Source organism: Pyrus communis, chromosome 11 (genome assembly GCF_041283825.1).
Source record: "Pyrus communis isolate YQ-2024b chromosome 11, ASM4128382v1, whole genome shotgun sequence".
NCBI lineage: Eukaryota > Viridiplantae > Streptophyta > Magnoliopsida > Rosales > Rosaceae > Pyrus > Pyrus communis.
In genome coordinates, this window is record NC_142575.1 from 29459853 (window position 1) to 29527105 (window position 67253).

The 67253-nt window shown below is 33.3% G+C and overlaps 3 protein-coding genes and 2 long non-coding RNA genes across 12 annotated transcripts in view; 4 read left to right on the forward strand and 1 right to left on the reverse strand.

Annotated features, from left to right (window-relative positions):
• The first annotated feature begins 9437 nt into the window (after positions 1-9437).
• LOC137741886 (putative leucine-rich repeat receptor-like serine/threonine-protein kinase At3g14840) lies at positions 9438-23324 on the forward strand. The gene is made up of 24 exons (XM_088680157.1): positions 9438-9772; positions 10147-10327; positions 14240-14311; positions 14460-14528; positions 14807-14878; positions 14981-15052; positions 15201-15272; positions 15384-15455; positions 15543-15614; positions 15700-15771; positions 15854-15925; positions 16141-16212; positions 16562-16618; positions 17254-17313; positions 17400-17435; positions 17574-17605; positions 17709-18094; positions 18250-18445; positions 20691-20831; positions 21187-21305; positions 21432-21642; positions 21760-21997; positions 22275-22425; positions 22564-23324. The coding sequence occupies exons 1-24, from the start codon at positions 9670-9672 to the stop codon at positions 22957-22959; spliced, it is 3024 nt and encodes a 1007-aa protein (XP_088536283.1). The 5' UTR covers positions 9438-9669; the 3' UTR covers positions 22960-23324.
• LOC148693250 (uncharacterized) lies at positions 18893-20034 on the reverse strand. Its single transcript, XR_015953531.1, has 4 exons — positions 19762-20034; positions 19590-19636; positions 19327-19350; positions 18893-19176 (listed from the first exon to the last, which is right to left on the reverse strand). It is a non-coding gene; the product is annotated as an uncharacterized LOC148693250 (long non-coding RNA).
• Positions 23325-36375: 13051 nt separating the features above from the next.
• On the forward strand, positions 36376-47887 carry LOC137741825 (putative leucine-rich repeat receptor-like serine/threonine-protein kinase At3g14840). 2 transcript variants are annotated; one of them, XM_068481541.2, is made up of 24 exons: positions 36376-36732; positions 37104-37284; positions 38856-38927; positions 39075-39143; positions 39422-39493; positions 39596-39667; positions 39815-39886; positions 39998-40069; positions 40157-40228; positions 40314-40385; positions 40470-40541; positions 40757-40828; positions 41213-41269; positions 41915-41974; positions 42061-42096; positions 42235-42275; positions 42379-42764; positions 42920-43115; positions 45115-45255; positions 45611-45729; positions 45856-46066; positions 46184-46421; positions 46699-46849; positions 46988-47887. In XM_068481541.2, the coding sequence occupies exons 1-24, from the start codon at positions 36630-36632 to the stop codon at positions 47381-47383; spliced, it is 3033 nt and encodes a 1010-aa protein (XP_068337642.2). In that variant the 5' UTR covers positions 36376-36629; the 3' UTR covers positions 47384-47887. The 2 variants fall into 2 exon arrangements, with proteins under 2 accessions (XP_068337642.2, XP_088536282.1); XM_088680156.1 differs by lacking the exons at positions 41915-41974; positions 42061-42096 and having other exon boundaries at positions 36399-36732.
• Positions 47888-49420: 1533 nt separating this feature from the next.
• Positions 49421-53577, forward strand: LOC137741833 (uncharacterized). Of its 7 annotated transcripts, none has more exons than XR_015953525.1 (10): positions 49421-49585; positions 49697-49923; positions 50039-50100; positions 50235-50391; positions 50583-50894; positions 51040-51105; positions 51201-52241; positions 52450-52562; positions 52889-52999; positions 53193-53577. It is a non-coding gene; the product is annotated as an uncharacterized LOC137741833 (long non-coding RNA). The 7 variants fall into 7 exon arrangements; XR_015953527.1 differs by having other exon boundaries at positions 50583-50697; XR_015953529.1 differs by having other exon boundaries at positions 50583-50677.
• Positions 53578-59762: 6185 nt separating this feature from the next.
• Positions 59763-67253, forward strand: part of LOC137741823 (putative leucine-rich repeat receptor-like serine/threonine-protein kinase At3g14840) — a 13209-nt gene continuing 5718 nt past the window's right edge. The window contains exons 1-13 of the mRNA XM_068481537.2: positions 59763-60119; positions 60504-60684; positions 64487-64558; positions 64709-64780; positions 65069-65140; positions 65258-65329; positions 65475-65546; positions 65659-65730; positions 65818-65889; positions 65975-66046; positions 66127-66195; positions 66410-66481; positions 66866-66922. Coding sequence (XP_068337638.2) covers positions 60017-60119; positions 60504-60684; positions 64487-64558; positions 64709-64780; positions 65069-65140; positions 65258-65329; positions 65475-65546; positions 65659-65730; positions 65818-65889; positions 65975-66046; positions 66127-66195; positions 66410-66481; positions 66866-66922 — 1058 coding nt within the window. The 5' untranslated portion in view covers positions 59763-60016. The remainder of the gene's footprint in view (positions 60120-60503; positions 60685-64486; positions 64559-64708; positions 64781-65068; positions 65141-65257; positions 65330-65474; positions 65547-65658; positions 65731-65817; positions 65890-65974; positions 66047-66126; positions 66196-66409; positions 66482-66865; positions 66923-67253) is intronic.

The window sequence follows — 67253 nt, forward strand, 5'->3', positions numbered from 1 at the left end:
TTTTGGGAATAAAGTTAGAAAATTCACAGGTTTAGAATTACGGGGATGAATTTAAAATGTGCGAATGTGTCGGACGATCACATGGCTCTTTACGCAAGTTGAATATGATTATATTATTATTATTTCTTGGCATGATAATTTACTTGCGATATTTGTTGGATTAATTCCCAGCTATGGCATCCCATAACTCCTATCCTAGCTGTCAGCTCAACACCGTCGGCTTGACCTGCGGATTCAATTCAAAGTCAAAAACATCATGCTTCAACGCATCAACTGGTTGATTTGGAGGGATAAGGGTGGTCTACTCTTCTACTTTTGATGTTTTTTTATGTTTTTTTATTTGTGCGGTTAAGTGACGTTAATATTTTATATTAATATTTATTTTTATTCTATTATTTTTATAAAAAATATAAAATATTAACATGATTTAACCTTGATTACACAAAATAGAAAAACACGAAAAGACATAAAAAATGGAAATGCAGACAATTCTTGTCCAATTTGGAGATCAAAGATGTTGGACCAAAAAGCTGTTAATAGTGAAAACAGATGAAAGCTGTGGCCTTTTATGTGGTCTAGGCAAACAACTTTTCCTAGGTACGTCTTTGCATGCAGGACATGAGACTTAAATAATTAATTGCTGGCGTCTGGAAACAGTGTTCTACCCTAAGTACGGATTTATTCCATCAAGATTACCGAATCAAAGGATTCGGGTCTTTGAAATTTTATCTAACAACAAAAAATTATTACATGTTTTAAGAAATCAAAACAAGTGAATTGTTGAATGAAATTTCAAAGATCCAAATCACTTTATCCGATGATATTGATGAAAAAGATTAGAAGTTGATCTCTTTTCCAAAATACCATGGAAAAAGAAAGGACGAAAAATTCCATGATGAAAAGTATTCATGTTCCAGAATGAATGCTGGCCTGGGATTTTCCACACATAATATTGGTTGCATCCGAGTTATTTCTTCATGCATTCATTGCATGCATACAGATTGAGATCCTATATCACAATGTAAAAGCGAACAATGAAACAAATCAAAGTTAAAAAGTGTAAACGAATAATTGCAGAAAAATATACTGAGTCATGACTCACAGTTTTAAAATAAGAAAATTACTTAGTTAAATCAAAAGTCAATAAATCAAATTGATAAGCTAAATCTTTAGGATTAAACTTAATAATTCACTACTAACTGGTCTTATATCTAATAATTTGAGTCAAAATCAATGTGTACTCTTATGAGAGAATCGTTAAGAGAAGAGACACTGCATGTGCTTATAAGTAAGTTGGGTTACCTCTGTGAGATGGTCTCGGAACCTGATGATTGTGGACTTCTTGGATCTCAGCGGAATAGGGCTTGTAAGCCTATAATGTATGACCAACGTTGGCATGGTCTGTTAAGGGCAGAACAATTATATTGAGTTCAAAATACATATGGCCTGCTCTAATAAGTCAGGATATAAAGGGAATTTGAACGAAAAGCTCTCGGTACTGTTCACTTTAACGAAAAACCACATTTTTACACTAAAAAGTCAATCATAATACTATTCATTTTACCTTTTATTTTATCATTATTGTTAAAACTCAAAGTTTTCAAACTTTTTTCATTAGTTTTCCTTATTTTATATCCTGACAGAGATGTGCCCTCGTAATCATATGAGGTCAGTTTAATGTAATTATATAATTGATCATTACAATTGTGGATAATTACGAAAGAGTATAATAAATATACACTGAGTTACACATAGTCCTAAATCAGTACTTAGTCCTGAAAATGCCAATAAGACAGACCAGAAGATTCAACTTCTCGTCGTCGTCATATCAGATCAGCCTATTAAACCACCGTTACCAACACCTCCACAATTTGCAGAGAAATTCCCAATGAATGCTTAAACAAAACAGATCCATCAAGGATCTTACCATGTAAGGTAGACCAACCGCAAATGTTGAAAGAAGAAAATCAATGACAAAATCCAGCGTATCAGAAGGTAAATTTGGAAAGTTTCTGACCAAACTCGCCTGATCCAAAGCCCTATAACCTAGGGAGAGGACAAAACCTTGCAAAAGATGCAATGAAGAACAAGCCTAGCACAAGAAGGCTAGGGCGTAAAATTTTATATAGAAGAAATTAATATTTTAATGAACAATGCATGATTATATTTCTTACCATCTCCAACTAAGGGCCAAATGGTCATAGGGCTCGTTTTAGCACTATCACAAAAAAAAGGTCTGGCCAAGGGGCCATAGTATGGAATGTGAAGAATTGAAATAAAATGAGGTAATATAATATGAAATTGTGAAAAATATGTAAGAAATAATGTAGGAAAAAAAAGAGTGGGCTGGACAAAGCGAAAAGAACAAGAAAAAAAAAAAAAAAAAAGTAAGTGGGCTAGCCAGCAGGCTAGCTGGTCTAAGGTCATCCGGTTGGCTCTTTGGCCTTTTTTTTGTCCCTTGTGGCCCATAAATCCTTTGACCTAACTTTCGATTGGAGATGATTTTCGGACTATTTTCGATCCTTTGATTCTCTAGATCCTTCGGTGGAGATGGTCTAAGGTCATCCTAGTTAACCCGTTTTGCTCTTTGGTCTGAAGTTTCCCTTAATTTCTTGCTCTATGATTCCATCCCTGTCATCACTGGAAAGTAATTTTGGCTTTTGGGAATAAAGTTAGAAAATTCACAGGTTTAGAATTACGGGGATGAATTTAAAATGTGTGAATCTGTCAGACGATCACATGGCTCTTTACGCAAGTTAAATATGATTCTATTATTATTATTTCTTGGCATGATAATTTACTTGTGATATTTGTTGGATTAATTCCCAGTTATGGCATCCCATAACTCCTATCCCAGCTGTCAGCTCAAAACCGTCGGCTTGACCTGCGGATTCAATTCGAAGTCAAAAACATCATGCTTCAACGCATTAACTGGTTGATTTGGAGACCAAAGATGTTGGACCAAAAGGGCAAGGATTGTCTGCCTTTTCATTTTCAGTATTTTTCAGTACTTTTCTGTTTTATGTGGTTACGATTAAATCACGTTAATATTTTATATTATTTTTTTATGAAGATAATAAGACAACAATAAATAGTAATATAAAATATTAACGTGACTTAATCATGATCACACAAATAAAAAGACATGGGAAAACACCGGAAGTGAGAGGACATATAATCCTTGTCCGGACTAAAAAGTTGTTAATGATGGAAAACAGATGAAAGCTGTAACCTTTTATGTGGTCTAGGCAAACAACTTTTCGTAGGTACGTGTTTGCATGCAGACATGAGAATAAAATAATTAATTGCTGGTGACTAGAAACAGTGTTCTACCACAAGTACGGATTTATTTCATCAAGATTACCAGATTAAGGGATTCATTCAGGTCTTTGAAATTTTATCTAACGAAAAAAAATTATTACATCTTTTAAGAAATCAAAACAGGTGAATCATTAGATAAAATTTTAAAAGCTTAAATTACTTAATCCGATAATCTTGATAGAAGATATCCGAATATGATCATTTTTCCAAAAGTACCATGGAAAATGAAGGGACGAAAAATTCCATGATGAAAAGTATTCATGCTCCTGAGTGGATGCTGACCTGGGATTTGCCACACGTAATATTGTTTGGAGAAAACTGCATGCATCCGAGTTATTTCTACATGCATTCATTGGATTCATACAGGTTTAGATCCTATATCACGATATAAAAGCAAACAAAGAAACAAATCAAAGTTAAAAAGTGTAAACGAATAATTGCAGAAAAATATCCCAAAATCGTGTGGTACATTACAATAAAACAAAAAAGAAGTTATCGTGACATTCCATTCTTACAAATTTTTCAAATCGATTATTTTGTATATATCGTAACAGACAATTTCAACGTTTATAGTCGAAAAGAATAGTCATAATAAGTTTTTTCAAACCAGAATATATCTTTTTATAAACCAAAAGGGTAATGCTAGGGAGACCAAAATTTTAAACCAAATGATGTATCATCAATAAAAAATAAGCATGTTAATCGACGTATAATTAATAATCCAATTATCTACAACCACATCATTTGGTTTGCAAATTTAATTTAAAATACATATGACTTGCTCTAATAAGTCAGGATATAAAGGGAACTTTAACGAAAAGCTCTCAATATTGTTCACTTTAACGAAAAACTACATTTTTACACTAAAAAGTCAATTTTGGTACTATTCAATTTACTCTTTATTTTGTCTTTATCATTAAAACTCAAAATTTTCAAAATTTTTTTTATTAGTTTTTGTTATTTTATATCCTGATAGAGATGTGCCTTCGTAATGATATGAGGTCAGTTTAATGTAATTATATAATTGATCATTACAATTGTGGATAATTACAAAAGAGTATAGTAAATATGGATGTGCCTTCGTAATCATATGAGGTCTGTTTAATGTAATTATATAATTGATCATTACAATTGTGGATAATTACAAAAGAGTATAATAAATATGGAGGCAGACTCTCTGCCCTCCCATTTCCCATGCCCACCTATATCCTCCTGTTTATGTGGTCATAGTTAAGTCACGTCAATATTTTATATTATTATTCATTTTTATCTTATTATCTCTATAAAAAAATAATATAAAATATTGACGTGACTTAACCGTGACCACATAAAACAGAAAGGCACGAAAAATGGGAGGGCAGAGAATCTGCCTCCAATAAATATACACTGAGTTGCACATAGTCCTAAATCAGTACTTAGTCCTGAAAACGCCAATAAGATAGACCAGAAGATTCAACTTCTCGTCCTCGTCATATCAGATCAGCCTATTAAGCCACCGTTACCAACACCTCCACAATTTGCAGAGAAATTCCCATGTAACAAAACAGATCCATCAAGGATCTTACCATGTAAGGTAGACCAACCGCAAATATGTTGAAAAAGAGGCAATGAAGAACAAGCCTAGCACAAGAAGGCTAGGCAGTAAAAGCTCTCCACATAAAGACGGGAGACAGGCCCTATAGACCTAGGACTCCTTGTCAAAATTAGGCTTGGGTGAGTGGTTTTTCGAAGGGACAAAGATTGTCTGTCCTTCCACTTTCGATGTCCTTCAGTGCCCTTCTGTTTTGTGTGGTCACGGTTAAGTCATGTCAATATTTTATATATTTTTTTTATAGAGATAATAAGATAAAAATAAATAGTAATATAACAATGTTGACGTGGCTTAACCATGATCACACAAACAGGAGGACACGCAAAAGCATTGGAAGTGGAAGGGTAGACGATTCTTGTCCTTTTTGAAGGGATTGAACATTGAAGCACAGATGGTCATGAAATTATCATAAAATTTTATATGGAAGAGATTAGAAAAGCGTTATATGAGCATCACAAAAACATGTGAGAGTCGAGAGTGATTTTTAAATCCTTACTTAGTTTAAGTCATTTACAAATTTTTTTTACATGTCTTTTACAATGCTTATACGGTGTTTTTGTAATCTCTCATATCTAGCATTTTATAATTCATTTTTTACTAATTTGGTCTTTAAGTTCACAGGGCTAGAATCCTTCCCCCAAACAAAGCTCAAAGGACTCACACCCTCCAAAATATAGACAACAATACAACAAATTTTTGTGTTGTAGTGAATTATTATTACATGCGCTGATGCAGATACTAATATGTAGATAAATTATGGGAAGTGAATTCTATATGCTTCTTTTCGTTGCACTCTCTTTTCATTTTTTATTTTTTTTATATTTGAATTGAATTTAGAAGAATTCAGAAAACAAAGTAGCCCAAAAATGATCTATGTGAAAATTATTTCTATAAACTCTGGACACATACGCACACAAAACAATGAATGATGTTCCATACCAAGTTATACAGTCAACCAACTGATAAACTGGAAAAAATGATTATAATGATAGCATCCAATTCCTATCAATGACTTTATACTTGGAGAACTAAATATTAATATTATATACAAATTATCTTAGTATTGTTTTTTTTGTAGGATCATATATGTTTTTAATTATAAATGATTTTTTTTTAATTTTTTTACGATGATAATATATGAATGATGAATTGAAATATAGGTGATTCAGATCTTTGAAAAAAAAATTATGAAATGAAAACTACAAAAAGTTGTGTCAAAATACACACACACATTTAAGGATGTGTAGCACTAGGTATACATGGCATTAGGTATATTTATTTTTTTCATATTAATAAATTTCCTTCGTACCTCGAAGTTTTCTTTAAAAAAAAAAAAAAAAAGGGCAGAAGGCCACTTGTGATGAGTGCTTAATTCTAAAATTTAGTATTTCTCTCAAACATTTGACTATTACTTTATTCATGGAATGCTGATCAAAGTACAATTAAATAGTATCACTTAGAATCATAACTCTTGGCTTATAGTATGAAAACAAAAATACAGAACATTTGTATATTGCTTGCAAGCAATTAGCTTCAGTTGGTCAACTCCGGCAACTTGATTAAGAAAGCATGTACATAGAGCTGCGCAATTACCATGTCCACATATCCTGATCAGGAAATTTCTCATGCTTGACTTAGTTGAAAATAGCAGATAAGTCAAGAGTGTATTTTAAATTACTGTTACTTAATTATTTTAATTACCAGTGGGTGTACTTTAAATTGTGCTTGATTAATTATTTTAAATTTCATAATCATGGAAAACTAATAGCTTATTATATACTGCTGTCAAAATCGTGAGTTCGGCTGTTGGAAAGGTTTTTTAATTAAGCTGACTATGAGCTCCAAATAATATGCGTTTGCCACAAATCGGTGTATTGAGCAAATAATACTAATTATTTCAACAACAAAAAAACAGTTACAACTAATTATTTTTTATCATCGTTTATTAGTTACAAATATAGTTCAGGTCCCGTGACCTCGTAATATTTTTATGAAAATTTTCATTTCCTTTGTCAACTAAAAAAAAAAAAGCTCTTTGTTTTTGTTGTTAAAAAACGGCTTTCCAATATTATAGAATTCCCACTTGATCAAACAATTGAGATAATTATTCAACCAAAAAAAAAAAAAAAACAATTGCGATAATTATAATCCATCCATATCAACTATTTGCAGTTTTACTTAAAAAAAAATTATTCCACATACGTCTCAGTCATCCATTTATGATCACATGACTAAAATTTCACATACGTCTCAATCAACCATTTATGTAAAAATTGACTAAAATGGAAAATTCTCATATATTAAAATCTTTAAATTGGATCCTTATGAAAGAGTGTCACCGGGGTGTGTGTGCATATCTTTAGCTGCAACTGGCCGGCCACCGGTATCGGTCAAAAAACCTACTAGAATTTGTCTTTGATTAGTATTTTGCATGGACTATGTTCGAGAGAGCTCCCAAACTTGACCTCGGCAGGCGTTCACTGTTTACTGTTTAGTAATACATAGTCCATACAAATTTTTGTGCTGATTATCTGAATTACATATTAATAAAACTTTCATTGTCAGCCAAAAGTTTATGAAATTAACTTTCTAACCCTTTAATTAAAACTGAATATTTATAAGAAATGTGGGTAGTAATATAATTTCACACAACCATTTTTTTTTCTTTCAAAGTCTCACCTATATGTGATTCTAACATATTTTTAATTAAAAAATAAAAAATAAAACTATCTCCCCATCCCACGCTCTCTCTCCGTCTTTTCCTCTCCCCTTCCATTTAAAATACAAAAAATACAAAATTTTCACACATTTTGTGTGTGACTATATGCTAGTATTCCACAATATGATCCAATACTTTTTGGTAATTTAGGTCATGATAATTAATTCAATAACTCCCACCATATACCTATATAGCGAAGGTAATATAAGGGGCAGATTTGTGTCACCATATTTATACATAACTTTTGATACTTGTTTTTGTGGGGTTCATTTCGTAATGTATTTCAAGGATCCAAACTGTCTATCTTTTAAGTTTTCCTTCAAATATCATGTCTACCAAAAATCACCTAAATATGAAATCATATGATCGTTGAATATCTTAACAGTTTTATATTGGGTTAATTTTTTGCAAAGAATGATCTATGAATAATTTTCTAAAAAATAAACAGTTCAGATCGTTAAAAGTACTTTACGTAGTGGAAGCCACAAAACGGTTGTCAAAAATTGTGTAAAAAATGGTGTCACAAATTCAGTCCAAATATATATGTTATAGTTTTTATTTGATAATGAATATCTACCCTTTTAATTACATTTTATTTTATGTAGTATGTAAGAATGATTATGCTATTTACACACTTCTTTTTACTTTTTACACACTTATTAATTTTTGTCATTCGATATTCTTCAATTAATTCGATCTAATGGCAGAAAGTTAAAAAAGTGTATAAAAAATAAAATAAACGTGTGTAAATAAACCCCATATGAGAAACCATTAACGGACTGGTCTGTAATTCTAAATTTACAAGTTTTTACTCCCAAAATGAGGCAGAGCTTCGTAATTTTTAATTTTTTAAGTTTCTGATTGACTTGGGGCTGCGGTACGTACGGAATACAGTGCTTGATCTCAGCTGAATACAGTGCTTCACCAACCAACCAACCTTTGCTTTTGATTGAGTGTTAGTGAAGAAGTCCAAGTCCAATAAGATTAATTTCGAACGACATTTATTTGGATATGACTTCTCTATCCTTTCAATTCTCATACATTTTCATTCTTTTTTATTAGTGCGGTCACGATTAAATAACTTTAATATTTTATATCATTATTATTTTTTATCTTATTATCTTTATAAAAAATTAATATAAAAAATTTTATATAAAATGTTGATGTGGTTTAATCGTGATCACACAAAACAGAAAATGATAGAAGTGTATAGAACTGGAAGGGCAGAAAAGCCGGATCCCATTTATTTAGCCTTCTGTCACTCTGTGCCATTCATTTGCTTGATGTAGACGTGCACTTAATTTCATGCACGGTTTTTTTGAAGTTTTTCTTTTTTATTTCTTTTATAACATTGTGTAAATGTCGGATTGTCTGAAGAGTATGGCTTTTTTCTTTAATTTATAGTGTAATTTAGATTATTAATAAAAGGATTGATTGAAATAATAATAATATATATATATATATATATATTCTCAAAATGGAAAAAGGGTTATTTTTTTCGTTTTCAGATGGCGTTGGACACAATTTATTTCTTAGGAACTTGACATGAACAACACTGTTAAGCTAATAAATAAATTTGAGACACAAACTTGGTGCATGATAAAACATAGTGAAGTAACTAGTTTGGCTAAACTCAAATCTTCTATTTTAAATTAATTCTTTTACAAGTAATTTATGTAAATGTATCTTTAATTATATAAATAATTAAATAAAAATAAATAGAGTAAGTGGTCGGGAATAATTTTTTGTCCCTTCTTGTTTGGTCTTTGGTTTTAAGGGCAAGTAAGGTAACACAAGTCATTGACTTCCGTTTCTGTCCTTCGAGGTCCACTCCTTCCCTCCCCTTAAGTGAATAAAAAGCTGTAATTCAGACTCATTCTCCTCACAAATCTTTCTTTCTTCGCTACTCTCACAAATTTTCAGACATACAATCCAACAAATTCCAAAACCTCTCAACATATTCCATCCAGCTAGCTGCGCAAACTGATCCTTTTGTCTCTGGTTTTCTCTTCAAATGTGAAAGACTTTGCCTAGAAAAATGATGAATATGTTCTTCCCTCGACTTCTTCCTTATTCTCTTTTCTTTGCAGCTTGCTTTGTAACTTTTGTCTTTGGAGCTGCTCGATTGCCAAATGATGAAGGTACGAGTAATTCACCTCAATATCTCTATGTCAAATATCTTCGTTTGTTTCATTCCATAAATGATAGTTTTAAGTTCGTTTGATAATTTTTTAATTTTCAATTCTTTTTGAGTTTTCAAAATTTGGTTTGGGTTGATTTTGATTCTCAGTTTACATTCTTCAGAGAAGTGAAAACAGTTACCAATGCACTAAAAATTAAAAATTAAAATGGTTATCAAATGAACCTTAGGGAAACAGATATTTGCGTGAACTTGGTAGAAACTTTCAATCATATGAGGTGCACTCTGTAGTTCTTGTCTATGCATCAAAATTTTTTTTTACTATTTTGTTGAGCACGATGTTAATTTGTTGCCTTTTATTTTGCGTATATGCAGTGCAAACTTTGGAAGCCATAGCAAAGACATTGGGGAAGAAGGACTGGGATTTCAATGGAGACCCAGATCCATGCAGCGGCCAACTTCCATGGACTAATTCAAGCGCACCCGACGGATTTCAGAATGCCATCACCTGTACTTGCTCCTACAAAAACTCCACCGTTTGCCATATTACCAGCATGTAAACCTCTCTCCCTCTCTCTCTCTCTCAAAAACAAACATTCCCGACTCAGAACTGAGTGAGATTAAAGGGTAAACTGCCAATTTAGTCTTTGAATTATCACCTTAGTGAAAATTAGGTCCCTAAACTATTTTTTCAGAAAAATTAGTTCCTAAATTATAAAAATCTGCCAATTACATCCCTAATGTATATTCGAAGCTACTATATTCAATTTTCCGTCAATTTAAGTCACGTTACTTACATGTGATACACATTGGATAATAGATTGGTTGTTTTTCATAAAGAAATAGTGTATGAAGTTAACTTTGGAGGATAAATTGGTAGTTTTTCAAGAAGAAATAGTGTAAGTTAACTTTTGAGGGTAAATTAGACATTAAATTCACAACCTATATGAAATGTTAAGGGCTTATAGACGAGAAAATGATGGTGTTACTCTAAAGTGTGTCAAATGACTTAAATTGATGAAAAATTGAATTAAATAGCTTTAAATATACTAGAAGGGATGAAATTAGCAATTTCTAATGAATTTAGGGACTTATTTTACCGAAAAAATAATTCAAGGACCTAATTTTCATTGAGGTAATAGTTCAGGGACTAAATTGGCACTTCACCCAAGATTAAATATAGGCGTCTCATTTTTTTTAATTTCGATGATTAAATATCGGTTCTTTTTAAGAATTTGATTAAATATTTTTTACACAATTTTATTAGAGGTACATTTGATTATATTGGTGCATTTGATTTTATGGTACATTTTATTTCTTGGTACATTTAGAATCTAATTTTTTTTATACATAAGTATTAATGGCTTTGTTTTTATTTTTTATTTTTTATTTATTTATGAAAGAAGAGACTAATTAAATATAATAACTGAAATAAAAAGTTATTTTTCGGTGATAGTGATGAATTACTTAAATTAATGTTTTTAATAAAACTACGAATTTGAATCACATTATTGCTAATTCATTGTGAGACTTAGAGCATTCCTCCACCCCTATCGTTTGTTAAAAATAAATAAGTAAAAAAATAATGCTGAGAATTTAAAATTCCTAAATATATATATATATATATATATATATTAAATGAATAAATAAAATGCTAAGTTGGCAATTGATGAACGCGTCTTCATCAAATTTTGTAAAAAAACATATGTTTAATCTAAAAAAGTTGGAAAAAAATGCAGGAGATTCTAATTACTCATTTTTGTTTGTTTCACCATAAAGAACATATCGTTAATAAATATGTGTATGAATAATTGTATGTTTGTTTAGTTCTCTTGTTTGAGACCCGTTGTGACTATAAAATGTTACTATACAACAAAAAGAGTTGGAAAAAGGTTGTTAATAATAGATTACTGAGAGAAATAGATGATTCTTTGTTTTCAACATGAGATTATAGCGTTAATAAACACCAATTTAAGCACTTAATGTGTCACTTAGTCCATTTTTACTTGTAAGTGAGAGGTTTTATGTTTGATTCTCGCCAAAGGTGTATTTGAACCATACTATTGCTAACTCATTATGAGCCTTAGCCCACTTTCTCATGTCATAATATAGATAATATCATTTATTAAAAAAAAAAAACCTTAATGTGATAAAGATAACATAAGTTGGAAAATAAACGTTTGGTTATATAGAATTGTCATTGATTAACTTATTTCTTAAGCCATTAAAATTGCTCATTATATTTTTCTTTTCTGGATAAACAGTTTGCTCGTTGTGTGTGTGTTGTTTTTTTTTTTTTTTGAAAAGGTAGTTTTGCTCGTTGTGTTTTGAACGAATTCCATCTCATGATATATAGAACTATTAAGAGAAAAAGAAAGAAAAAGTTGAGAAAAATAAAGAAAAAGCAACGTACAGATTAGGCGTCTTTTGTTGTGAAAGGTTGACAAGGATAAGATCAAAGTTTTTCAGTCTTTGTTATAAGAATAACATTAAAAGAAAAAAACAAGAAAGGTTTACGTCCACGTACCATCCAGTGACATTGTATAATATCTACATGAAGACTTTTTTAGGGCAATAAAATTCAATGAGCAGAAAATTTTGTAACTATTCGGTATTCAAGTGAATAATTTAAGTGTTATAAAATAGGTGAGGGAATACGGAAAAAAAAAAAATTCATTCTCCATGTGTAATATGATATTTGGTATGCCGCTTGAAAAAATCCCTTCTCAATGAGTTTTTTCTCCTACAAAGAAAATTAACTATGCATGTAAGAGAGGAGAATAACTTACATTGAACAATTTTTTTTTTTATTAAACAAAGCTTCATATAAACACAGCTTTATAAAATTTACGTTGATTCATATATTTAATACGTGTAAATTCTTCTTAGCGTGATATATATTATTATATTAAAAAAAAATCGTTTTATTTATTTATTTATGACCCCACGTCTATTTGCTATAAGTATCAATCAAATTCACTAAATGTCCCCAAACCTAACCCCATGCCCATGAAACCTCCAAAATAAAGTAGGAATTATAAGGCCTAGTGTGGGCCTCAGCGAGTTGTCTATTGGCAACTTGGCACGTCGTATTCACTCATTCAACCTTATGTCGGCCAAGTAGCTAGGCCAATTGATTCCAGTTGGATTTGAGGGATGTTAGTTTAATAGCACAGTCGAGCTCGTTTGTTTCTTTATGATTTTCTCACGCCCCGACCCTAGCTTCGGAGAGAATTTTTAATGCTTCGAGAATATGGTCCGGTATATTAAGTATTATAATATAAGTATTTGGATACATGAAATCTTTTTGTATCACTTAAATTATGACACTTAGTATATAGAACATTTTTCCTAACACACACTGAAAATTTTGCCTAGGTTCGTGGTGTAAAATTTTTGAAGCTCTTATTGTGTATGTAAAGTAAGTAAATGTTGCTACTGTTTAGAGATATGAAAAGTGACTAGCGCTCATCTTTTTCTCTTCGTGCACATTGTTAAATTCTGTTTTTGACGAAACAAGGGGCATGAATAAAAATAAATTGAATCAAATTTCTTAGAACTATAAACTATTCTTGACGTGCAAGTCAGGATTGAAAATTTCGATTTCGACCAATTCAATTTTTGTTGGAACAAAATTATGATGAAAATTGGTATACATCTTTAAATTCCCAAATGGGCTTTGGCCGCCTTACACTAGAACGGGCTTAGCCGTCCGTACACTAGTTGGGTTTCCATCTTCCAATACTTTACCCCTCCAAATTTTTTATTTTTTCTTCAACCCGCAACCAATCGGAAGTTTTTCTTGATCTAATAAGAACTTCTTGTGCCTTGAAATTCAAGAAAATGCAAAAAGACTAATCTATTTCTCTTATTGAATGAACAATGAAACATTCAACCCTACCATGTACAACAATTCAACTTATCTGCAAAATCGAGTTATGGGATGTGGCCAATTTGCTCAATTTCTCTAACAATGTGTTTCTGATCTGGTTATGAGCCAGCATAGATGTTCCATGGCATGCTGAGTTGTTAGGACTTGGTATTACCGCTGTGCTGTATTTAGGCTTGGTTCTTGCATACTTGATCAACGTATAATTGTACGTAGTCACCATGATTCTTGTATACTTATTATACACATACAACTTTGTATCGACAAAGTTATTAGTTACAAAGTTAATGAAAGAATGATTCACAGTGTGCTTGTAACAAATACACATTTACCGTTTGTGTAATTCCTCAAGTTTTATTCTTTCTAAAGAACATTGGACATTTTCCTTCGGTTTTAAAGTAAGAAAACCAGTTCCTTCTTCCTATTTAATTCCCTGACCAAAAGTAAGCATTTTCTGTGATAAATTAGTGTTTTACTTGTTCTGTGGCAGCTTTTCCTTTTAGTCACAGTATAGATGCGTAGTGGATATCTGTTAATTTGCAACTAATCTTTGAAACTCTGTTTTCCGATGAAACACAGAGTTCTAAAAGCCCAAGATTTGCAAGGAACACTCCCACCAGAGCTGGTAAATCTCGCCTATCTTCAAGAAATGTAAGCACATTTTAACCCCTCCAAGTTTACATTATTTAAAGTAAAATAACTATGTGTCGTGTAAATGGTTTATTCTAATTTCATATATAGCTTATCTTTATTTATGTTGTCAGTGAGACAATAACTGGTTTCTTTCTTTCTCCTTCAGCGACCTCACCCGCAACTACCTGAGCGGTACCATCCCTCCAGAATGGAGCTCTCTTCCACTTCTGAACATGTACTGTCTTCTCTCAAACTGCATGCATTTTTGTGTTTGATGTTCATGTCATGTTCTTATTGCTTTATTTGGTCACTCCAATTTTCTTCAGCCATTTCTTTCTTAAACTATGAATCTACTACATTGGGTTTTGTTCATGATGATGGGCTTCCGTGGTCATGAGGCATTTGAATCATAAATATTGAATCGAACACATAGGGGTGTATTGACGAACATGTTAATGTTATTGATCCACTTGCTTGATAAAAGTGATCTTAAGACTACAGTTTTTGATGCAGATCCCTTGTTGGAAATCGTTTGACAGGTTCTATCCCCACAGAGCTGGGAAACATCACCACTCTGCAGAGTTTGTGAGTGTTGATTGCGCATTTGTTTCTTGCTTACCCCATTTGATTCTATGATGATCCTAAATGATGTTTTTTTAATCAATGGAATTGAATTTGTTTGTATAGGGACATCAGTTTCAATAATTTCTCTGGACCTCTCCCTCGGGAGCTTGGATCTTGGGCCAACATAAAAAGAATGTAAGATCCCTATTCAAATTTTACCGTGTTAAAAAGTATTTGGTTTATTTGGAATTTTCTTTCTTGTAGACAAATTCTGGATGTTTTCACCAGTAAATCATCTACTTCTTTATCATTGATATAATTGTTATATCTATTTCATACTTAGGCTGCTTTCCTCAAACAACTTTACTGGGGAGTTGCCAGAAACATTTGCAATGCTTACCACAATAAAGGACTTGTAAGCTTCTGTGGTTCTTTCTTCTTAAAGGTTTCCTGATCACTTGTACATTCTTTTTACTGCTTTCTGATACTAATTCGTAGTATTTTCCCTTTTCTAATCATTATGCAGTCGGGTTAGTGACAGTCACTTTTCCGGGCAGATACCTGATTTTATTAAGAACTGGACAAATCTTGACAAACTGTGAGTGTTTTTCTTTTGTGTGTCATCTTTCTGCTATTTGATTCTGAATTTTATCTCTAATTCATATGTTATGACTCGTTGAAACAGATTGATTCAGGCTAGCGGTTTGACAGGGCCAATTCCTTCTGGCATTTCTCTTTTGACAAACTTAACTGACTTGTTAGTATATCCCGTCTCTATTTTTAAATACAAAACGATTAGCGAAATGCGTAGTTTATGTTCATGGGCCAATTTTAACATGCAGGAGAATCGCTGACTTGAGTGGACCTGAATCACCCATTCCTTCGCTTGATAAGATGAAAAACATGAAGACACTGTGAGTTAATGGTTCCATGACACACAATTTCTGTCCGTACCAGAAGTCTTCTGTAAACTCAAAGCCTTGGTGTCTGTTGCAGGATGTTGAGGAATTGCAACCTTACTGGACAGCTACCTCCATATCTTGGGCAAATGACTGAATTGAAAACTTTGTAAGTACAAATGTATTCGTCCCTATTTTTTCCGACTTCAGATAAAAAAAATTCTTCTAGATGTGATTCTACTAATTTAAGGATTGTTAAAGTGACTTAGACAATGTTGGAGGGACATTATGTTTCTGTATTTATTAAGAGAACATCTCTTTCAGATGACATTTCCCTCTCTGCAGAGAGCATGTCTAAACTGCATTTGCTATTTGTTTGTGCAGAGACCTCAGCTTTAACAAGCTGACCGGAGATATTCCAGACAGCTTTTCTAGTCTAGCAAATGTGGATTATATGTAAGCAATTGGAATGACCAATATAGTCCTTCTTACATGAAATTCGCTTGATAAGCTGGAAGTATTTCAACTCACGATTACTATAATTATGAGTCACAGGCTATACTGCAATGAAAATGAAAACGGCTCTTCTGCTCAGAAATGAAATGTTTAGTTTATTCATTAGAGTCATTAATACTCATGCAATTAACTGACATAAGGTGATCACCCTTAGGTGTCTCTTTCAAATGGAAGTAATGATCAAATGCACCCAGAGTTGGCAAACTCAAATTTTCAAACCTTCACAAAGAAATTCCTAAGAACAAACACTATATTCTTTACTAAGTTTTTTTGTATTCATTATTTTTAGATTCTTAACTGGAAACTTGCTGACTGGACGTGTACCTACTTGGACGAAAAACAGTGTGTAAGCTTCTCTTCCAAATGCTACTCTTTAGTTACTAAGGAAATTTACGCTGTTTTTTTTTTTTTTTTTTACTAAGATAGATATAAAACTATTATATCAAAAACTTCATTCGAACCATGTTAATGCCTACCTCTTTCTCCTCACCCTTGTTTCCTTTTGTACTGACATACTACATCTGGAAAAGAATTTGTTAGTGCTTCTTTGATTCTGGTTTATGAAACCTCAATGAATATGAGGACTGGGAGGAAGATGATTAATAATGAAAATGAAAGGATGAAGAAAATCACACAGAATGTAGGTCCTCGCTGCTCTGCAGAATGCAGTCGAGGAAAATCCTTCTTAATTTGACATTCTCTCACTCTCTCTCTCTCTCTCACAAGTCGTGCAAAGAGAATATTACCATTAGCAAAACACAGCCGGATCCTTGGACATCACAAAGTGATCTCAACCACACATCTAACTATTTTCTAGGATCATCACACATGGCATTATTTACCTTACATCTTTGAACCTCACACTTGGCAGTGTTACAACTCAAGTGAATGCACACTTAAGCTCATAACTTATTTCACTAATTCTAATCAGCTAGAGAATTACAATTCAACAGAATTTGCATCATAGCTCTTTTTGTGCAGTGATCTTTCATATAACAACCTCACCATAGGGGATCCAAATTGTCAACCACGAGGCGGCCTGTAAGAATGTCTTCATTAGCTTGAAGTTAATCTGTTTGTGTTATGTGGAGAAAAGCTTAACTTTTCATTTGTGTTAATTTCTGCAGTAACTTGTTTACAAGCTCGTCAAAAGGCAATAGTTCGTAAGTTCAAATTAATCGTCTCAAAGCATGCACCTATAAATTTAATTTGGTATCCAACGGTGTATTATGTACTAATTTTTTTTGCAACTTCTCATTTATGATTGCTGACAATTTCTGTTCCTTGAATTATTCTATTAGGACAACTGCTTCATGTTTGAAGTGTCCAAAACGTAAGCCGAGTTTCTACACAAATAATTACCTTTATTTTCTCGGTTCATTCTTTTTTAGTTTTCCTCCTCAATGCCTACTAATCTCCATTTTCTTTTTTCATAGATTTGTACTCTCTCCATATAAATTGTGGTGGGAATGAAGTTACTGTCCCTGGAGAGAAAGATACAGTATATGATGATGACACATATTCAGCTGGACCTTCATCATTTTACCGGAGCAGAACATATTGGGCATTAAGCAGCACCGGTTACTTCCCTGATGATGACCACCCTACGGACACCTTTATATCGACTAATGAAACTAGACTCTCTATGACCGACCCTCAACTGTACATGAACGCTCGCCTTTCTCCCATCTCTCTAACTTATTTTGGGTTTTGTCTGGGAAATGGAAACTACACTGTAAGCCTCCATTTTGCAGAGATAATGTTTAGAAATGGCTCAACATATAAAAGCTTGGGAAGGCGCATATTCAATATTTACATTCAGGTAACTAATCGCATCCACTTCCATGTATACCAGTGAAATATTCTAATTTTCAACAAGAATTGTTTATATTTTGGTCGATTCGAATGTTAACTTTCACATTTATAATCATGAAATTAAAGCAACTAAATTAGTATATATACATGTATATATTGCAGGGAAAACTAGAGGAGGAGGACTTCAATATCATGGATGAAGCCCGTGAGTTTGGTGATGTAGTCATAAAGAACTTTACTACTCTTGTAACTGATAATACATTGGAGATTCGTTTATATTGGGCTGGGAAAGGGACGACAGGCATCCCTCTTAGAGGAGTCTATGGTCCTCTTATTTCAGCTATTTCAGTAAACCCAAGTAAGTTTTTACTAATCTGAGCTTCGTCTAATTACTATGCGTTGACCATGTGCATTGATATATCTACTAAATTAAGAGATCCGACTTCAGTTCTACATGGTTCTTCTTCTTCAATATTTCCTTTCCCTTGTATTTCCGCATAAACTAGAAAAATTGCCCGCACTTCGCTGTGGGTTTTGAACAACCTGAAAATTTACAGGTAAAGAAGCAATCATTTACTGAAGTATAAAGAAAATCTTAACAAAAAAGTGTAGTGCGAAAAATAAATGAAACCCAAAATTTCTTGATTAAAACTAAAAACTTGAAAGCTTAAGAAAACCCCATGAATCCAACAAAGAAAAGATGCAAACTTTTGCATTGGCAAACCATTCATGAACCAAAAATGATATCTTAAATGAAACCCATGAATCCAACTGAAAAACGCCCAAATTTAAACGAATCAAGACAAACAAAATATCAAACACGGTTCATTGTCTCTCTTTGAATTTTAAATCACATGATATATTATCGTCTTAACATTTCATAAACTCATGCATTACATAAAAAATGATATCTATGTTAAAATTACTTGGACTGCTTTATCATGGTTTAAGAAAGCAACCCCAAATCATAGTATCTACATATTCGTTCAGATTATCTAAAACACTAAAACAAAATCCTCACTTCTCACTACATGTTTAAGATACATGAGCCCATACAAACCGCTTCACCGTTCACCTATACCCTCAGTGCTATAAATCCAAATAAAAAAACCAATAAATAAAACTGGCTGCGAACCAACACACGCCAACAAAATAAAGATACGCTTGAATTGTTAATCAAATCAACACACACAAAAAAAAAAAAATAAAAAATAGCGCGAGAAACAACAGCAAGCATACCCAGCAGCAGCAAGCAGGCACATCCTGTCACACATACACACATTGAAATTGAATGCACTTTCATACATGTGTTATCATAAGGATGCAAATTAATTGCTACATCTCGTGTTTATTAATTTTTACTCTATAATAAAATATAAATCACATACATACTCCAAAAACAAAAAAGAGAATGCTGGAAAGGAGAAATTAGAAAATCATATTGAAGAGCCTTCCATTGTACATTAATGATCAAACTAATGAATGTGATTTGAGAAACAAACCTCTTTTCGGGTGTGACTGATCAGATCCTGCTCTTGCATTGCTGGTTCTACACAATACACAAAATCCCAATAAATAAATAATAAAAAAAATTCACCAACAAATAAAAAAAATTCATCTTTTTCAATCACTTTCTCATCCAAATAGAACACATACTGAAAAACGATTAATCGCCTGTATGGGGGAACAGCCTGCTGATACCCTTCATGGCCAAAGCCGACACAATCTCCTATAATTTCCTCATACTTCGTTTTTCTTTGACAATTTACAAATGCAAAATTTGGATGATGCAGTGGAAGATCATGCTACAAATTCATACACAAAACTCACAAAAAGAAAATCTGAACAGAAAAACCATTTGTAAATTGAAATCCTTACTATAATCCTTGGTTTTTTTACACAAAAATAAAAATAAAAATAAAAAAACAGAATCCTCGATTTTTTTTAGAGAGAGAACTGGAATTGCACAGCTAACCCTCGTTCAGGAGAAGTGGTGGTATTCTTCAGTCTCTCTCTTTCTCTCTCTCCATCCCTCTCTGCAAGCTGACGGCTCTCTCTATCTTTTCATAGGTTTTTTTAGAGAGACAAAATTACCCTCCTATCTTTTCATAATTACCCTCCAACCCAGCCCCAAATCAGATGGCTTTCTTGCAAATAAGGTGAAATCAAGGGGCATTTTCTTGAATGTAGCCATGAACATGCCAATCCCCCTCCAACTTTAGAATAGATAATGCTTCTGTGTTTTTGAGACAAGACTTGAAGAAATACTCTCTTAAATTTTCTTATCGCATAATATGCTGTATTTTTTTTTTTTCTAGGTAACATGTTGACGCTTTTAAATACAACAAAATTCAACTTCAAGGATTTTTAATATTTACATGGAAACTAACCATTTCACTTGAGGAAACATTAAAAATTTACAACCATCCAAAGAAAGTTTGTTCGAGGGATTACTTCATATACTATCTACTTATTTAAGGATGCCTCAAAGACCGGGTTCAATCTTCTGTTTCTGTGTGCATTAGATAGTTGGTTGAATAATCCACTCTCATATCAATTACATTTACATTTATTCTAATTTAAGCTACTCTTTCTTTTGGCAGACTTTGTTCCCCCGACAGAATCTTCTATGCCTGTAGGTGCCGTGGTTGGAATTGTGGTTGGAGGAGTCTTCATTGTACTACTGATATTTGGTATTCTTTGGAAGAGAGGCCTCCTAGGACAAAAAAAGACATTGGAGGATGGTATTAATTTGCAGTTTATTCTGTTGTACTGGTTTTTCCTTTTTGTTTCTCCATTACTTTTTCTTATCGAACTTTTTTCGTGACTAAGAACAATATTTGTGCTATTTTTTGCATGGTTCTCATGCACATTGACGTGCATACACAAAGACAGTAATTATTTAGATATTGAGCTTTCCGGCACTTTGATGTTGCTGTAATATATTTATCGTCCAGACTCATGATGCAGAGTGTCTACCTATGGATCCAATTACTAGTTAAATTCTAGAATCATGCACAAAATATTAAGAACTAAGAATGCTATTGTTCTCAAAGTTTTCTTCGACACAATTTCTTATGAGTTTTACTTGTTATACAGATTTGAAGGGTGTGGACCTGCAAACTGGTAAATTTACCTTCAAGCAACTCAAAGATGCCACAAGCAACTTTGACAAAGCCAATAAGATTGGTGAAGGTGGTTTTGGTTCTGTTTATAAGGTATTCTTCAGAGCCAATATTTATTTATTTATTACATTTTTTTTTCTACTTTGATACTGTCCGTTCTAATGGAAGTTAATTTGCTCCATATAGTGATGAGAGTTTGACTATCTTTCTCAAATGTAGGGCGTTCTAGCTAATGGAACCGTAATAGCTGTTAAGCAGCTTTCTTCCAAATCAAAGCAAGGGAATCGTGAATTTGTTAATGAGATTGGCATGATTTCTGCTTTGCAACACCCTCATCTTGTCAGGCTCCACGGATGTTGTATTGAAGGAAATCAACTATTGCTTGTCTATGAGTACCTGGAAAATAATAGCGTCGCTCATGCTTTGTTCAGTAAATATCAATCTCGTTTGCCAAAAGTTCATTTCATTCATATAGTGGGCATAAAAGATCTTATGCACTTAAAATATGTCCTTTACAACTAACTTTGTTTAATTTGGCAAATTGAAGGGGAAAAAGAAAGTCATTTGAAGTTGGATTGGCCAACAAGGCGCAAGATTTGCATTGGTACAGCAAGAGGTTTGGCTTATCTTCATGAGGAATCAAGATTGAAGGTCGTTCATAGAGACATCAAGGCTACTAATGTTCTGCTTGATAAAAATCTTAACCCGAAAATATCTGATTTTGGATTGGCCAAACTTGATGAAGAGGATAATACACACATTAGCACTCGTATTGCTGGAACTTAGTGAGTCCCTACACTTTTATTTATCTTCTTATTCTCTTGTTTTAATCTTTTTCCACCTTGAAAAAGGAAGATAGAGCAAAAGGAAAGTCTCTAACTTACATAATTTTCAACCTAACCAAATCCTTGTTGTTCAAGAAATTTGAAGGGCAGATATGTTCTTGCAATATAGTTGTATTACTGATTATCCCTCTAACTATTGGAAGTATTCAATTAGCAATATTTTTACTAATTATTTTAGCTCAATATGGGTTAATGATATGATTTCATGATATTGCAGTGGATATATGGCGCCCGAATATGCAATGCGGGGTTATCTGACTGATAAAGCAGATGTCTATAGTTTTGGTATTCTTGTATTGGAAATTGTTAGTGGGAGAAACAACACAACTTACCGGAAAAAGGAAGAAAGCTTTTATCTTCTTGATTGGGTAACATGAATCTACTACTTCCTAATTTAACTTCAAAATTTCTTAATATGCCTTATATGTGTGAAAGTACATTTGAATCGATGAAGTTTAATCCAAAGACATAATTTATATTGCTTTTGTTACTTCCATTTTTTGTAGGCACGACTTCTAAAAGATCAGGGGAATTTGATGGACCTAGTTGATCCAAGGTTGGGATCAGACTTTAATAAAGAGGAGATGATTGTTGCAATCAATGTGGCTCTCCTTTGTTGCAATGTTACTTCGACAGCTAGGCCTACCATGTCTTCGGTTGTGAGCATGCTCGAAGGAAAGACTGTTGTTCATGAGTCGGTCTCGAATCCAAATGCTGAGAGTATTAAGATTGATGCAATGAGGAAACATTTTCAATCTAGTTTTGGAAGGGGCACGGGTGAGAAACAGATAGAAATGGGGTCAACTGAAGGGCCATGGACTGCTTCGTCTGCGTCTGCTCATGATCTGTATCCCGTCAATCCTGATTCAGATTACTGGGAGAACAGAAGCGAGAGAACTTGAGCTGCACGGTTATCAGTTTGACTCAACCTTAGCACACTCAAACATATCAGCTAATTAATCATTTGTATTTCCTTTATAACTATTTGTTGGTGTGAATCAACCATACAGTTTGGGAATGTGATCATATGATTGATTCCTTGTGTAATTGGGATTCTTATTTCCTATTTTATAGGACCTCTTGTACCACGATCATTGGGAGTGGTACTAAGAGGAGAGGGTTATATTATGTGGATGAAGTGGTAACGGGCCGAGTTAACCAAGTCTGCAGTGGTCACAATAACAATATCAAGCAAATTTGGCTATGACATTGTCAATTAGGACATGCATCCTTCGTTATTTAGAAAAAAAAATTACTTTTGTCTTTATTTAATGGCGTTTCAAACTCTAATTTTTAATATAATGATTGCATTCTTGCAAAAAGTCATCGTACTTCTTATCATTTGAGTTTCAATAAAAGAATAGTGCCTTTTGAGTTAATTCATTCAGATATTTGGGGCCTTCACCAATAGCAACTCACCATGGTATTCGTTAGTATGTTACGTTTGTCGATAATTGCACTGGAATGACTTGGCTCTATATTATGAAACAAAAGAGTGATGTTGGGCAAATCTTTCAACTGTTTTATCGCATGATTGGAAGTCAAATTTCCCTTTTGTCCTATCAAAGTTCTTTTAGGGTTTAATAGCCAAGTACCATCCACCCATAAGCAATTTTATGTCACCATGGATGTCACGTTTTTCGAAACAGAGATGTTCGTCATCACTAATCAAACCCACTCTACTTTTCAGGGGGAGTTGTGTAGTACAAATGAAGAATACGGTGGGTTTGATGTCCCACTTGAACGGGACAGCTCAAACAGCCCATCTGATGGATCTGGGCCCAACAACAGTTCTGGAGAGACTGAGATGGCAGATTTAGATTTCAGCAATAATTCAGGCTGAGTTTCAAGAGGAGTGGGCCACGGCATCAATTCATGCAAGCCAGCATGCAGCCCAGTAATGGACCATAGCACACCGATCCAAATAAGCCCAGAAATGGGCCACGATACCACTAGTCAAACAGGGCAAATTCCAACCCACCTTTGCTTTTGATTTGAGTGTTGGTGAAGAAGTCCAAGTCGTGTAAGATTAATTTCGAACTACGTTTATTTTGCCGTCTGTCACTCTGTGCCATTCGTTTGCTTAATGTGGACGTGCACTTAATTTCATGCATGGTTTTTTTTTTTTGAAGTTTTTCCTTTTGATTTCTTTTATATCTTTATGTAAGTGTCGGATTGTCTGAAGAATATGACTTTTTTCTTTAATTTATTGTGTTGCCGGTTTAAACGCTCCGATCTTTATATTGTAACTTAGATTATTAATAATAAGATCAATTGTAATAAATAAATTAAAATATATATATATATATATATATTCTCAAATCAGAAAAAGGGCTATTTTTTTCGTTTTCAGATGGTGTTGGACACAATTTATTTCTTAGAAACTTGACATGAACAACACAGTTAAGCTAATAGATAAATTTGAGACACAAATATTGATTTCTTTTCTAATAAGTTCGTCACTTAGACATTCTACATAATTAACATTTAAATAGGTGGCCAAATTATATCCTAAAGATGTTGATATATTAAATACATGTAAATATTGTAGTCAAATTCATATTTGTATCATAGATGGTCCATGAAATTGACAAATGCATCAAAATGATACCTGAAATTGAAAATTGATCAATGTCGTCTGTGAATATGGAGATTGTTGTCGGTGGCTGAGTTCAAAGAAGAAGGAGAAGATGAGGATTGTTAGTTTGTTGTTTTTCTTCATTTTACCTTTTAAAATTTTTGAAACACTTTCTTTAATCCATGTGTCATCAGATTATTAGAGTGTAGAGTCTTATGTGTGTCACATCAACACATAATAGATTTTTTTAACAGAATTTAGATAGAAGACAACATTGATTTGCAACACCCATATTCAGGGATAGAATTTAGATAGAACACAATTTGCAGAGAAATTCCCATGTAACAAAACAGATCCATCAAGGATCTTACCATGTAAGGTAGACCAACCGCAAATATGTTGAAAGAAGAAAATCAATGACAAAATCCAGCGTATCAGAAGGTAAATTTGGAAAGTTTCTGACCAAACTCGCCTGATCCAAAGCCCTATAACCTAGGGAGAAGACAAAACCTTGCAAAAGAGGCAACGAAGAACAAGCCTAGCACAAGAAGGCTAGGGAGTAAAAGCTCTCCACATAAATACGGGAGACAGGCCCTATAGTCCTAGGACTCCTTGTCAAAATTAGGCTTGGGTGAGTGGTTTTTCGAAGGGACAAGGATCGTCTACCCTCCCGTGTCCTCTTGTTTGTGTGGTCACGATTAAACCACGTCAATATTTTATATGAAAGAGATTAGAAAAGCATTATATGAGCATCACAAAAACATGTGAGAGTCGAGAGTGATTTTTAAATCCTTACTTGGTTTAAGTCATTTACAAATTTTTTTTACATGTCTTTTACAATGCTTATACGGTGTTTTTGTAATCTCTCATATCTAGCATTTTATAATTCATTTTTTACTAATTTGGTCTTTAAGTTCACAGGGCTAGAATCCTTCCCCCAAACATAGCTCAAAGGACTCACGCCCTCCAAAATATAGACAACAATACAACAATTGACATAAGTTTTTGTGTTGTAGTGAATTATTATTACATGCGCCGATGCAGATATTAATATGTAGATAAATTATGGGAAGTGAATTCTATATGCTTCTTTTCGTTGCACTCTCTTTTCATTTTTTATTTATTTGAATTGAATTTAGAAGAATTCAGAAAACAAAGTAGCCCAAAAATGATCTATGTGAAAATTATTTCTATAAACTCTGTACACATACGCACACAAAACAATTAATGATGTTCCATACCAAGTTATACAGTCAACCAACTGATAAACTGGAAAAAAATGATTATAATGATCGCATCCAATTCCTATCAATGACTTTATACTTGGAGAACTAAATATTAATATTATATACAAATTATCTTAGTATTGTTTTTTTTGTAGGATCATATATGTTTTTAATTATAAATTTTTTTTAAAAATTTTTTTACAATGATGATATATGAATGATGAATTGAAATATAGGTGATTCAAATCTTTGAAAAAAAAAATTATGAAATGAAAACCACAAAAAGTTGTGTCAAAATACACACACACACACACATTTAAGGATGTGTAGCACTAGGTGTACATGGCATCAGGTATACTTATTTTTTTTCATATTAATAAATTTCTTTCGTACCTCGAAGTTTTCTAAAAAAAAAAAAAAAAAGAGGATACTATTAACCATGAAATTGATTAGCTGAAGAAAATACAAAGGATACTACTAAGCTTACTAAAACAAGGTATTTTTCTCCTAATTAAAAGCTTCACATCCATCTATAATAGAGATATGCGGTAATACAACTATACTGAAAGCAAAATTATATCAAGATAAGTTAAAATATAGACTCACAAAGTTCTAGCAACATGGGTATTTATGTGTGTTTTAACCCATTCATCAAGTTTGGCCAATAAAAAATCAGATATCTTTGGATTAAGATTTCCAAGTAGCATATTAAGTAGCATTGATATCTTTATAAATGACCTTCAAACTTATTCCTCATGGAGTTAGGCGAAACCTTTCGCTATACCAACACAGATCTTATGCCTTCGTTGGCCAATCTAATAATGGGCTTAACCTCGAAATGTGCTTGCCTATAATTGTTGGGTCAGCTTGGCTCGCCTATTCTCAAGTACAATTGTAATCCTATTTTTGGATGAAGCAACTTCAAAATTGAATACTAAAGTTAATATTGTATCGTGATGTACACATGACACTAGTATTTATATTCTATTTTATGTCTTCGTGTTGTGCTAGAAATTGGTTAAGAGAGGCTGAAATGGAATTAACATGCTCATTGAGTGAAAGGTTCACTTCGAGAAAAAGTGAAAATCTAATAGAGAATCACTTCCAGTAAACTTGAATCTAAAAGGGTGTAGACAAATATGCATATTTGTGCTCTAAATTTACATCTTACATTAAACCTATTCTTTATGAATGTCTTCTTTAAAGGTGTTGGATGAGCATAACTAATTTAAATAAAGCACGACATGACATGATGCCGTTTAAATAAAACTTGACATAACACAATCCCTTAGAATGAGTAGCTAGAGTCGGCTTAATATTTAGGTGCAATGGGCTAGGGTTGCACGATAGGATGTGGGTGTTACCCATCTAACCCTAACAACACTTTGATTGCCACTTAATACTACGATCTAGTGGTATTTCTCTTCACTTATAAATGAGAAGTCTTAAGTTTAATTCTCGCTAAAAACAAATTTGAATCACATTTTTGCAAACCCCTTATTCTAGATAATAGTGTTTGTTTAAAAAAAAAAAAAAAAGGAAAAAAAAATACTTTGATTAGAACTCATTGACATGTTGTAGGGCAGCATTACAAATTAACATATATAATTCATAAGATCATTAATTCCACCCTTATCTTTAGTCGTGTTGTTGAAAATCTTTTTAGAGAAAAATAAAATCTTGATCACACAAGTTATCCAAATATCGATATTCTATCAATTTGAGATAATTGAAGCTCTAAGATCATCTTCAACTGAAGGAGGGCAAGATGACTCGTTTTAGCCCTTTGGTCATTCAATAAATTAATATTTTAATGAACAGTGCATGACTATATTTCTTACCATCTCCAACTGAGGGCCAAAGCGCCATAGTGCTCGTTGTAGCACTGTCACAAAAAACCGTCTCCAACCGAAGGTCAAAAGATTATAGTATGGAATGTGAAGAATTGAAATAAAATGAGATAAGATAATATGAAATTGTGAAAAATACGTGAGAAATGATGTAGGAAAAAAAAGAGTGGGCTGAGACAAACTCTAAAGTGGGCTGGGCAAAGGGAAAATAACAAATAATAATAATAATAATAATAATAATAAGTGGCTAGCCAACAGATGGCCAACCAGCTAGCCCTTTAGCGTTTTTTTTGTCCTGTGAGGTTTTTTGACCTAGTCCTCGATTAGAGATGATTTTCGAACTATTTTCAGTTCTCTGATTCTCTAGATCCTTCGGTGAAGATGGTCTAAAGTCATCCTAGTTAGCCCGTTTTGCTCTTTGGACTGAAGTTTCCCTTTATTTTCTTGCTCTATGATTGGATCCCTGTCATCACTGGAAAGTAATTTTGGCTTTTGCGAATAAAGTTAGAAAATTCACCGGGTTTGGAATTACGGGGATGAATTTAAAATGTGTGAATGTGTCAGACGACCACATGGCTCTTTACGCAAGTTGAATATGATTATATTATTATTATTTCTTGGCACGATAATTTACTTATTATATTGTTGGATTAATTCCCAGTTATGGCATTCCATAACTCCTATCCTAGCTGTCAGCTCAAAACCGTGGGCTTGACCTGCGGATTCAATTCGAAGTCAAAAACATCATGCTTCAACGCATTAACTGGTTGATATGGAGACCAAAGACGTTGGACCAAAAAGTTGTTAATAATGGAAACAGATGAAAGTGGTCTAGACAAACAACTTTTCGTAGGTACGTGTTTGCATGCAGACATGAGAATTAAGTAATTAATTGCTGGAAAATGAAAGGACGAAAAATTCCATGATGAAAAGTATTCATGCTCCTGAGTGGATGCTGACCTGGGATTTTCCACATGTAATATTGGTTGGAGAAAACTGCACGCATCCGAGTCATTTCCACATGGATTCATTGCATTCATACAGGTTTAGATCCTATATCACAATATAAAAGCAAACAAAGAAACAAATCAAAGTTAAAAAGTGTAAACGAATAATTGCAGAAAAATATCCTTAAATCGTGTGGTACATTACAATAAAAAAAAAAAGAAGTTATCGGGACATTCCATTCTTACAAATTTTTCAAATCGATTATTTTTTATATATCGTAACAGACGATTTTAACGTTTATAGTCGAAAAGAATAGTCATAATAAGTTTTTTCAAACCAGAAGATATCTCTTTATAAACCAAAAGTGTAATGCTAAGGAGACCAAAATTTTAAACCAAATTTACAAACCAAATGATGTATCACCAATAAAAAATAAGCATGTTAATCGACCCATAATTAATAATCTAATTATCTACAACCACATTATTTGGTTTGCAAATTTGGTTTAAAATACATATGGCTTGCTCTAATAAGTCAAGATATAAAGGGAATTTTAACGAAAAGCTCTCGATATTGTTCACTTTAACGAAAAACCATATTTTTACATTAAAAAGTCAATTTTGGTACTATTCAATTTACCATTGATTTTATCTTTATCATTAAAACTCAAATTTTTCAAATTTTTTTTATATTAGTTTTCGTTATTTTATATCCTGATAGAGATGTGCCTTCGTAATCATATGAGGTCAGTTTAATGTAATTATATAATTGATCATTACAATTGTGGATAATTACAAAAGAGTATAATAAATATGGATGTGCTTTCGTAATCATATGAGGTCAGTTTAATGTAATTATATAATTGATCATTACAATTGTGGATAATTACAAAAGAGTATAATAAATATAGAGGCAGATTCTCTGCCCTCTCACTTTCCATACCCACCTCTATCCTTCTGTTTGTGTGGTCACGATTAAGTCACGTTAACATTTTATATTACTATTCCTTTTTGTCTTATTATCTTTATAAAAAAATATAAAATGTTGACGTGTCTTAACTGTGATCAACAAAAGGGCACGAAAAATGCGAGGGCAGAGAATCTGCCTCCAATAAATATACACTGAGTTGCACATAATCCTAAATCAGTACTTAGTCCTGAAAACGCCAATAAGACATAGACCAGAAGATTCAACTTCTCGTCCTCGTCATATCAGATCAGCCTATTAAGCCACCGTTACCAACACCTCCACAATTTGCAGTGAAATTCCCATGTAACAAAACAGATCCATCAAGGATCTTACCATGTAAGGTACACCAACCGCAAATATGTTGAAAGAAGAAAATCAATGACAATCCAGCGTACCAGAAGGTAAATTTTGAAAGTTTCTGACCAAACTCGCCTGATCCAAAGCCCTATAACCTATGGAGATGACAAAACCTTGCTAAAGAGGCAATGAAGAACAAGCCTAGCACAGGAAGGCTAGGGAGTAAAAGCTCTCCACATAAATACGGGAGACAGGCCCTATAGACCTAGGACTCCTTGTCAAAATTAGACTTGGGTGAGTGGTTTTTCAAAGGGACAAGAGTTGTCTGCCTTTTCACTTTCGGTACCCTTCCGTGTTCTTCTGTTTTGTGTGATCACGGTTAAACCACGTTAACATTTTATATTATTTTTTTATAGAGATAATAAGATAAAAATAAATAGTAATATAAAATGTTGACATGGTTTAACCTTAACCATACAAATAGGAAGACACGGGAGAGCACCCGAAGTGGGACGGTAGACGATCCTTGTCCTTTTTGAAGGGATTGAATATTGAAGCACAGATGGTCATGAAATTATCATAAAATTTTATATGGAAGAGATTAGAAAAACGTTATATGAGCATCACAAAAACATGTGAGAGTCGAGAGTGATTTTTAAATCCTTACTTGGTTTAAGTCATTTACAAATTTTTTTTACATGTCTTTTACAATGCTTATACGGTGGTTTTGTAATCTCTCATATCTAGCATTTTATAATTCATTTTTTACTAATTTGGTCTTTAAGTTCACAGGGCTAGAATCCTTCCCCCAAACAAAGCTCAAAGGACTCACACCCTCCAAAATATAGACAACAATACAACAATTGACATAAGTATTTGTGTTGTAGTGAATTATTATCACATGCGCTGATGCAGATATTAATATGTAGATAAATTATAGGAAGTGAATTCTATATGCTTCTTTTCGTTGCACTCTCTTTTCATTTTTTTTATTTTTTATATTTGAATTGAATTTAGAAGAATTCAGAAAACAAAGTAGCCCAAAAATGATCTATGTGAAAATAATTTCTATAAACTCTGTGCACATATGCACACAAAACAATGAATGATGTTCCATACCAAGTTATACAGTCAACCAACTGATAAACTGGAAAAAATGATTATAATGATAGCATCCAATTCCTATCAATGACTTTATACTTGGAGAACTAAATATTAATATTATATACAAATTATCTTAGTATTTTTTTTTTTTTTGTAGGATCATATATGTTTTTAATTATAAATTATTTTTTTTAATTTTTTTACAATGATGATATATGAATGATGAATTGAAATATAGGTGATTCAAATCTTTAAGAAAAAAAAAATTATGAAATGAAAACCACAAAAAGTTGTGTCAAAATACACACACACATTTAAGGATGTGTAGCACTAGGTGTACATGGCATCAGGTATATTTATTTTTTTTCATATAGTCATGGAATGCTGATCAAAGTACAATGAAAACAAAAAATACAGAACATTTGTATATTGCTTGCAAGCAATTAGCTTCAGTTAGTCAACTCCAGCAACTTGATCAAGAAAGCATGTGCATAGAGCTGCGCAATTACCATGTCCACATACCCTGATCAGGAAATTTCCCATGCTTGGCTTATTATATACCAGTGGGTGACTTAATTATTTTAATTACGAGTGGGTGTACTTTAAATTAGGCCTGATTAATTATTTTAAATTTCATAATCATGGAAAACTAATAGCTTATTATATACTGCTGTCAAAATCGTGAGTTCGGTTGTTGGAAAGGTTTTTTAATTAAGCTGACTATGAGCTGCAAATAATATGCGTCGACACTCGACACTGTTTTGCCACAAATCGGTGTATTGAGCAAATAATACTAGTTACTTCCACAACAAAAAAACAGTTACAACTAATTATTTTTTATCGTCGTTTGTTAGTTCAAGTCCCGTGACCTCGTAATATTTTTATGAAAATTTTCATTTCCTTTGTCAACTAAAAAAAAAAATCTCTTTGTTTTTGTTGTTAAAAATCGGCTTTCCAATATTATAGAATTCCCACTTGATCAAACAATTGAGATAATTATTCGACAAAAAAAAAAAAAAAAAAAAACAGTTGCGATAATTATAATCCATCCATATCAACTATTTGCAGTTTTACTTAAAAACAATTATTCCACATACGTCTCAGTCATCTATTTATGATCACATGATTAAATTTTCACATACGTCTCAATCAACCATTTATGAATTAAAATCTTTAAATTGGATCCTTATGAAAGGGTGTCACTTGGGTGTGTCTGCATATCTTTAGCTGCATCTGGGCGGCCACCGGTATCGGTCAAAAAACAGGTTTTCAAAATCTTTTTTATGATATTTTTCTTCTAGAATTTGTCTTTGATTAGTCTTTTGCATGGACTATGTTCGAGGGAGCTCCCAAATTTGACCTCGACAGGCGTTCACTGTTTAGTAATACATAGTCAGTACAAATGTTTGTTCTGATTATCTGAACTACATATTAATAAAGCTCTCATTGTCAGCCAAAAGTTTATGAAATTACCATTCTAACCCTTTAATTAAAACTGAATATTTATAAGAAATGTGGGCATTAATGTAATTTCACACAACCATTTTTTTTTTTCTTTTCAAAGTCTCACCTATATGTGATTCTAACATATTTTTAACTAAAAAATAAAAAATAAAGCTATCTCCCCATCCCACGCTCTCTCTTCGTCTTTTCCTCTCTCCTTCCATTTTAAATAAAAAAATACAAAATTTTCACACATTTTGTGTGTGGCTATATGCTAGTATTCCACAGTATGATCCAATACTTTTTGGTAATTTAGGTCATGATAATTAATTCAATAACTCCCGCCTTATACCTATACAGCGAAAGTAATATAAGGGGCAGATTTGTGTCACCATATTTCTACACAACTTTTGATACTTGTTTTTGTGGGGCTCATTTTGTAATGTATTTTAAGTATCCAAATTGTCTATTTTTTTAAGTTTTCCTTCAAATATCATGTCTACCAAAAATCACCTAAATATAAAATCATATGATCGTTGAATATCTTAACAGTTTTATATTTGGTTAATTTTTTGTAAAGAATGATCTATGAATAATTTTCTGAAAAATAAACAGTTCAGATCATTAAAAATACTTTACGTAGTGGAAGCCACAAAACGGTTGTCAAAAATTGTGTAAAAAATGGTGTCACAAATTCAGTCCAAATATATATGTTAGAGTTTTTATTTGATAATGAATATCTACCCTTTTAATTACATTTTATTTTCTGTAGTATGTAAGAATGATTATGCTATTTACACACTTCTTTTTACTTTTTACACACTTGTTAATTTTTATCATTCGATCTTCTTCAATTAATTCGATCTAATGGCAGAAAGTTAAAAAAGTGTATAAAAAGTAAAATAAAAGTGTGTAAATAACAAACCCCATCTGAGAAACCATTAATGGACTGGTCTGTAATTCTAAATTTACAAGTTTTTACTCCCAAAATGAGGCAGAGCTTCGTAATTTTTAATTTTTTTAAGTTTCTGATTGACTTGGGACTGCGGTACGTACGGAATACAGTGCTTGATCTCAGCTGAATAGTCAATTGATCGTATTCATTCACCAACCAATCAACCTTTGCTTTTGATTGAGTGTTAGTGAAGAAGTCCAAGTCCAATAAGATTAATTTCGAACGACATTTATTTGGACCAGATTTCTCTCCTCTTTCAATTCTCATACATTTCTATTCTTTTTTATTTGTGTAGTCATAATTAAATAAAATTAATATTTTATATTATTAATATTTTTTCTTTTATTATTTTTATAAAAAAATTAATATAAAATGTTAACGTGATTTAATCGTGATCACACAAAACAGAAAAGGACAGAAGTGTATGGACGGGAACGGCAGAAAAACCTGATCCCATTTATTTAGCCTTCTGTCACTCTGTGCCATTCATTTGCTTGATGTAGACGTGCACTTAATGTCATGCACGGTTTTTTTGAAGTTTTTCTTTTTTATTTCTTTTATAAATTATGTAAGTGTCGGATTGTCTGAACAAAATGACTTTTTTCTTTAATTTATTGTGTCGCTGGTTTAAATGCTCTGATAATTATAGTGTAATTTAGATTATTAATAAAAGGATTGATTGTAATAATATATATATATATATATATATATATATATATATATATTCTCAAAACGGAAAAAGGGTTATTTTTTTCGTTTTCAGATAAATTTGAGACACAAATATGGATTTCTTTTCTAATAAGTTCATCACTTAGACATTCTAAATAATTAACATTTAAATAGGTGGCCAAATTATATCCTAAAAATATTGATTGTATTAAATACATGTAAATATTGTAGTCAAATTCATATTTTTATCACAGATGATCATTGAAATTGACAAACACATCAAAATGATATCCGAAATTGAAAATTGATCAAAGTCATCTATAAATATGGAGATTGTTGTTGGTGGCTGAGTTCAAAGAAGAGGGAGAAGATGAGAGCAATTCTGCCCCTAAAAAAATGCGCCAGCACTCAGCCTATTTAATTCACTCGATGAGCAGTGATATACCTCGATGAACAGTAACAGGCCAAATGAATCTCCATCCTTAACAAAAAATAGCCTAGTCAATTTTATTAAAGTATTATTTTTTTATTATAAAATAATAAAAAATAATAATTTTATTTTTAATTTCTAACTTTATAAAATAATAATATTATTATTAGTAAAAGGGTTCTTCAGATCCATGGGACCAAATTGCCAGCTGCAAATCCCTTCCACACCTCTTCCTTGTCCCCACCGCCATCCACCCCTACACTTCCCTTCCATTCCCACCATCGTCGCCCTCCTGTCCTTCAAATCCCAAGTAGACCTCAACAACAAGCTCCTCTACACCCTCAACGAGCTTCGACTACTGAATCTCCACACCAAATCCCACGCCGTTGTCCTCCCGTCCTTCTTCTTCTGTGGCTCCTTCTCCCTTCGTCAACCTGCGTCATGTAGGCCGTCCCATGGGTCTGTCGATTCTGGGCCGATCTCTTGCCTAGCTTGGGTTGGAGGGTTTTAGCTAGGTGTCGGGCTATCGAGCCCCAGTGGAACTGCTCTGAGGATTTTTAGTTTGTTGTTTTTCTTCTTTTTACCCTTTTAAACTTTTGAAACACTTTCTTTAGTCCATGTGTCATCATATTATTGATGTGCATAATCTTATGTATGTCACATCAGCTCATAATTTTTTTTTTTAACAGAATTCAAACAGAAGACGACATTGATTTGCAAGACACATATTTAGAGACGATATTATTCAATTTTCAACTTCAGATATCATTTTGATGCGGTGGGTGTAAGATCCCACATCGACCAACGAAAAGGGAGTGATGTGCCTTATATGTACATGTTCCCTTCCCTATAGTACGAGGCCTTTTGGGAACTCACTAGCTTCGAATTCCATCAAAACTTTGAAGTTAAGCGAGTTTGGGTTAGAGCAATTTTAGGATGGGTGACCCACTGGGAAGTTGCTCGTGAGTTCCCAAAAACAAAACCGTGATGAAATGGTAAGCCCAAAGCGGACAATATCATGCTACGGCGGAGCCAGTCTGGGATGTGACAGAATGGTATCAGAGCCACTATGCCGTTCAGTACGAATGTGCCAGCGAGGATGCCGGGTCGGTCTAGGATATGATAGAATGGTATCAGAGCTACTCTATTGTTCGATACGGATGTGCTGGCGAGGACGCCAGGTTCCCCTTAAGTGGGGTGGATTGTAAGATCCCACATTGACCAACGGAGATGGGATGATGTGCCTTATATGTACATGCTCCATTTCCTATAGCATGAAGCCTTTTGGGAACTCACTGGCTTCAGATTCTATCGGAACTTTGAAGTTAAGCGAGTTTGGGCGAGAGTAATCCCATGATGGGTGACCCACTGGGAAGTTGCTCGTGAGTTCCCAGAAACAAAACCGTGAGAGAATGGTAAACCCAAAACGAACAATATCGTGCTACGGCGGAGCCAGTCTGGGATGTGACAATGGGTCAGTTTCAGAAACCACTTATAATAAAATTTTAATATAATGTAATAACGTAAGTTTAACAAGTCACTACCCGTGAAACTAGTCTTTTTAACATGTTACTAAAACGTCTATCTATTGTCAAACGATAATATAATTATATTAAATTTAACTAAATTATGGCAAGCGGAATTCAAACTTGGTGCATGATAAAACACAATGACGTACCTAGCTTGGCTAAACTCAAATCTTCTATTTTAAATTAATTCTTTTACAAGTAATTTATGTAAATGTATCTTTAATTATATAAATAATTAAATAAAAATAAATAGAGTAAGTGGTTGGGAATAATTTTTTTTTTTTTCCTTTCTTGTTTGGTCTTTGGTTTTAAGGGCAAGTAAGGTAAGACAAGTCATTGACTTCTGTTTCTGTCCTTCGAGGTCCACTCCTTCCCTCCCCTCAAGTGAATAAAAAGCTGTAATTCAGACTCATTCTCCTCACAAATCTTTCTTTCTTCGCTACTCTCACAAATTTTCAGACATACAATCCAACAAAGTCCAAAACCTCTCAATATATTCCATCCAGCTAGCTGCGCAAACTGATCCTTTTGTCTCTGGTTTTCTCTTCAAATGTGAAAGACTTTGCCTAGAAAAATGATGAATATGTTCTTCCCTCGACTTCTTCCTCATTCTCTTTTCTTTGTAGCTTGCTTTGTAACTTTTGCCTTTGGAGCTACTCGATTGCCAAATGATGAAGGTACGAGTAATTCACCTCAATATCTCTATGTCAAATATCTTCCTTTGTTTCATTCTATAAATGTTTAAGTTCGTTTGATAATTTTTTTAATTTTCAATTCTTTTTGAGTTTTCAAAATTTGGTTTGGGTTGATTTTGATTCTCAGTTTACATTCTTTCGAGAAGTGAAAACAGTTACCAATGAACTAAAAATTAAAAATTAAAATGGTTATCAAATGAACCTTAGGTAAACAGATATTTCCTTGAATTTGGTAGAAACTTTCAATCATATAAGGTGCACTCTGTAGTTCTTGTCTATGCATCAAATTTTTTTTTTTACTATTTTGTTGAGCACGATGTTAATTTGTTGCCTTTTATTTTGCGTATATGCAGTGCAAACTTTGGAAGCCATAGCAAAGACATTGGGGAAGAAGGACTGGGATTTCAGTGGAGACCCAGATCCATGCAGCGGCCAACTTCCATGGACTAATTCAAGCGCAGCCGAAGGATTTGAGAATGCCATCAACTGTACTTGCTCCGACAAAAACTCCACTGTCTGCCATATTACCAGCATGTAAACCTCTCTCTCTCTCTCTCAAAAACAAACATTTAATATATTATTATATTAAAAAAAAAATTCGTTTTATTTATTTATTTATGACCCCACGTCTATTTGCTATAAGTATCAATCAAATTCACTAAATGTCCCCATACCTAACCCCATGCCCATGAAACCTCCAAAATAAAGTAGGAATTATAAGGCCTAGTGTGGGCCTCAGCGAGTTGTCTATTGGCAACTTGGCACGTCGTATTCACTCAATAAAACTTATGTCGGCCAAGTAGCTAGGCCAATTGATTCTAGTTGGATTTGAGGGATGTTAGTTTAATAGCACAGTCGAGCTCGTTTGTTTCTTTGTGATTTTCTCACGCCCCGACCCTAGCTTCGGAGAGATTTTTTAATGCTCTGAGAATATGGTCCGGTACATTAAGTATTATAATATAAGTAGTTGGATACATGAAATTTTTTTTGTACCACTTGAATTATAACACTTAGTATATCGAACATTTTTCCTAACACACTGAAAATTTTGCCGAGGTTCGTGGCGTAAAAATTTTGAAGCTCTTATTGTGTATGTGAAGTAAGTAAATGTTGCTACTGTTTAGAGATATGAAAAGTGACTAGCGCTCATCTTTTTCTCTTCGTGCACATTGTTAAATTCTGTTTTTGACGAAACAAGGGGCAAGAATAAAAATAAATTGAATCAAATTTCTTAGAACTATAAACTATTCTTGACGTGCAAGTCAGGATTGAAAATTTCGATTTCGACCAATTCAGTTTTTGTTGGAACAAAATTATGATGAAAATTGGTATACATCTTAAAATTCCCAAATGGGCTTTGGCCGCCTTACACTAGAACGGGCTTAGCCGTCCGTACACTAGTTGGGTTTCCATCTCCCAATACTTTACCCCTCCAGATTTTTTATTTTTTCTTCAACCCGCAACCAATTGGAAGTTTTTCTTGATCTAATAAGAACTTCTTGTGCCTTGAAATTCAAGAAACGTTCAACCCTACCATGTACATCAATTCAACTTATGTGCAAAATCGAGTTATGGGCCAATTTGCTCAATTTCTATAACAATGTGTTTCTGATCTGGTTATGAGCCAGCATAGATGCTCCATGGCATGCTGAGTTGTTAGGACTTGGTATTACCGCTGTGCTGTATTTAGGCTTGATTCTTGCATACTTGATCAACGTATAATTGTACATAGTCACCATGATTCTTGCATACTTATTATGCACATACAACTCTGCATCGACAAAGTTATTAGTTACAAAGTTAATGAAAGAATGATTCACAGTGTGCTTGTAACAAATACACATTTACCGTTTGTGTAATTCCTCAAGTTTTATTCTTTCCAAAGAACATTGGACATTTTCCTTCGGTTCTAAAGAAGAAAACCAGTTCCTTCTTCCTATTTAATTCCCCGACCAAAAGTAAGCATTTTCTATGATAAATTAGTGTTTTACCTGTTTGGTCTCATTTCTGTGGCAGCTTTTCCTTTTAGTCACAATATAGATGCGTAATGGATATCTATTAATTTGCAATTAATCTTTGAAACTCTGTTTTCCAATGAAACATAGAGTTCAAAAAGCCCAAGATTTGCAAGGAACACTCCCAGTAGAGCTGGTAAATCTCACCTATCTTCAAGTAATGTAAGCACATTTTAACCCCTCCAAGTTTACATTATTTAAAATAAAATAACTATGTGTCGTGTAAATGGTTTATTCTAATTTCATATTTAGCTTGCCTTATTTATGTTGTTAATGAGACAATAACTGGTTTCTTTCTTTCTCCTTCAGTGACCTCACCCGCAACTACTTGAGCGGTACCATCCCTCCAGAATGGAGCTCTCTTCCACTTCTGAACATGTACTGTCTTCTCTCAAACCGCATACATTTTTGTGTTTGATGTTCATGTCATGTTCTTATTGCTTTATTTGGTCACTCCATTGTTCTTCAGCCATTTCTTTCTTAAACTATGAATCTACTACATTGGGTTTTGTTCATGATGATGGGCTTCCGTGGTCATGAGGCATTTGAATCATAAATATTTAATCGAACACATGGGGGTGTATTGACGAACATGTTAATGTTATTGATCCACTTGCTTGATAAAAGTGATCTTAAGACTACAGTTTTTGATGCAGATCCCTTGTTGGAAATCGTTTGACAGGTTCTATCCCCAAAGAGCTCGGAAAAATCACCACTCTGCAGAGTTTGTGAGTGTTGATTGCGCATTTGTTTCTTGCTTACCCCATTTGATTCTATGATGATCCTAAATGATGTTTTTTTAATCAATGGAATTGAATTTGTTTGTATAGGGACATCGGTATGAATAATTTCTCTGGACCTCTCCCTCGGGAGCTTGGATCTTGGGCCAACATAGAAAGATTGTAAGAGCCCTATTCAAATTTTACCGTGTTTAAAATTATTTGGTTTATTTGCAATTTTCTTTCTTGTAGACAAATTCTGGATGTTTTCACCAGTAAATCATCTACTTCTTTATCATTGATATATTGTTATATCTGTTTCATACTTAGCCTGCTTTCCTCAAACAACTTTAGCGGGGAGTTGCCAAAAACATTTGCAAAGCTTACCAAAATAAAGGACTTGTAAGCTTCTGTGGTTCTTTCTTCTTAAAGGTTTCCTGAGCACTCATACAATTTTTTTATTGCTTTCTGATACTAATTCGTAGTATTTTCCCTTTTCCAATCATTATGCAGTCGGGTTAGTGACAGTCACTTTTCTGGGCAGATACCTGATTTTATTGGGAACTGGACAAATCTTGAAAAACTGTGAGTGTTTTTCTTTTGTGTATCATATTTCTGCTATTTGATTCTGAATATTATCACTAATTCATATGTTATGACTCATTGAAACAGATTGATTCAGGCTAGCGGTTTGACAGGGCCAATTCCTTCTGGCATTTCTCTTTTGACAAACTTAACTGACTTGTTAGTATATCTCGTCTCTGTTTATAAATACAAAACGATTAGTGAAATGCGAAGTTTATGTTCATGGCCCAATTTTAACATGCAGGAGAATCACTGACTTGAGTGGACCTGAATCACCCATTCCAAAGCTCGATAAGATGAAAAACATGAAGACACTGTGAGTTAATGGTTCCATGACACAAAATTTCCGTCTGTACCGGAAGTCTTCTATAAACTCAAAGCTTTGGTGTTTCTGTTGCAGGATGTTGAGAAGTTGCAACCTTACTGGACAGTTACCTCCATTTCTTGAGAAAATGAAAAAATTGAAAACTTTGTAAGCACAAATGTCTTAGTCCCTATTTTTTCCGTTGTCAAATAAAAAAATTTCTTCTAGATGTGATTCTACTAATTCAAGGATTATTGACGTGACTTAGACGATGTTGGGCGGACTTTATGCTTCTGTATTTATTAAGAGAACATCTCTTTCAGAAGTCATTTCCCTCTCTGCAGGGAGCACATCTAAATTGCATTTGCTATTTGTTTGTGCAGAGACCTCAGCTTTAACAAGCTGACCGGAGATATTCCAGACAGCTTTTCTAGTCTAGCAAAAGTGGATTATATGTAAGCAATTGGAATGACCAATCTAGTCTTTCTTACATGAAATTCATGCAGACATTCTTCAATGGTCTTGTTACCCCACAGCCTGACAAGCTGGAAGTATTTCAAATCACGATTACTATAATTATGAGTCACAGGCTATACTGCAATGAAAATGAAAACGGCTCTTCTGCTCAGAAATGAAATGTTTAGTTTATTCATTAGAGTCATTAATACTCATGCAATTAACTGACATAAGGTGATCACCCTTAGGTGTCTCTTTCAAATGGAAGTAATGATCTAATGCACCCAGCGTTGGCAAACTCAAATTTTCAAACCTTTACAAAGAAATTCCAAAGAACAAACACTATATTCTTTACTGAGTTTTTCTGTGTTCATTATTTTTAGATTCTTAACTGGAAACTTGCTGACTGGACGTGTACCTACTTGGACGAAAGACAATGTGTAAGCTTCTCTTCCAAATGCTACTCTTTAGTTACTAAGGAAATTTACGCTGTTTTTTTTTTTTTTTTTTTTTTTTTTTTTTACTAAGATAGATATAAAACTATTATATCAAAAACTTCATTCGAACCATGTTAATGCCTACCTCTTTCTCCTCACCCTTGTTTCCTTTTGTACTGACATACTACATCTGGAAAAGAATTTGTTAGTGCTTCTTTGATTCTGGTTTATGAAACCTCAATGAATATGAGGACTGGGAGGAAGATGATTAATAATGAAAATGAAAGGATGAAGAAAATCACACAGAATGTAGGTCCTCGCTGCTCTGCAGAATGCAGTCGAGGAAAATCCTTCTTAATTTGACATTCTCTCGCTCTCTCTCTCTCTCACAAGTCGTGCAAAGAGAATATTACCATTAGCAAAACACAGCCGGATCCTTGGACATCACAAAGTGATCTCAACCACACATCTAACTATTTTCTAGGATCATCACACATGGCATTATTTACCTTACATCTTTGAACCTCACACTTGGCAGTGTTACAACTCAAGTGAATGCACACTTAAGCTCATAACTTATTTCACTAATTCTAATCAGCTAGAGAATTACAATTCAACAGAATTTGCATCATAGCTCTTTTTGTGCAGTGATCTTTCATATAACAACCTCACCATAGGGGATACAACTTGTCAACCACGAGGCGGCCTGTAAGAATGTCTTCATTAGCTTGAAGTTAATCTGTTTGTGTTATGTGGAGAAAAGCTTAACTTTTCATTTGTGTTAATTTCTGCAGTAACTTGTTTACAAGCTCGTCAAAAAGCAATAGTTCGTAAGTTCAAATTAATCGTCTCAAAGCATGCACCTATAAATTTAATTTGGTATCCAACGGTGTATTATGTACTAATTTTTTTTGCAACTTCTCATTTATGATTGCTGACAATTTCTGTTCCTTGAATTATTCTATTAGGACAACTGCTTCATGTTTGAAAACTTCAGAGTGTCCAAAACGTAAGCCGAGTTTCTACACAAATAATTACCTTTATTTTCTCGGTTCATTCTTTTTTAGTTTTCCTCCTCAATGCCTACTAATCTCCATTTTCTTTTTTCATAGATTTGTACTCTCTCCATATAAATTGTGGTGGGAAACAAGTTACTGTCCCTGGAGAGAAAGATACAGTATATCATGGTGACACATTTCAAGCTGGACCTTCATCATTTTACCAGAGCACAACAAATTGGGCATTAAGCAGCACCGGTTACTTCCCTGATGACGACCAAACTGCGGACACCTTTATATCGACTAATGAAACTAGACTCTCTATGACCGATCCTCAACTGTACATGAACGCTCGCCTTTCTCCCATCTCTCTAACTTATTTTGGGTTTTGTCTGGGAAATGGAAACTACACTGTAAGCCTCCATTTTGCAGAGATAATGTTTAGAAATGGCTCAACATATAAAAGCTTGGGAAGGCGCATATTCAATATTTACATTCAGGTAACTAATCGCATCCACTTCCATGTATACCAGTGAAATATTCTAATTTTCAACAAGCATTGTTTATATTTTGGTCGATTTGAATGTTAACTTTCACATTTATAATCATGAAATTTAAGCAACTAAATTAGTATATATACATGTATGTATTGCAGGGAAAACTAGAGGAGGAGGACTTCAATATCATGGATGAAGCCCGTGAGTTTGGTGATGTAGTCATAAAGAACTTTACTACTCTTGTAACTAATAATACATTGGAGATTCGTTTATATTGGGCCGGGAAAGGAACGACAGGCATCCCTCTTAGAGGAGTCTATGGTCCTCTTATTTCAGCTATTTCAGTAAACCCAAGTAAGTTTTCACTAATTTGAGCTTCGTCTAATTACTATGCGTTGATCATATGCATTGATATATCTACTAAATTAAGAGATCCGACTTCAGTTCTGCAGGGTTCTTCTTCTTCAATATTTCCTTTCCCTTGTATTTCCGCATAAACTAGAAAAATAGCCCGCACTTCCCTGCGGGTTTTGAACAACCTGAAAATTTACAGGTAAAGAAGCAATCATTTACTGAAGTATAAAGAAAATCTTAACAAAAAAGTGTAGTTCGAAAAATAAATGACACCCAAAATTTCTCGATAAAAACTAAAAACTTGAAAGCATAAGAAAACCCCATGAATCCAACAAAGAAAAGATGCAAACTTTTGCATTGGCAAACCATTCATAAACCAAAAATGATATCTTAAATGAAACCCATGAATCCAACTGAAAAACGCCCAAATTTAAACGAATCAAGACAAACAAAATATCAAGCACGGTTCATTGTCTCTCTTTGAATTTTAAATCACATGATATATTATCGTCTTAACATTTCATAAACTCATGCATTACATAAAAAATGATATCTATGTTAAAATTACTTGGACTGCTTTATCATGGTTTAAGAAAGTAACCCCAAATCATAGTATCTACATATTCCTTCAGATTATCTAAAACACTAAAACAAAATCCTCATTTCTCACTACATGTTTAAGATACATGAGCCCATACAAACCGCTTCACCGTTCACCTATACCCTCAGTGCTATAAATCCAAATAAAAAAACCAATAAATAAAACTGGCTGCGAACCAACGCACACCAACAAAATAAAGATACGCTTGAATTGTTAATCAAATCAACACACACAAAAAAAAAAAATAATAGCGCGAGAAACAACAGCAAGCATACCCAATAGCGGCAAGCAGGCACATCCTGTCACACATGCACACATTGAAATTGAATGCACTTTCATACATGTGTTGTCATAAGGATGCAAATTAATTGATGCATCTTGTGTTTATTAATTTTTATTCTATAATCAAATATAAATCACATACATACTCCATAAACCAAAAAGAGAATGTTGGAAAGGAGAAATTAGAAAATCATATTGAAGAGCCTTCCATAGTACATTAATGATAAAACTAATGAATGTGATTTGAGAAACAAACCTCTTTTCGGGTGTGACTGATCAGATCCTGCTCTTGCATTGCTAGTTCTACACAATACACAAAACTCACAAAAAGAAAATCTGAACAGAAAAACCATTTGTAAATTGAAAACCTTACTATAATCCTTGGTTTTTTTACACAAAAATAAATATAAAAATAAAAAAACAGAATCCTAGGCTTTTTTTTAGAGAGAGAACTGGAATTGCACAGCTAACCCTCGTTCAGGAGAAGTGGTGGTATTCTTCAGGCTCTCTATTTCTCTCTCTCCATCCCTCTCTGCAAGCTGATGGCTCTCTCTATCTTTTCATAGGTTTTTTTTGGAGAGACAAAATTACCCTCCTATCTTTTCATAATTACCCTCCAAGCCAGCCCCAAATCAGATGACTTTCTTGCAAATAAGGTGAAATCAAGGGGCATTTTCTTGGCTGTAGCCATGAACATGCCAATTCCCCTCCAACTTTAGAATAGATAATGCTTCTGTGTTTTTCGTGTTTTACTTCACGTAGTTTGAGACAAAACTTGAAGAAATACTTTCTTAAGTTTTCTTATCGCATAATATGCTGTTCTTTTTCTAGGTAATATGTTGACGCTTTTAAATACAACAAAATTCAACTTCAAGGATTTTTAATATTTACATGGAAACTAACCATTTCACTTGAGGAAACATTAAAAATTTACAACCATCCAAAGAAAGTTTGTTCGAGGGATTACTTCATATACTATCAAATTATTTAAGGATACGTCAAAGACCCGGTTCAATCTTCTATTTCTATGTGCATTAGATAGTTGGTTGAATAATCCACTCTCATATCAATTACATTTACATTTATTCTAATTTAAGCTACTCCTTCTTCTGGCAGACTTTGTTCCCCCGACAGAATCTTCTATGCCTGTAGGTGCCGTGGTTGGAATTGTGGTTGGAGGAGTCTTCATTGTCCTACTGATATTTGGTATTCTTTGGAAGAGAGGCCTCCTAGGACAAAAAAAGACATTGGAGGATGGTATTAATTTGCAGTTTATTCTGTTGTACTGGTTTTTCCTTTTTGTTTCTCCATTACTTTTTCTTATCGAACTTTTTTCGTGACTAGGAACAATATTTGTGCTATTTTTTGCATGGTTCTTATGCACATTGACGTGCATACACAAAGACAGTAATTATTTAGATATTGAGCTTTCCGGCACTTTGATGTTGCTATAATATATTTGTCGTCCAGATTCATGATGTAGAGTATCTACCTATGGATCCAATGACTAGTTAAATTCTAGAATCATGCACAAAATATTAAGAAATAAGAATGCTATTGTTCTCAAAGTTTTCTTCGACACAATTTCTTATGATTTTTACTTGTTATACAGATTTGAAGGGTGTGGACCTGCAAACTGGTAAATTTACCTTCAAGCAACTCAAAGATGCCACAAGCAACTTTGACAAAGCCAATAAGATTGGTGAAGGTGGTTTTGGTTCTGTTTATAAGGTATTCTTCGGAGCCAATATTTATTTACTTATTACATTTTTTTTTCTACTTTGATACTGTCCGTTCTAATGAAAGTTAATTTGCTCCATATAGTGATGAGAGTTTGACTATCTTTCTCAAATGTAGGGCGTTCTAGCTAATGGAACCGTAATAGCTGTTAAGCAGCTTTCTTCCAAATCAAAGCAAGGGAATCGTGAATTTGTTAATGAGATTGGCATGATTTCTGCTTTGCAACACCCTCATCTTGTCAGGCTCCACGGATGTTGTATTGAAGGAAATCAACTATTGCTTGTCTATGAGTACCTGGAAAATAATAGCGTCGCTCATGCTTTGTTCAGTAAATATCAATCTCGTTTGCCAAAAGTTCATTTCATTCATATAGTGGGCATAAAAGATCTTATGCACTAAAAATATGTCCTTTACAACTAACTTTGTTTAATTTGGCAAATTGAAGGGGAAAAAGAAAGTCATTTGAAGTTGGATTGGCCAACAAGGCACAAGATTTGCATTGGTACAGCAAGAGGTTTGGCTTATCTTCATGAGGAATCAAGATTGAAGGTCGTTCATAGAGACATCAAGGCTACTAATGTTCTGCTTGATAAAAATCTTAACCCGAAAATATCTGATTTTGGATTGGCCAAACTTGATGAAGAGGATAATACACACATTAGCACTCGTATTGCTGGAACTTAGTGAGTCCCTACACTTTTATTTATCTTCTTATTCTCTTGTTTTAATCTTTTTCCACCTTGAAAAAGGAAGATAGAGCAAAAGGAAAGTCTCTAACTTACATAATTTTCAACCTAACCAAATCCTTGTTGTTCAAGAAATTTGAAGGGCATATATGTTCTTGCAATATAGTTGTATTACTGATTATCTCTCTAACTACTGGAAGTATTCAATTAGCAATATTTTTACTAATTATTTTAGCTCAATTTGGGTTAATGATATGATTTCATGATATTGCAGTGGATATATGGCGCCCGAATATGCAATGCGGGGTTATCTGACTGATAAAGCAGATGTCTATAGTTTTGGTATTCTTGTATTGGAAATTGTTAGTGGGAGAAACAACACAACTTACCGGAAAAAGGAAGAAAGCTTTTATCTTCTTGATTGGGTAACATGAATCTACTACTTCCTAATTTAACTTCAAATTTTCTTAATATGCCTTATATGTGTAAAAGTACATTTGAATTGATGAGGTTTAATCCAAAGACAGAATTTATATTGCTTTTGTTACTTCCATTTTTTGTAGGCACGACTTCTAAAAGATCAGGGGGATTTGATGGACCTAGTTGATCCAAGGTTGGGATCAGACTTTAATAAAGAGGAGATGATTGTTGCAATCAATGTGGCTCTCCTTTGTTGCAATGTTACTTCGACAGCTAGGCCTACCATGTCTTCGGTTGTGAGCATGCTTGAAGGAAAGACTATTGTTCATGAGTCGGTCTTGAATCCAAATGCTGAGAGTATTAAGATTGATGCAATGAGGAAACATTTTCAATCTAGTTTTGGAAGGGGCACGGGCGAGAAACAGATAGAAATGGGGTTAACTGAAGGGCCATGGACTGCTTCGTCTGCGTCTGCTCACGATCTGTATCCCGTCAATCCTGATTCAGATTACTGGGAGAACAGAAGCGAGAGAACTTGAGCTGCACGGTTATCAGTTTGACTCAATCTTAGCACACTTAAACATATCAGCTAATTAATCATTTGTATTTCCTTTATAACTATTTGTTGGTGTGAATCAACCATATAGTTTGGGAATGTGATCATATGATTGATTCCTTGTATAATTGGGATTCTTATTTCCTATTTTATAGGACCTCTTGTACCGCGATCATTGGGAGTGGTACTAAGAGGAGAGGGTTATATTATGTGGATGAAGTGGTAACGGGCCGAGTCAACCAAGTCTACAGTGGTCACAATAACAATATCAAGCAAATTTGGCTATGACATTGTCAATTAGGACATGCATCCTTCGTTATTTAGAAAAAAATTACTTTTGTCTTTATTTAATGGCGTTTCAAACTCTGATTTTCAATGTAATGATTGCATTCTTGCAAAAAGTCATCGTACTTCTTATCATTTGAGTTTCAATAAAAGAATAGTGCCTTCTGAGTTAATTCATTCAGATATTTGAGGCCTTCACCAATAGTAACTCACCATGGTATTCGTTAGTATGTTACGTTTGTCGATAATTGCACTGGAATGACTTGGCTCTATATTATGAAACAAAAGAGTGGTGTTGGGCAAATCTTTCAACTGTTTTATCGCATGATTGGAAGTCAAATTTCCCTTTTGTCCTATCAAAGTTCTTTTAGGGTTTTATAGCCAAGTACCATCCACCCATAAGCAATTTTATGTGACCATGAATGTCACGTTTTTCAAAACAGAGATGTTCGTCATCACTAATCAAACCCACTCTACTCTTCAGGGGGAGTTGCGTAGTACAAATGAAGAATACGGTGGGTTTGATGTCCCACTTGAACGGGACAGCTCAGGCAGCCCATCTGATGGATCTGGGCCCAACAACAGTTCTGGAGAGATTGAGATGGCAGATTTAGATTTCAGCAATAATTCAGGTTGAGTTTCAAGAGGAGTGGGCCACGACATCAATTCATGCAAGCCAGCATGCAGCCCAGTAATGGACCATAGCACACCGATCCAAATAAGCCCAGAAATGGGCCACGATACCACTAGTCAAACAGGGCAAATTCCAACCAACCTTTGCTTTTGATTTGAGTGTTGGTGAAGAAGTCGAAATTGTGTAAGATTAATTTTGAACTATGTTTATTTTGCCGTCTGTCGTCTGTGAATATGGAGATTGTTGTCGGTGGATGAGTTCAAAGAAGAAGGAGAAGATGAGGATTGTTAGTTTGTTGTTTTTCTTCTTTTTACCTTTTAAAATTTTTGAAACACTTTCTTTAATCCATGTGTCATCAGATTATTGGAGTGCAGAGTCTTATGTGTGTGACATCAACACATAATAGATTTTTTTAACATAATTTAGATAGAAGACAACATTGATTTGCAACATCCAGGGACAAAATTTAGATAGAACACAATTTGCAGAGAAATTCCCATTTAACAAAACAGATCCATCAAGGATCTTACCATGTAAGGTAGACCAACTGCAAATATGTTGAAAGAAGAAAATCAATGACAAAATCCAGCGTATCAGAAGGTAAATTTGGAAAGTTTCTGACCAAACTCGCTTGATCCAAAGCCCTATAACCTAGGGAGAAGACAAAACCTTGCAAAAGAGGCAATGAAGAACAAGCCTAGCACAAGAAGGCTAGGGAGTAAAAGCTCTCCACATAAATACGGGAGACAGGCCCTATAGTCCTAGGACTCCTTGTCAAAATTAGGCTTGGGTGAGTGGTTTTTCGAAGGGACAAGGATCGTCTACCCTCCCGTTTCCGGTGTCCTCCCGTGCCCTTCTATTTGTGTAGTCACGGTTAAGCCACGTCAATATTTTATATGAAAGAGATTAGAAAAGCGTTATATGAGCATCACAAAAACATGTGAGAGTCGAGAGTGATTTTTAAATCCTTACGTGGTTTAAGTCATTTACAAATTTTTTTTACATGTCTTTTACAATGCTTATACGGTGTTTTTGTAATCTCTCATATCTAGCATTTTATAATTCAGTTTTTACTAATTTGGTCTTCAAGTTTACATATTGGCTGTTTTTGTTATTTCATGCTACGTATTGTAATTGGGAGATTAATCTGTTAATTTGTGTTTATGTAGAAATTGGAAGAAGCAAATAACATGTATGCTTTTAGCACCACCACCTACATTGGATTCCAATGAACTGTATCTGAAGAAACATCTGAAAAATTCAAAGGTATGCATAGTAATCAGTTGCATTTGTGTTTTGCAGCTCATGGAATGCTTTTTGCAAGCTTAGATTCAACTGATGAAAGTTCTTATTGCTGTGGTTGTGTTGTGGTTGCAGCTTATGGAATGATTTTAAAAAAATCAGGCCATAATCAGTTTGTACAGGAATACCAGGAAATCAGGGATTAGGATTAATCTCCCTGTTAACATGTGGCCAGTAACATGTCCAGCGCAAGCTTTGAATGCACCTGATGACTTGCCTAAGAATGTCACATAGACTTTGAATCAGGGCTCAATTCCCATGAGCATGGATTTTCATCCTTCACAGCAGACTCTGCTTTTTGGGTTGTATTCTTTAAGTAGCTCCTTATATTTATTTGTATACCTTCGGCTCTACAGTTTTTCCCTAGATGCTTGCTTCTCATAATTGACTGTTGATTGATCTCTGTATATGCTTCAGTTGGTACCAATATAGGGGACATAGGGCTGTGGGAAGTTAGATCTAGGAAGATCCTCTGCATGGTAGTTAATAGATACTTTTCTATTTGAAAGTTCTTATTGTTGTGGTTGCTGTGTATTTACTTAGATTAATTATAAATTAGAGGTGGTTAAAAATTCGAAATTTTATTGATGCATGTTTTCTTCTTTCTTCCCAGTTATCAATTTGTTGTCTGAGGAGAATAGCTGAATAGATCAGATAGTACATGAAGAAAATCATTTTGGTAACGAAGAAGAAAGAAGAGTGAAGTAATGAGATATGAAGAGAACTTTGCCGCTAAGATTAAAATAGAGATTGTAGTGAGCAAAGTCTAGGTATAAAGAGTTTGAGTTACATAATTGTTAATGGCTTTGTACCTTTCTAATTTTGTAAACCGTTAATACTATCTTAAAATTTAAATTATGAATCCTTATAATTGAAATGTCAATGATTCGAAGCTCATGACTGAATTATTACAGTTTTGTAAGATTTATTGATTACTTTTTTTTCGAACTGTCTCTCGCAGCGGAATCACCGCCATCAACAGCTATGGTTGCGCAGTTCGTCGTCGTCCAGTATTCCTCCAAAATTCCACTATCTCTCTTTGCTCTCTCCTACTCAGTGCGTCTCTATTCTTCCAGGTCCACCAATATCTATATCCCAAACAACTCCTTATATGTATCTATTTGTTAGAGAAAGCTTTTGCCTTTTGGGTTCAATTTTATCTGCTGTCTGCATTGGATTTGATGTCTTCTTGGTCCTTATGTTTTTATCCGGCAATCGAGCTTGCATTATCACTTGAGAAATTAGCAAATGAAAGCTGCTTCACTTGCACACTGTAAAACATTCATTGTTATTGTATGATGTCTTTTTAATATAAGATGATTGGGCTTAGGTGATTATATTTTGTACCATCGATTGGTTCATGTTGTGAATTAACAATCTTACTATACTATGTTCATCCTTGAATTTACGACTAACAGGTTGCTGAGAAGAACAAAGATGTGCAATTCATAGATTTTGTTGAAATCGAGTTTTTGGCTGAGCAGGTCAGTCTTGATCTCTTCCCTTATTTTTCCATTAGTTGGAAAGGTTGTACAGGGACGCTTGCATGATTTTTGATGTTCTGCTTTTACCTTTGTAGGTGGAAGCCTATCAGAAAATATCTGAATATTTTGCTCAACTAAGGACACTTCACAAAGGGCACGATAGGAACCCATAATTCAATTTCATTGTCATCTTTATCATACGTTTAGTGTTCATCTTTTGAATATAACATTACTTATCTGATTTCATTTTCTGTTCCTTACTTGAGTTTCTCAAAACCTAATGCAAACAACTAATATGGCTAAAATTAGTCCCTCATGTATTTTCCTCATCTGAATTGGGGTTTTTAAAGTTTATCAAGAAATTTGATCTGGGATTCTGAATTTTTTTTTTTACAACTCAGAAATTTGTGGAGTTATTCTTAGGTTTTATCAAGATGTTTGATCTAGGTTTCATATATTTTTTGACTCACATTGTTTTTTAGCATTTTTTTTTCTGTGCAATGAAAGATTTCTGTTTTCTTTTGATTTATGGGCCTACATCAAGCTTCTGCCTTTCAATGTTGATGAAATACTGATGGAAATGAGTTTCTTGCCAAGGCTCACAAGGCACTGAAATTCCCCTGCAAAGCCGACTTACAAAGTGGGCCCTATGGACTTCAGTTTTCAGAGGCTTTTCTCTGTTATCTTAAAAGCACAGTGGAAGAAAAGGGATCAGGCTGTGTCCATCCATTTGTAGTTTTGCAGAATTGTATTCAAGTTAATCATTCTAAAGACAATTTAGAAGAAGATGCAACTAACAAAGATGATGGCTACAAAATCCTCCTCGCAACATGGTCCAGAGAATCTCAAAGATTAACAAAGATGACAACTACACCACTTTTTCTCTTTTCCTTTTCTTATAACAAACAATGACCATTGAGTTTTTTTTTCTTTTTGAAAAATAAAGTTGGCCTGTCAATCTAAAAAAAAAGATCCGGATTGTTAGTCATTTATATATTTTCTTTTAACCACTAAGAACAACAACAAAAAAGTAATCTTTATTGTTTTGTTAGTGTGAAATGGTATCTTTAGATTTTCATGAAGTAGTGTTTTGCTTCCATGACTCAGAGGGTGGATATGGCGGCGGACAAGGACAGGCAAGTAATTGGTCTCATTATCTGCCGTTTTGGCTTAGCCAATGTCCATATATCTTTGTTTAACTCAGTAATGTTAGTTGTGATAGCTTGACTAGGCTTATACAACATTACTTATCTACTCTATTCGATAGTGCTTTGCATTATTTTCCTTACAATTGATAGTGTGTTCTTTGATTTACAATTGATAGCGCGTTCTTTGATTTCCCAGATGCCACATCTTGCAACAACTTATGCTGCAGTTAATGCACTTATAACTCCTTGGTGGTGAGGCGAACTCTACAAATTTTTGCAGCAAATGAAACTTCCAAGCGGTGGCTTCAGGTTAGATATCACATTCATTTGTGTGGTTCTATAGTTTGAGGACATATATGTACAAGGATCATATGATTACCTTTGATATACTTTTACCATGAATTACTTCTTGAATGCATGATGGTGGAGAAATGTACTTCTGTTATTCATCTATTTTGAGGAAAATTGACAACACAATCATTTTATCTATTTTGATGGGCCCATTTTGATAAAAATGGGATTGCTGAAGCTAAGAAAGCTACTGATGCACATATGCTATCGCTAATTTTTTGTGTTTGATTTGTGATTTTGAAAATAATGGTTATTTCTAAGTGTGTGTTACTGTTTGGTTTAAGGCTTCTAAATCTAAGGTAGCTGCTAAGAATGGCCCAATTGCTGCTACAAAGAAGGAAGAAGTCTCAGCTGAAAGCTCAGATGAGAGTAGCGATGATTCGGAAGATGATGATGTGAGTTTTTGGTTTTCCAATCTGGTGCCATAATTTTTTTTTTTCCGTTGGGGTTGTTGCATGGGGCATTCACCTGAAGATTGAGTCACTCATATCTGTATAATCGGGATACATTGTGTTGTGTATTTATTCTTTGTTAGATTGAGAAAGATACCTTTTGGTCGATAGTGATCCTCAACTTTTGTGTCCACAGGAAACCCCTGCAAAGGTTACTACGCAAAAAGCCTGCACAGTTGCAAAGAAAGGCTCATCAGTGGCTGTTAAGAAGGCAGACACTAGCAGCTCTGGATCTAAAACGAGCTCTGAATCTGAAGATGAGGTGTGTGCTCATGCTTAAATATTTGTATCATCTGAAGGATATTCCTTTGATGATTGTTGAATCCTAATCTTTCTGAGCATGGTTAGGAAGTTATGAAAAAAGTAGAAAGGATGTTCCCTTGATGATTGTTCAGAGAAGAATTCTGGTGATGGTTCATAGGAAGTGAAGGTTTATATTTTTTTTTAAATTCCATTTGGAATGTGTTGCAATAATATCAGTCTTTGAGAGATCAAATGAATAACACCTGCTTCTTTGCCTCTTTCTACATGTTTTATACAGTTTCAAAACCCGCAGCACCGCGCGGGCAAGCTTGCTAGTTATTTCTATAAACTCTGTACACACACGCACACAAAACAATTAATGATGTTCCATACCAAGTTATACAGTCAACCAACTGATAAACTGGAAAAAATGATTATAATGACAACATCCAATTCCTATCAATGACTTTATATTTGGAGAACTAAATATTAATATTATATACAAATTATCTTAGTATTGTTTTTTTGTAGGATCATATATGTTTTTAATTATAAATGATTTATTTTAATTTTTTTACGATGATGATATATGAATGATGAATTGAAATATAGATGATTCAGATCTTTAAAAAAAATAAATTATGAAATGAAAACCACAAAAAGTTGTGTCAAAATACACACACACATTCAAGGATGTGTAGCACTAGGTATACATGGCATTAGGTATATTTATTTTTTTCATATTAATAAATTTCTTTCGTACCTCGAAGTTTTCTTAAAAAAAAAAAAAAACGGCAGAAGGCCACTTGTGATGAGTGCTTAATTCTAAAATTTAGTATTTCTCTCAAACATTTGACTATTACTTTAGTCATGGAATGCTGATCAAAGTACAATTAAATAGTATCACTTAGAACCATAACTCTTGGCTTATAGTATGAAAACAAAAATACAGAACATTTGTATATTGCTTGCAAGCAATTAGCTTCAGTTAGTCAACTCCAGCAACTTGATTAAGAAAGCATGTATATAGACCTGCGCAATTACCATGTCCACATATCCACATATGCTGATCAGGAAATTTCCCATGCTTGGCTTAGTTGAAAATAGCAGATAAGTCAAGAGCGTATTTTAAATTACTGTTACTTAATTATTTTAATTACCAGTGGGTGTACTTTAAATTATGCTTGATTAATTATTTTAAATTTCATAATCATGCAAAACTAATAGCTTATTATATACTGTTGTCAAAATCGTGAGTTCGGCTGTTGGAAAGGTTTTTTAATTAAGCTGACTATGAGCTGCAAATAATACCAGTTACTTCAACAACAAAAAAAACAATTACAACTAATTATTTTTTATTGTCGTTTGTTAATAACAAATATAGCTCGGGTCCCGTGATCTCGTAATATTTTTATGAAAATTTTCATTTCCCTTGTCAACTAAAAAAAAAGCTCCTTGTTTTTGTTGTTAAAAAACGGCTTTCCAATATTAGAGAATTCCCACTTGATCAAACAATTGAGATAATTATTCAACAAAAAAAAAACAGTTGCGATAATTATAAAGGAAAAATAATGAAAATGGTTTGAAAATTTTGAATTTTAACGATAAAGACAAAATAAAAGGTAAAATGAATAGTACCAAAATTGACTTTTTAATATAAAAATATGATTTTTCGTTAAAATGAGCAGTACTGAAACCTTTTTATTAAAGTTCTCTAATTATAACTCATCCATCTCAACTATTTGCAGTTTTACTTAAAAAAAATTATTCCACATACGTCTCAATCAACCATTTATGTTAAAACTGACTAGAATGGAAAATTCTCATATATTAAAGTCTTTAAATTGGATCCTTATGAAAGAGTGTTACTTGGGTGTGTATGCATATCTTTAGCTGCATCTGGCCGGCCACCGGTAAACAGGTTTTCAAAATCTTTTTTATGATATTTTTCTACTAGAATTTGTCTTTGATTAGTATTTTGCATGGACTATGTTTGAGGGAGCTCCCAAACTTGACCTTGAATTTTCGTGCTGATTATCTGAACTACATATTAATAAAACTCTCATTATTAATAAAAAGTTTATAAATTTACCATTCTAACCCTTTAATTAAAATTGAATATATATAAGAAATGTGGACAGTAATGTAATTTCACACAACCAATTTTTTTTTTCTTTCAAAATCTCACATATATGTGATTCTAAGATATTTCTAATTAAAAAAATAAAAAATAAAGCTCTCTCCTCTCTCTCCCCATCCCACGCTCTCTCTCCTTCCATTTTAAATACAAAAAATACAAAATTTTCACAAATTTTGTGTGTGGCCATATGCTAGTATTCCATAGTATGATCCAATACTCTTTGGTAATTTAGGTCATGACAATCAATTCAATAACTCCTGCCTTATACCTATATAGCGAAAAGTAATATAAGGCCATTTCCAACCGAGGGCTGGCCAGAGGGTTCGTTTTAGCCCTCTGGTCCTCCAAGATTCTCCAAGATATTAATATTTTAATGAACAGTATAGGGCCATATTTGCCTCTGTCTCCAATCGAGAGCCAGAGAGCCAGAGGGCTCGTTTTAGCTCTGCCACAAAAAACGGTCTCCAATCGAGGGCTAAATGGCCAAACATAATTTATTATTTAAATTTAAAAACTACAACAACTTAAATTTAAAAACAACAACTTAAATTTAAAAACTACAACTTATATTTAAAAATTACAACTAAAATTTAAAAACGACAAATTAAATTTAAAAACTACAAATTAGTTTGACAATTCCCCCTCACACTATCTTCCGACACCCATCTATAAGCCTTGCAAAGAACTTATCTTCTTTTCGGGTCCAAGCCCTACCTTTCATTGTAGAAGAGGCCATTTCAAAATTATTAAAAAAATTGAAGGATAGATTTTTGAAAGAGGAAGGTAAATATGAGAATTGAAATGGTAGGAATGGTGAAAATTTTGTGAGGAATGGTTTAGATTTATAGGAAAAACAAATAGAATTTTTCTTTTTTTGTTTTTTTTTTTTTAAAAAAAGGCCCAAAAAACCCTAAAAAAAAAAAATTAATATAATCCTGTTGGTTATAACCGACAGGAATACATTTGTATTAAATAATATAAACGTATTCTTGTCGGTTATAACCGACAGGATTTCCAGTTTTTCTGGCCAGCCTTCCAGCCCTCTAGCCCTCTTCGATTCCGTGGGGCCCTCTGAGATTTCACAGCCCTCTGGCCTAGCTCTCAGTTGGAGACGGTTTTCAGGCTATTTTCAGCCCTCTGGCCCTCTGGACCTTTCGGTTGGAGATGGCCTAAGGGGCAGATTTGTGTCACCATATTTTTACACAACTTTTGATACTTGTTTTTGTGGAGCTCATTTCGTAATGTATTTCAAGGATCCAAACTGTTTATCTTTTAGGTTTTCCTTCAAATATCATGTCTACCAAAAATCACCTAAATATGAGATCATATGATCGTTGAATGTCTTAATGGTTTTATATTTGGTTAGTTTTTTGCAAGAATAATCTATGAATAATTTTCTCAAAAATAAAAAATTCAGATCGTTAAAAGTACTTTACGTAGTGGAAGCCACAAAATGGTTGTAAAAAATTGTGTAAAAAAATGGGGTCACAAATTCGGTCCAAATATATATGTTATAGTTTTTATTTTATAATGAATATCTACCCTTTTAATTACATTTTGTTTTCAGTAGTATCTAAGAAGGGTTATGATATCTACATAGTTCTTTTTACTTAGCACACACCCTTATTAATTTTTATCTCTTGATCTTCTTTGATTTATCCTATTTGATGATTGAAAATTAAAAAAATACGTAAAAAGTAAAAAAACTTATGTAGACCCTATCTGAGAAACCATTATCGGACGGGCCTGTAATTCTAAATTTACAAGTTTTTTCTCCCAAAAGGAGACGAAGCTTCTTAATTTTTAATTTTTTGAGTTTCTGATTGACTTGGGGTTGCGGTACGTACGGAATATAGTGCTTGATCTCAGCTGAATAGTCCATTGATCGTCTTCATATACCAACCAACCTTTGTTTTTGATTGAGTCTTAGTGAAGAAGTCCAAGTCGTGTAAGATTAATTTCGAACTACATTTATTTAACCTTCTGTCACTGTGCCATTCATTTGCTTAATGTAGACGTGCAACTAATTTCATGCACCTTTTTTTTAATTTTTTTTATTTTTTTATTTTAAGTATTTCCTTTTTATTTCTTTTATAATATTATGTAAGTGTCGGATTGTCTAAAGAATATGACTTTTTTCTTTAATTTAGGGAAATTTTATTTAAACCCATTTAGCCTATTTATACACCCAACTTACTCTTTGCACTCATTTGATTTTTAACTAAACTATTAATATCTATTTAAACCCAAATTTAATACCTAATAGACCCCCTAAACCCAATTCAATATGTAGATTTATTTTTATACCCATTGAATTTTTAAGTCAGAAGTTGCTGCTTCAACAAATGCAAATTGTGGTGACTGCGACTTCTCTCGTGTTGCTGATGCTCAACAATGCCGCTGCGAATACGGTGTTGTATATGTATTTCTGGGGTGTGAATGGTGAGCTTGCCATGGAAATTGCAGAGGAGTTTGCTAGGGAGTATGTGAGCTTGCCCTTCGACAACGAAAAAGTCCCTCATGTTGTTTCGGTTGCACATGCTTGACGAGGAGCTTGAGGTTAGTCAGTCACCTATGTGATGGCTAGTTCATCAGCGTCAAACTTTATTTGTAAATAGACTTGTAAATACAAATGATGTTGCTTTATTTTCGTGTTTTGATGACTGTGGCCGCAATTAAGCTCTCATCAGATCAGACAATACAAAAGTATATGCATCTCAGTTAAAAGTTCGAAACCAAACTCTTGAGAAAAAAACAATATAAAAACAGAAGCACCAAATGGAATCCAAGGTTCTTTGGAGTGCAGATGGACAGGGAAACCAACTACATCAATTTACTGTTGCAGAAAGATATACAAACTATGCAGGATTGATTGAAATTTGGATTGAAAAAAAATTATAACCAAAATACTCATCTTCTAAACTCTAAAAAATTGAAATCAAACAAACAAAAAATTCATAAATTGAGTCATACCTTGGTTGGAGGATTCAAAACTTCAAAATCATCATCCATCAATAGAAAATTTTATTTTTCTTTATGAGAGCTATTAGGGTTTTAGCCAGAATGAACGTAAGATAAATAAAGAATGATCGTAGGGTTTAATTATAGTGTTTGGGTTTATTGATAAATTTGAGTTTTATTATTAATTTCATTTTGTACTTAATAGTAATTATGGTATAAGGTAAAATAGACAATTAACATTCAAAATTTTAAGTTAGATGTAAAAAGAGATTGCATGGGTTTAAATAAAATTTCCCTTAATTTATTGTGTCGCTAGTTTAAATGCTCCGATCTTTATAGTGTAGCTTAGATTATTAATAATAAGATTGATTGTAATAAAAAAAAAATATAAACAGAAAAAGGGTTATTTTTTTTCGTTTTCAGATGGTGTTGGACACAATTTATTTCTAAAAAACTTGACATGAACAGCACTGTTAAGCTAATAGATATAATTGAGACAAATATGGATTTCTTTTCTAATAAGCTCATCACTGAGACATTCTACATAATTAACATTTAAGTAGGTGGCCAAATTATATCCTAAAGATATTAATTGTATTAAATACATGTAAATATTGTAGTCAAATTTATATTTTTATCAGTGATGATCTCTGAAATTGACAAACGCATCAAAATGATATCTGAAATTGAAAATCGATCAATGTCGTTTATAAATATGGATATTGTTGTCGGTGGTTGAGTTCAAAAAAGAAGGAGAACATGAGGATTTTTAGTTTGTTGTTTTTCTTCTTTTTACCTTTTTAAATTTTTGAAACACTTTAGTCCATGTGTCATCATATTATTGGAGTGCAAAATCTTATGTGTGTCACATCAGCACGTAATAATTTTTTTTTAACAGAATTCAGACAGAAGACGACATTAATTTGCAACACACATATTCATGGATGATATTATTCAATTTTCAACTTCAGATATCATCTTAATACGGTGGGTCAGTTTCAGAAACCACTTATAATAAAAATTTAATAAAATATAATAACTTAAGTTTAACAAGTCACTACCTGCGAAACCAATCTTTTTAACATGTTACTAAAAAGTCTATCTATTGTCAAACAATAAGATAATTATATTAAATTTAACTAAATTATGGCAAGCGGAATTCAAACTTGGTGTATAATAAAACACAGTGACATAACTAGTTTGGCTAAACTCAAATCTTCTATTTTAAATTAATTATTTTACAAGCAATTTATGTTAATGTATCTTTAATTATATAAATAATTAAATAAAAATAAATACAGTAAGTGGTTGGGAATAATTTTTTTTTCCTTTCTTGTTTGGTCTTTGGTTTTAAGGGCAAGTAAGGTAACACAAGTCATTGACTTTCGTTTCTGTCCTTCGAGGTCCACTCCTTCCCTCCCCTCAAGTGAATAAAAAGCTGTAATTCAGACTCATTCTCCTCACAAATTTTTCTTTCTTCGCCACTCTCACAAATTTTCATACATACAGTCCAACAAATTCCAAAACCTCTCAACATATTCCATCCAGCTAGCTGCACAAACCGATCCCTTTGTCTCTGGTTTTCTCTTCAAATGTGAAAGACTTTGCCTAGAAAAATGATGAATATGTTCTTCCCTCGACTTCTTCCTCATTCTCTTTTCTTTGTAGCTTGCTTTGTAACTTTTGCCTTTGGAGCTGCTCGATTGCCAAATGATGAAGGTACGAATAATTAACCTCAATATCTCTATGTCAAATATCTTCCTTAGTTTCCTTTATTTCATTCTATAAATGATAGTTTTAAGTTCGTTTGATAATCTTTTAGTTTTCAATTTTTTTGAGTTTTCAAAATTTGGTTTGGGTTGATTTTGGTTTTCAGTTTACATTTTTCCGAGAAGTGAAAACAGTTACCAATGAACTAAAAATTAAAATAGTTATCAAATGAACCTTAAGTAAACAGATATTTATGTGAACTTAGTAGAAATTTTCAATCATATGATGCTGATGTGCACTCTGTAGTTCTTGTCTATGCATTAATTTTTTTTTTTTCACTATTTTTGTTGGGCACGATGTTAATTTGTGGCCTTTTATTTTGCGTATATGCAGTGCAAACTTTGAAAGAAATAGCAAAGACACTGGGGAAGACGGACTGGAATTTCAGTGGAGACGCAAATCCATGCAGCGGCCAACTTCCATGGACTGATCCAAGCCCACTTAAAGGATTTGACAAATCCATCATCTGTAATTGCTCCTATGAAAACCGCACTGTCTGCCATATTACCAGAATGTAAACCTCTCTCTCTCTCTCTCTCTCTCTCTCACTCTCAAAAACAACTCAGAACTAAGTGGGATTAAATATAGGGGTCTCATCTTTTTAATTCCGTTGATTAAATATCGGTTTCTTTTAAGAACTTGATTAATTAACATTTTTTACACAATTTTGTTAGAGGTACGTTTGATTATATTGGTGCATATGATTTTATGGTATATTTAGAATCTAAATGTACCAAAAGTTTGTACGTTTTTTTTTAAATGTACCATAACTTTTAATTACTTTTTTTTTTCATAAAATTATGAAGTTTTTTTTTTTTTTATTATTATTATATATATATATGTATTAATGACTTTGTTTTTTTATAAAAGAAGAGACTAATTAAATATAATAACATAAATAAAAAGTTATTTTTCAGTGATAGTGATGAATTACTTAAATTAATGTTTTTAATAAATCTACGAATTTGAATTACATTATTGCTAATTTATTGTGAGACTTAGCGCATTTCTCCTCTCCTATCGTTTGTTAAAAATAAATAAGAAAAAAAATAATGCCGCAAATTTAAAATTCCTAGATTGTAGGAAATTAGTTGTTAGCTAGTTTAAGTGAATATATATTAAATGAATAAATAAAATGCTAAGTTGGTAATTGATGAACGCATCTTCATCAAATCTTGTAAAAGAACATATGTTTAATCTAAAAAAGTTGGAAAAAAATGCAGGAGATTCTAATTACTCTTTTTTTTTGTTTCACCATAGAGAACATATCGTTAATATATATATATATATATATATATATATATATATGAAATGTTTGTTTAGTTCTCTTGTTTGAGACCCGTTGTGAATATAAAATGTTACTTTACAACGAAAAGAGTTGGAAAAAAATTGTTAATAATAGATTACCGAGAGAAATAGGTGATTCTTTGTTTTCAATTTATTTGACACATAATATGAACATGAGATTATAGCTTTAATAAATACCAATTTAAGCACTTAATGTGTCACCTAGTCGCTTTTTACTTATAAGTGAGAGGTTTTAGGTTCGATTCTCGTCAAAGGCATATTTAAACCATATTATTTGCTAATTCATTATGAAGTTTAGTCTACTCTTCCACATTCTAATGTAGATAATATCGTTTATTAAAAAAAAAAAAAACTTAATGTGATAAAGGGAACATAAGTTGGAAAATAAACGTTGGGTTATATAGAATTGTCATTGATTAACTTATTTATCAAGCCATTAAAAATTGCTCATTATATTTTTCTTTTCTGGATAAACAGTTTGCTCGTTGTGTTTTGAACGAGTTCCATCTCATGATATATAGAACTATTAAGAGAAATATAAAGAAAAAGTTGAGAAAATAAAGAAAAAGCAACGTACAAATTAGGCGACTTTTGTTGTGAAAGGTTGAGAAGGATAATACCAAGGTTTTTCAGTCTTTGTCATAAGAATAACATTAAAAGAAAAAAACAAGAAAGGTTTGCATCCACGTACCATCCAGTAACATTGTATAATATCTACATGAAGACTTTTTTAGGGCAATGAAATTCAATGAGCAGAAAATTTTGTAATTGTTCCGTATTCAAGCGGATAATTTAAGTGTTATAAAACAAGTGAGGAAATACGAAAAAAAATATTATATTTTCTATTTGTAATATAATATTTGGTGTGCCGCTTGAAAAAATTCCTTCTCAATGAGCATTTTCTCCTACACAAAAAATTAACTATGCATGTAAGAGAGGAGAATAACTTACAATTGAACAATTTTTGTTCTTATTAAACAAAGATTCATATAAACAGAGCTTTATAAAATTTACGTTGAATCATATATTAATATGTGTAAATTTTTCTTAGTGTTATATATATTATTATATTAAAAATATTTAAAAATAATAAATTCGTTCTATCCAAACTGCTCATGAATGTTCGTGGAGAAATGTTGATTAGATTGTTCAAATTCGGTTTTGTGGACCCCACGTCTATTTGCTATAAGGCCTAGTGTGGGCCTCATGCCCATGAAACCTCCAAAATAAAGTAGGAATTATAAGGCCTAATGTGAGCCTCAACGAGTTGTCTATTGGCAACTTGGCACGTCGTATTCACTCATTCAACCTTACGTCCGGCAAGGTAGCTAGGCCAATTAATTCCAATTGGATTTGAGGGATGCTAGTTTAATAGGAATCAGAATCCTCTTTTAATCTAAGGATGATGATCCTCATGACCAAGGGATATGGACCGTTGGATGAAAATCTAACGGTTATAATTATTATAACTTTAAAGGGACCTCCTTGTTTGTAGCTGTTGGATTTTCATCCAACGGCCCACATCTCTTGGTCATGAGGATCCTCATCCTTAGATTAGGAGAGGATCCTGGTTCGTTTAATAGCACAGTTGAGCTCCTTTGTTTCTTTATGATTTTCTCACGCCCCGACCCTAGCTTCGGAGAGATTATTTTAGTGCTTTGAGATTACGGTCCAGTACACCAAGTATCATAATACAAGTGGTTAGATACATGAAAAAAATTTCTAATCACTTGCATTATGACACTTAATATATCAAACATTCTTCCTAACACTGAAAATTTTTCCTAGGTTCGTGGCGTAAAAATTTTGAAGCTCTTAATGTGTATTTGAAGTAAGTAAATGTTGCTACTGTTTAGAGCTAAGTGATTGTCGCTCATCTTTTTCTCTTTATGCACACTGTTAAATTATGTTTTTGACGAAACAAGGGGAATAAATAAAAATAAATTGAATCAAATTCCTTAGAGCTATAAATTCTTCTTGACGTGCAAGTCAGGATTGAAAATGTCGATTTCGACCAATTCAGTTTTTGTTGGAACAAAATTATGAAGAAAATTGGAATATATCTTAAAATTCCTAAATGGGCTTTGGCCGCCTTACACTAGAACGAGCTTAGTCGTCCTTACACAGTTACTAATTTGCTGTCCAACCTAATTCTGATATCTATAGACTCTAATTGGGTTTTGCATTTCCCCATCCTTTATCCCTCCAGATTTTTTTATTTTTTCTTCAACCAGCAACCAATTGGAAGTTTTTGTTGGTCTAAGAAGAACTTGTTGTGCCTTGAAATTCAAGAAAATGCAAAAAGACTAATCTATTTCTTATTGAATGAACAATGAAACATTCAACCCTACCATGTATAGCAATTCAACTGAACTTATCTGCAAAATCGAGTTCTAGGATGTGACTAATTTGCTCAATTACTATAACATTGTGTTTCTGATCAGGCTATGAGCCAGCATGGATGTTCCATGGCATGCTTTGTTGTTAATTTAATTTAATTTTTTTTTTAAAAATAGGCATGCTGAGTTGTTAGGACTTGGTATTACTGCTGTGCTGTATTTAGGCTTGATTCTTGCATACTTGATCAACGTACAATTTTTCGTAGTCACCACGATTCTTGCATACTTATTATACACATACAACTCTGTATCGACATAATTATTAGTTACAAAGTTAATGAAAGAATGACTTACAGTGTGCTTGTGACAAATGCACATTTGCTGTTTGTGTAATTGCTCGAGTTCTATTCTTTTTAAAGGACATTGGACTTTTTCCCTTGGTTTTCAAGTACGAAAACCAATTCCTTCTGCCTATTTAACTACTTGACCAAAAGTAAGTATTTTCTGTGATTTTTTTTTTGGTCAAAGTATTTTCTGTGATGAATTAGTGTTTTACTTGTTTGGTCTCGCTTCTGAGGCATTTTTTTCTTTTTAGTCACAGTATAGATGCGTAATGCGTCTCTGTTAATTTGCGACTAACTTTGAAACTTGTTTACCGATAAAATACAGAATTCTAAAATCTCAGGATTTGCAAGGAACACTCCCACTAGAGCTGGTAAATCTCACCTATCTTCAAGAAATGTAAGAACATTTTTACCCCTCCAAGTTTACATTATTTAAAGTAAAAAGAAAATAGCTTTGTGTCGTGTAAATGGTTTATTCTTATTTCATATATAGCTTACCTTTATGTCTGTTATCAATGAGACACTGGTTTCTTTCTTTCTCCTTCAGCGACCTCACCCGCAACTACCTGAGCGGTACCATCCCTCCAGTATGGAGCTCTCTTCCACTTCTTCTGAACATGTACTGTCTTCTCTCACACTGCATATATTTTTGTGTTTGATGTTCATGTCATGTTCTTGTTACTTTATTTGGTCACTCCAATGTTCTTCAGCCATTTCTTTCTTAAACTACGAATCTACTACATTGGGTTTTGTTCATGATAATGAGCTTCCGTGGTCATGAGGCGTTTGAATCATAAGTATTGAATCGAACGTCTGGTGTTCATTGCCTTCGTATTGACGAACATGTTAATGTTATTGAGCCTCTTGCTTGATAAAAGTGATCTTAAGACTATAGTTTTTAATGCAGATCCCTTGTTGGAAATCATTTGACGGGTTCTATCCCCAAAGAGCTCGGAGACATCACCACCCTGAAAAGTTTGTGAGTGTTGATTGCGCATTTGTTTCTTGCTTACCTCATTTGATTTTATGGAGATACTTAATGATGTTTTTTTAATCAATGGAATTGAATTTTTTTTTTTTTTTTTTTTTTGTATAGGGACATCAGTTTCAATAATTTCTCTGGAACCCTCCCTCTGGAGCTTGGGTCTTTGGCCAACATAGAAAGGATGTAAGAGTCCTTTTCAAATTTTACCGTGTTAAAAAAATATTTGGGTTATTTGGAATTTTCTTGTAGACAAATTCTGGAGACTTTCACCAGTAAATCATCGACTTCTCTATCGTTGATATAATTGTTATATCTATTTCATTTTTAGGTTGCTTTCCTCAAACAACTTTAATGGGGAGTTGCCAAAAACATTTGCAAAGCTTACCAAAATAAAGGACTTGTAAGCTTTCTGTGGTTATTTCTTCTTAAAGGTTTCCTGAGAACTTAGACATTTGTTTTACTGCTTTCTGATACTAACTGGTACCATTTTCCCTTTTCCAATCATTATGCAGTCGGATTAGTGACAGTCAATTTTCCGGGCAGATACCTGATTTTATTGGGAACTGGAAAAATCTTGAAAAACTGTGAGTGTTTTTCTCTTGTGTGTCATCTTTTCTGCTATTTGATTTCAATTTTATCACTAATTCAAATGTTATAACTTGCTAAAACAGATTGATTCAGGCTAGCGGTTTGACAGGGCCAATTCCTTCTGGCATTTTTCTTTTGACAAGCTTGACTGACTTGTTAGTATATCTAGTCTCTATTTATAAATACAAAACGATTAGCAAAATGCGTAGTTTATGTTCACAGCTCAATTTTAACATGCAGGAGAATCACTGACTTGAGTGGACCTGAATCACCCATTCCTTCGCTCGATAAGATGAAAAAAATGAAGACACTGTGAGTTAATGGTTCCAGGACACACAATATCTGTCTGTACATAAAGTCTTCTGTAAACTCAAAGCTTTGGTCTGTTGCAGGATGTTGAGGAGTTGCAACCTTAGTGGACAACTACCTACAGATCTTGCGCACATGAATTTGAAAACCTTGTAAGTACAAATGTCTTGGTCCCTATTTTTTCCGTCTTCAAATAAAAAATATCTTCTAGAAGTGATTCTACTAATTCAAGGATTATTGAAGTGCCTTAGATGATTTTAGGCGGACTTTATGTTTCTGTATTTATTAAGAGAACATCTCTTTCAGATGTCATTTCCCTCTCTACAGTGAGCACATCTAAAACGCATTTGCTATTTGTTTGTACAGAGACCTCAGCTTTAACAAGTTGACCGGAGAAATTCCAAACAGCTTCGCTAGTCTAGCAGATACGAATTATATGTAAGCTATTAGAATGACCAATCTAGTCTTTCTTACATGAAATTGACGCAGACATTCTTCAATGGTTTTGTTACACCCCAGCCTGACAAGCTGGAAGTCTTTCCAATCACGATTACTGTAATTATGAGTCACAAGTTATACTACAATGAAAATGAAAATGGCTCTTCTGCTCAGAAATGAAATGTTTAGTTTATTCATTAGAGTCATTACTACTCATGCAAACAATTGAAATAAGGTGATCACCCTTAGATGTGTCATTCAGATGGAAGTACTGATCTAATGCACTCAGAGTTGGCAAACTCAAATTTTCAAACCTTTACAAAGAAATTCCTAAGAACAAACACTATATTCTTTACTGAGTTTTTCTGTATTCATTATTTTTAGATTCTTAACTGGAAACTTGCTGACTGGACCTGTACCTGCTTGGCCGAAAAAAAACGTGTAAGCTTCTCTTCCAATTACTCAGGAAATTTATGCTGTTCTTTTACTAAAATAGATATAAAACTATTATATCAAAAACTTCATCCGAACCATGTTAATGCCTACCTCTTTCTCCTCACCCTTGTTTCCTTTTGTACTGACAAACTACATCTGGAAAAGAATTTGTTAATGCTTCTTTGATTCTGTTTTATGAAACCTCAATGAATATGAAGACAGGAGAAGATAATTAATACTGAAAAAGAAAGGATGAAGAAAATCACACAGAGAATGTATGTCCTCGCTGCTCTGCCAAATGCAACAGAGGAAAATCCTTCTTCATTCAATGTCTCTC

Coding starts and splice junctions, on each gene's coding strand:
- LOC137741886 (XM_088680157.1), top strand. CDS start 9,670: ATGATGAATATGTTCTTCCCTCGACTTCTTCCTTATTCTCTTTTCTTT. Junction 9,773..10,146: donor TCGATTGCCAAATGATGAAG/GTACGAGTAATT, acceptor GCGTATATGCAG/TGCAAACTTTGGAAGCCATA. Junction 16,213..16,561: donor CTAGCAAATGTGGATTATAT/GTAAGCAATTGG, acceptor CATTATTTTTAG/ATTCTTAACTGGAAACTTGC.
- LOC137741825 (XM_068481541.2), top strand. CDS start 36,630: ATGATGAATATGTTCTTCCCTCGACTTCTTCCTCATTCTCTTTTCTTT. Junction 40,386..40,469: donor ATGAAAAACATGAAGACACT/GTGAGTTAATGG, acceptor TTTCTGTTGCAG/GATGTTGAGAAGTTGCAACC. Junction 42,276..42,378: donor AACTTCAGAGTGTCCAAAAC/GTAAGCCGAGTT, acceptor CTTTTTTCATAG/ATTTGTACTCTCTCCATATA.